General features: G+C 41.4%; 1 protein-coding gene across 2 annotated transcripts; it reads left to right on the forward strand.

Moving 5' to 3' along the window:
• The first annotated feature begins 363 nt into the window (after positions 1-363).
• On the forward strand, positions 364-32,117 carry SNX10 (sorting nexin 10). 2 transcript variants are annotated; one of them, XM_036402223.2, is made up of 7 exons: positions 364-459; positions 12,689-12,744; positions 17,910-17,996; positions 20,633-20,733; positions 21,311-21,409; positions 29,274-29,489; positions 29,931-32,117. In XM_036402223.2, exons 2-7 carry the CDS (start codon positions 12,721-12,723, stop codon positions 30,007-30,009), a joined length of 606 nt encoding a protein of 201 aa, XP_036258116.1. In that variant the 5' UTR covers positions 364-459; positions 12,689-12,720; the 3' UTR covers positions 30,010-32,117. The 2 variants fall into 2 exon arrangements, with proteins under 2 accessions (XP_036258116.1, XP_036258124.1); XM_036402231.2 differs by lacking the exon at positions 364-459 and adding an exon at positions 15,946-16,072.
• Positions 32,118-72,089: the final 39,972 nt, after the last annotated feature.

Genomic DNA, 72,089 nt, shown 5'->3' on the forward strand with positions numbered 1-72,089 from the left:
GCCACTTCATTGGTGGCTGCAGGTGTGACCTCTCCACCCACAGAAGGTAGACTGCCATCACGATTTCCTTGTTGGCAAAAGCTCCAACTGAATTGCTGAGAGCTTGGTCAACAGCTCTCTGTGCTTTTAAAATCAAGCATCTGTGGGAGGGAAGGAAGAAGCAGAGAGACTGCAAAGGCAGCTTGGAGCTGAAACCACTTGCAGCAGCCCTGGCACAGACAAGCCCTCATGGCTGAAGATGTTGCAGAAGGAGCAGGGTCTCCTGAGGAATCCATTCACACTGCACATAACACCAAAGTGCTGCCTGTGTAGCATCCAGAGGTTTGGGCACGGGTCAGTGGCCTGATATGTGTGACTGCTGCCTTTTCAGGTGACTGTCCAGAGGGATCCAGAACACTTGTGTGAGGCTGGCACATGACCTACAGTCGATCCACCCTCTTCTTGAGCAGCACCTGAAGAGTAAGTAGGACACTATGAGCTTTCACAAAGACACAAACATCTAAGTTTAGCTGTCTGAATCTACTTGTCCAGATTTCTGTAGAAAAGGTGGAACAGTGGGAGTTCTGATGGAACATAATCCAATGATGAAATCACAAATGGTTCTGCAATTCCCACACTGTTCCTCCAGGGATCTTCTTTCAACGTGGAGAAATTCAAACCAGTATTTGTCTTCTCAAGGCCTAATTAGTGACATGTCTTCGCAGAATCCTTAAATATCCTCAGGGGCTCCTGGTTTCACTTTCCTTTCTGATTTTGTTGGGCCTGTTCTCCACAGAGAAAGGAGCCCACATGGTCTGCCAGCCCTTGTGCTGGCCCTTGACTTGCTTCCTGGTGTGCTTACTCCTTCAGTACTTCTGATACAGACATAACTAACATACATACTGCATTCTTGCTTGTTTTCTGCTGCTTTGCTGAAAGTCTGCAGTTAAACAGGATATGTCTCTGGATTGATGCTGTGCAGGTGTTGCTCAAGGTGTCTGCAGTACAGCAGCACTGCACATTGTCCCACTGGCACCTCAGTGTGACTTATGTCAAACTGTCTCCCAGTATGGCAGGTAATTTCAGCAATAGATATGAACCTTGAAAAAATTATTACAAAAAGCATCACTCTGTGGGCCTGGCCCAAAAGGAAGTACTTGAAGGACTGAAGGGAGTTCCTCTTTGCTCCAGCATCTTTATGTGCGTGGTGTTACAGACTGTCACAGAGCTGAGGGGCAGGATGCACACCATCAACTTCCATTTGTTTGAGAATGGGTAAACAAAGAATCATTTCATTATGGATCTTCCCTCTTGTGCATAAAAAGAGGAAGCCAATTACCCTTCATGCCTATATTTTGTGCTGTGGAGGAATTTCTGTTTCCTGATATTGTACGAATTTGAGGTTTAAGAAAATTACTTCTTCCTTTCCCTTTCTTCTCTACCAGAGATGTCTAGGAAGATGCACTCACTTATAGCTAAAACTATGTTTCAAAGCCAAATGTTCTACTCCTGTAATAAAGCATCTATTTTTACTGTAGAATTGACAATGAGTAATTTACTCTGACCTCTGTTTGTGTGCTGCCCACGCATCCTTCCAGTTCCTGCTCCTCCTTTCCCTCAGGGAGGCCCTAGCTGCTCACCTACCTTGCTTCTTGTGTACAGCAGCAGTCACCAGGTTATAAGTTCTGCCTTCTATTAGTCTCATTGTTTTAATTGTGTAATGGTGATGTGTGGTTTTAAATTAGTCATAACTTTAGCTTCTGTTTTAATGAGATCTTCAGTTGTCTTCCCAGAGGGGAAGGCTTTGTTTTCTCAAGAGCAGTATGTCTTTTCCCAGAAGAAATGAATTTCTACTAATGACATATGAAAAGGTGAGGTGGCAGTGGAGGAGTTGGGGAGTGATTATGGGGAGAAGGGACATATCTGCAAGTCTCAGGCACTGAAGAACATCTTGATAATACCAGAGCCTATGACGTGCCAGGCACTTGTGTATAAATAGTCACGTTGGCACACAGTGTCATTGCAATCGTGCTTTGAGAACAGCTGAGTCCAACAGCCTTGTCTCTCATGCACAGCCCAAAGACACCCTCACATGTCTTCAGGCATGTGAAATAATAAGAGTGATGTTTAATGGCTGAGACACGAGTTGTTGAGCTCCCCAAGGATGTAGGACTACGTGGCATTTGTTAGATCTGTCTGGCCACTGGTTGCAGGTATGACTGTTTGGAGTTGGGGAGGGAGGAAGGCAAATGACTCATCCCAGATGAGAGAAAGCCCCTTGTCTCCCCCTCTCTGGGTGGATGAAGAGGAATCACAGAATATGCTGAGTTGGAAGATCTGCTTGACATGCTGGTTGGGAAAAAGATGTCAACAGTAGGTATGTAATCCAGTGCTAAACCTTAGAGTAGAAATGCAAGATCCTCTCCCAGCTGAGGTCTTTTTTTGTGAGCTTTCCACAGCTGAATTACAGGGGTTTAATGCAAACCATGGTAGGTTGGTGTTAATAGTCCAGGTCAGCTTGCAAAGAAAATATCTTGATTTTCTCAGGAAAACATCAATATTTGCACCAAACCTTGTAACTAAGGCAAAATAACCATGAAGATAATTTGAAGTCCTGTGGACTATCTTTAAGAAAACATAAGGCAATCTTTAGGCTTCAGTCAGACTGGGAAAATAATATCCTATGCTACAGCATATGTGCATAAGCAATGATTTTCTATCAAAAAAGGATTCTTTTTCTCACAGATTTCCAGAGTCACAGATCCTTTGGACCAAGGCGACTTGTACACATTAAATATCTTTTCTTTGAGCAAACCTATTGGTTTGCTTGAAAAAATAAGGCTTTGGGACTTACAGCATCTGAACAACACTGTGTAAACACTAGTTGACACTCCAGAATTATTTGACCACCTGAGAATCACTAGAGCTTCTGTCATTCCAACTTTGGGTGATAACTGACTTGTCCTAGACCATCTGAAATAGAAGTTTGTTAGCAGTATGGAAAAATCATGTGGGTTCATGTATATGATTGCCCTTGCACTGGGTTTCTAGCAAAGCTTAATTCTAAGGAGTGCTGCATTTTCTCTGTAGGCTTGGCTAAGCTAGATAACTTTCCAACCTTAAATAGCTTTATTCTCTCTTTAATGTAGATGAAATTCTGGGTTTCAGTGGTCAGTTAATAACTAGCTTTTATAATTACAAAAGTTGTATTGTTTTTAGTCTCGATGACCAAAACCTCTAACCATTTTCCTTCCTGTTCTCCTGCTAGAACAATAATACAGACCCTGTCAAGGATAGTACTATCTTTACAGAGTGCTTTCTGAGAATGTAAAAAACACTTGCTGTGCATAATGTGGTGCAGGATTTGAAACTCATCTATAAAGGGGAAAAGCATCCTCACTAATGGTTGTTTACCTCTCCGGTGGCACTGAGTGACCTAATTGTGTCAGTTCTGCAGAAAAATTACTATCAGTGAGGTCTAGGCTGGATACCTGCAGTGGGGCTTCCCTCTGTGGGCTTCCAGCTGCAGGGGGGTGTGGTAGCTGGTACCTTCTACTCCTGCTTGGTCTGGGCCCTTGGTTTCATTGAGGTGCTGTGATTGTGGTTTTGTTCTGAGATCTGGGCCAAAAAGCAATATCACTGCAACTTCACTATGTTTCTACAAACCAGTAGGGCTGGGGAGGATCTCTTGATGGTTATCAGATCCTACCAGCCATGTGATGGACATTTGGTATGGGTTTAACTGTAAGACCGCAAAGTAGGAGTTCTTATACATCCATTCATAATGTGTAGGTTTCAGCTGGTTTAGTTAAAGGTGTGGTTGTATGAATTGATACTTGTTCTGTTTTAAGACTGGATTGTGCTTTTTTTGGCCTGAAGTAAATTAAACCTAACAGGTAACAAAAAGAATAGGACTGGGCCTGTTGCAAGTGTTGCAAAAGAAAAGGACTTCTGGGACATTGTTTATGACTATAAATTATTTCAACTGGTAACTTTGTATGCATTTTCTCATAGTATTTGCCTCTGAAGTGCTTACAGGCAGAAAACAGTTTGGGACTTCCAAAACTTTAGTGTATATATTCTGTGTTTAAAGACAGTGACTAATAAATGAACTTGGAATAAGCATTATTTAACACAAACCAGTTTCCTCTCGGTCCACTGTTTTCCCATAGGCTTGCCATACAGATCTCTGCATTCTGCTCATTTCAGCAGCACCTACTCTGTGAGTGTGAAATCTTTCTCCTACTGAAGGCAGAAGTTATTTTTCAGAGTACTTAGTGGTCTACTTGAATTCATTGTTGGAAAAATATCACATGGGTTTGGGCACTGTGAAAGCAAGCTGTAAGGCTTACTTGTCCTGCAAGCGCTGTTTTCTACGTTTGCTTCTCTTACCACTTTATCTTGAGCAATGTTTGTTCCAGGCTGACCAGCAACTTCTTTGACTTGGCTGTGATGGCAGAGCAGCCAAGTGCTGCTTTTCTTCTCTCCCTCCCATTTTTGCGTGTTTGCTATGCCTCCTGCTCTTCTCTCACAACTTCATAAAGAAGTTTGCCACATCATAGGTGAGCTTCTTGTGCCAGAAACTGGCCAAAAGCTGATATCAATTTTATAAAGTCAGGGTACAGCAGTGGGGTGAAAGCAATAAAAATCACATCTTAATGTTCAGTAGACACAAAATAAATGAGACGTAGAAAATCCAGCTATATGGATGAATCACTGATTTTCAGCTTGTTTTTCTTACTGGTCAGTCTCATGAAAAGTTTCTCCTGCCAAACGCTATTTGTTTTTTAGAATTGCCTGCTTTAGTAATAAGTAACACTGTTCAGAAGCTCTTTGCTTCCGAGATACTGTTTTCATGCCACTGGCACAGTCTAGCATCTAGAAAGGTAACAAAGCCTGTTGAACAAGTGAACCGCCCAGTCAAATTCACTGTTAATACATTCTTTAATGGTTAATTTGATGGCTGATAGACCCAGCCCACAAAGTAGTGCAATATGTGGCTGCAGGTACACAAATGTGACAACAGTAAGATTTTGTGTCAGTGATGGGCCATCTGATGCATTCTTCAGGGGAAGAGAGCCTGAATAGTAAATTGCCATAGTATGAAAGACTGGATATCTGATCCAGCTGCACTGTTGTAATGATCTGCCATGGGCTTGGTCAACTTAAAAAGACACAAGAGACGCAACAGTTTGAAGAGTGTTGATCAGAATGCTTTGTGGGCACACTATATTGACTGCAGTATTTCCTGTCTTACCCACTGTCTTAAGCTGCAGTTATACAGACTACTCAGGATCAGTCTGTCTCAGGATGTTATTGCTTAGATGTTCATTTCATTTTTTACTATATCTGTGCTGGGTCTTTCCCAGCCATCTCCCCACACCCATGTTATGAGACTGGGACTTCTAATTCTGTGGTTGCAGCCAAAACTATAACTTTTGCTTTACTTTCCTCTCTTGGCACAAGACCAAACACTAACACTTCCTGGATTGGAACAGGTAACACATCACAAAAATAGATGCTTTGATAGCATAAGGAAGTCTGCAGTAGGAAAAGAGCTAAGCTAGAACATGTAGTGCTAAGGAACAGCAATTCAAGCAGCAGACAAAAATTGTATCATAAATTAAAATATTTTGAAATAAGCAAAAAGTGAGAAATTTCTGGTACATGCGATTCAAAGTGTTCCAGCGGGTAAGTCAGGAAGGAAGGGGTCAGGTGATGGCAGCCTCTGCATCTGAGAGACAGAGAAGGAAATGTAGTGATAAGACTGCATAGTATTTGCTGACTTTTGCTCTGCTTACTCAGCTGCAAAGATACAGCTTCCATCAGCCATTCTTTTCCTGTGATAAGTAAAAATTAATTATTACAGAGATACCTTGAGAAAGATACTATTTTTAAGGCAACTTAATTTTATTTTATGCAATGAAATACTTAAGTCCTGAGAAAAACGTGTTTTTTGAAAGAAAGACATATACATTCTCTGAACCTTCCTTCAGAAGCATTTAATATTTTTCTTAGGAATTTAATCTATGTTCTGAAATGCTGAGACATTAGTCTCTTTACAACCCCCCACCTTGTTGGTTTCTAAAAGCAACAGCTGTCTGATGTGTTGTTTGTAACTTGCATCATGTATAAAATACCTAGGGGTGGTTTATCTGTCTATGTTGGTGTGCCTTGTAAGATCTCTGTATGGTTTATGCACAGTGTGTACGTCCTCACTCATCACCTCTGCAACTGAACAGAACTGTCGCTTGCAAAGTACACAGTGCTATTCAGCAAGTGGTTTAGCCTGGAAATTACTTGCTTCTTTCCCTTCTCAGAGGTAGTTTCAGTACCAGTGGTGTGCCTGTTCTGTGTAAGTATTAGTAAGAAGCCTTGATCCAGTGTTTTCCATGTTGAGTACAGCTGTAAAGATGGTTGATTTGCCAGCTTGCCAAGGTTGCTGTTTCTTCTGAAATTGATTTCTCCTAGCTCAAGGAATCTCAAAAGCTCCTTGAAGCAAGCTCACTTCCTGAAACTTTACCTTGAAGGTCACCAGTGCTTCCTTCAAAGACTGCCTTCTCTCTCAACCTTCTGAAAATGCCCTAGCAACAAAACCTATGATTATGTATGGCACAAAAATAATTTTGCATAGTTTAATCTACTTCTTATGCACCATAAAAATTGGAAAGAGTAACAAAGGCAGGCTCCCATGGCAGACCAGCTTGATAGGCTGCCTGGAAGACACAGGAGCTAGAGCTGCAGGAAAGTTCTGAGTGGTCCTCTGGTTGTCTGCAGAAGTAATGGCAAGCATTAGCCCTGAGGAATAAATAATTACCAGCTCTGGCATGTACTGTTTTTTTCAGTGACTTGACCCCCAATTACTGTTCTGTAGTTGTTACCTAAAATCCCAAGATCAGTGTTAGCCTTACCAGTAGCTTCCATTAAGAGAAAACCATAGCAATCCTCTGAATCAGCAACCCACTGAAACCGCAGAATATCCATGAAGTCCTTTGGTTGTGTGTATATCTGCAATTTGAGCCTGAAAAAGAAAAAAACAAAACAAACAAAACCCCCTTCCCCCCAGAAACCAAACCAACCCATCAGCAACAGCAAAAAGAGAATGGGGAAACATCTGAATAGCTCTCTCCTACTCTGAACAGATTTCTTAGTACTTCTTCCTTGTTTGTCTTTAGGCTTTTAAAGGTTTCAGAAGGGCTTGGCACTTAAGTCATACTGCTGTCCAGCAATATTGTATTAACTTGAAGCAATTGAAAGCGTGGTATAATACCACTGTAATTGGAAGTCTGTGACCCACACCTGACACTGTAATCCTTGTGATGTATTTATTTTGGAGGGCAGAGGGAAATTAGTATTTTTCATTAACTTTTTGATTGCCAAGTTCCTCTGAAACAAATGAAAATTTCTTATATATTGTCTTTTTTTTTTTTCATTTAATGATCTAGATTCATCCTTCTGGTAAAGCATGTTTTACTAGCCAGCAAGATTGCAGGACAAGGAAGTGGCTGACTGGGGAGAAATGCTAATGTAATGGTTAAGGAGAAACTGTCTTATACCTCATGGCCATAAAAAAGTGTTTAGAAATTCCATAGGAAGGAGTAGTTAACTAAGCATCTTGGCAACAGTGCCTGGGAATTTCATTCACAAAGGCATGATATTTGGCAGTGCCTTTCTACATTGCATTGTGGTGGAAAGGAAGGTGTATGAATTCTGTCAGTGGTTTGGAAAGCTCCCATTCTTTTAAATAGCATAAGTGTGCTTATTTTTTTCTCAGCAGTGAAGTGATTGTGCTTCTACTGTGGTACAACACTAATGAAACTGGTACTTTGATCCTGGGAAATGAGAAGGATTTGCTCCAGGAGTACTTAATTTTGTGGACTTCACTAAGCAAGCTGCAGACCCCTGACTGTTGTGTGGAGTGTTGTGTAGAGATGAAAATGCTCATGACGTTCATACTCTTTTCACTTTTGACCAACAGATCCTTACAGTAATTTGCTTAAGGGCAAGGCAAATAACCATCAGGATAGATGAAAGGAGGAAATGTGCTCTGTGACCTGCACAGTCTGGAGTTTCAGTCCTCACGATCTGGTTCATGGACAGTGAGGAGCAGAAGTGAACTCAAGGGTCTGATCAGTTCAGTTGGGTTGACCCCAGGTGTTTAGTGGAACAGGTGAAGTAGAAAGCATTAGTTTATGCTGAGTTTGAGTTATTCTGGATCGACTGAAAGTCCCTGCTTGAGGAGCAGCATCTGAATAAGATTTTTCCCATCAACAAGAGCAGAAATTCTGTGATAGCCATGTATCTGATTGCTGTAAATGCCAAGCTGTGTTAGGATGTGGTCAGTTTGGCAACACAAAATGGTGTGTTTTTATAGGTTGAGGGGTTTTTTGAGCTCTCCAGAGCTTAATTATTCTTCTAGTCTCTTAATTACTCTTCTTGTTCCTCCCAGTTCCACCATCACCCCTGCCTGTGTATTTTCCTTACAAATCCACACAGACTGCTTGCCTTTCAGGAACGTAGTGTGGCCAGGTGCACATGGGCATGTTCTTTGACAGTGAGCTCCATGTATGGATGCAGCTGAACTTTCTACAGGCCGTAAATGAAAATAATTATGACTTTGTTTGAGTCTTAAGGTGAGCAAAACACAAAATGCAGGAAAGACTTGTAAGCATTTAGAGATTCAATTTTTCTCTCTTTCTTGGTCATATTGAAGCCTTGAATTAAAGTTTCACTTGACACTGATCAAATGGGAGCAACCCTGAAAGCACAGCTGAGGACTTTGCTTATGACTGGACAGTACTTTGAATCATCACCAAGGTCTAAAACTAAATCACACTTCCCCATTAAAGCCTGAAGATGTTCATTTAGTTATATGATTAGAAATAACCAAAGGTGGGTTGGTGGATGGGTGGATGGATGGATGGATGGATGGATGGATGGATGGATGGATGGATGGATGGATGGATGGATGAGCTGACTGCTAGCATTTATCCTTGAGAGGAAACACTGGCCACATGGGATGCATGAGCACTCCAGAGCTGATAAGGATATTTTATAGGTCACTGCCCAGTAATGAGTGAAATTGTAAAATTTCAGTGCAGCTAAATACGGCTACTGGTGAGGCAGCCAGGAGGGCTTGCATTTGTTCATGCTGTTCTTAGAGCAAGTTGATGTGGGTTTTGTCTGCACCACTGCTTGAGTTTTCATCTTTCAGTGTGAGAACACTGGGGAGAAATCACTTCCTCCTTCAGGAGCAGTCCATCTACATGATAAAAGGGTATATCCCTAGTAATGTTAGATTATCTGTTTTAATTTAGATTTTAAAATAGAAACTAATCTCTAAAATATGAAATAAAATATAATACTTGATATTATTTATCTATTACCCTTAAGAAGAGCACTGCAGTTTATCTGTTTTCCCTAAGAAAAGTACTGCAGTACTTGTGGTTTTTTCCTCCCTCTTCTTCCTGGTTCTTTTTCAGGCACAGGAAGTATGGCAATTCATCCTATGTAATCTTTTTGCTTTTGAGTGGTTGCTGTTAGCAGCTGTGGAGCTGTTCCCTGGCAGTTTTGTTGGTTATGCAATTAAGAGCCATAAAAAATACGTACTGCAAGAAGCAGTTGATGTAGTATATGAAACTAATAAAAAAAAGAGAAGTTTTCAGACTGATAATGGATCAGAAGCAGAACAAAAACTTACTCAAAGCAATGTGGGGGGGTTTTCTCACTCTCAGCAGAAAGTGTTTTATCAAAACTACAGACCAACCACTGGCTTTTTTGATTCTATTTCCCAGCACTTGTTCATTTCCCTGTCAGAGGAAATTTTGCTTAGAGTAAAAAGACCAAAAGCCTTCTGTTTGTTTTCTGATGGCTGTTTTTCTCCATCACTGGTATTTTGGGTAGTTTTTTTCTCAAGATACAAAGATAACTTCTTAAGCAGAAGTTTCACTCACTTCACTGTGCGTTCTGCTTCGCTGGTTTCTCTGTGTGTTACAGACGTCCCCAAATGTATATCTTGCTACCAGACAGAATATTGCATTAAGTATATTTGCAAGTGGCTGAAGCATGACTGGGTGATCTCACTGAAATCAGTGAAAAATGGCAGTCTTGGGGGGCTTGCATTTCCATTATTGATTTTTTTTTCCCTAATTACTAGATAAAAAACTGATGTATTTTAAATATTTTAGGAAGCTTTTTGGTGTTGAAATATTAATTTTTTGCCATTAAATATTTAAAATTCTGGTGGCTGTTTGGAGTTCAATCTGTTCTTGCTGACCTGTACCAACACATAACTCGGTCATTAGAAAAACAGATGACAGAATGAAACATGCTATTTCAGCCTTGTCATTCGCTAACAGCGTTAGGAATGAGATATTTTGGGCTTGCATAATTTCTCACTTGAATCAGCTTAGAGGCAGGGGAGAAACACACTGCAGAATTTGATGGAATAAAGATACATAACTGGAAAAAAAAATTTGCATTGCCATCTTGAAAAAAAACCACGGCACATTCAAACAAGAAAGGGGGGAAAATTACATCAAACTGCATAGGTGTACAGCTATACTCAGTGGGGAGAGATAGCAGAAAAATCTTCTTCAAACAGCCCGAGCCCAACATAGCTGGTTTTTTGTCTGTACTCAGCACTTGTGAGGCTGCAACTCGAGTCCTGTGTCCAGTTCTGTGTCCCTCACTTGTGAAGGACATTGAGGTGCTGGAGCCCATCCAGAGAAGGGCAGGGAGCTGGGAAGGATCTGGAGACTGAGTCCTACGAGGGGCAGCTGAGGGAGCTGTGGGTGTTCAGCCTGGAGAAAAGGAGGCTCCGGGGAGGCCTTATTGCTCTCTACAAGTGCCTGAAAGGAGGCTGTAGCTGCCTGGGGATCAGCCTGCTCTCCAGGCAGCCAGCGACAGTACAAGAGGACATGGACTCAAGCTGTGCCAAGGAAAGCTCAGGTTGGACCTCAGGAAGAATTTCTTCACAGAAAGGAAGTTGTTAAGCATTGGAATAGGGTTGGTGGTGGAGACATCATGGAGGTGTTCAGGCAACAGCTATACATGGGCCATGGTCTAGTAGACAAGGTGTTGGTCAGTCAAAGGTTGGACTTGATGATCTTGGAGACAGCTTAAATGATTATGCAATTCCATGAAAATCCTGTGATGTGTTCTGGTGCCCTCCAATTATCTCCCTAAAAGGAAAGTTTCTAACATACATTTGCATTAACAGTAGTTAGCCCCAGTGAGCCAATTTTTTACTCTCACCTTGCAGAGAGGCTTGACACTACTGAGCCTGTGCAGCAAGAAGTGTTTGAGTGCTCTTCTATAACTTCAACTCGGAACATACATGCTAGTTAAGCATATATAAATGGAGTTTTTAAAAACAATAGTATTTGAGTGTTTTTTTGATATTCCTACTTTATCAGTACCGTTCTAGCTATAGAAGTGAAATGATGGCCTTATCTTTATGGAAATGGAACTGTACAATGGCACCCTTTAGGAAGAAGTCTTATGTATGGTCATTTTTATTTAGAAACAGAGTATCCTATTTTGATATGACTGACCCTATAGAAACTTGACAACAGAGTGTTTGTTCCAGAATAACTTCCTGGTCAAAGAAATGTATGTGTGCTTATCTTTGTGCTCTATTTTATTAAAATGGGTGGGGTTTGTTATTTGAAAGTGTTTGTGAGAGGCATTGGGCAGGGGTGGGGTGTTCAGCACTCCTTGGCTGGGCTTGACATAAATATGTAGTTGTATAATAACAAGAGCAGCCTGCTTCAAGCTGCTCAAGCTCTGTATCACTAAACAGGAGGTGGTGTGTATATAACCTGGCAAGTAAATAAAGCTGTCCTGCTCTTCCCATGTGGGTACCTGTCCTGAGCATATTGTCCAGTTTATTGGACTGCAGACACAGTCAAGAATTTTTTGAGATTTTCAGTGAAAGAGTAGATTTGAAATGTAAGTTAATGACAGGATGTTTCTGTTTGATTATCCCCTCCATGCAGGGAGGGGATAATCAGGGTCTGATTATCCCCTCCCTGCATGGAGGTTTAAAAACACAGATGCTGTGAAATTTAGCCTGAGTTTTAGCTCTCCTGAAGGATCCAAGCAGTTTGCTTCTCCAGTTCTCTGAGTTTGAGGAAGATGGTTAAGATGGGCACTCGATTCTTTTGACTCAGATGTTACAGGGTCTCTGGACTTCAGCTGCAGTCCCACAGACTTGTTCTTGGGGACTTCTTCTTGTGAATACTGACCTTTACTCTAGGGGTGCAAAAGCATAGGTATCTTTTCTGGCCGTGGATCATCACTTACCCTTGTTCTTGGGCACCTGGGAGTGAGGCCCAGGCAGCACTGCCTCGGCTGTGTTTGTGCACTGGGAGTGCTGGCTCAGCGCAGCTGTGGGAGGTGGATGCAAGGATGAACCCTGAGCTGGCTCTTGGAGCAGAGAAGAAAAGCACTGACTTCCAGAGATGAACTGGACTGTCAAGTATGACAAATATATAGAGGAGGGGACTAGCCCAGTGCTTCTAAAAAGGGATTATTTTAAAAATGAATAAATTCTGAGATACAGGTAATGCAGTGTGTTTTCTGCCATATATGGCACTAAGCCTGGCTTTTTCCACTGTCTGCTAATAAAAGGCAAAAGTGATAATGACCTTTAAATAACTACTAAGTACCAATCTGATGTCTATTCTGTTTGTTTTTTTTTTTTCAGGTTGATTTTTTTTTTACTACAAACCAGTGAAGATGACGCCAAAACATGAAAAACAGGTAAGTGGTATCTAAGCTTTAATAAAAAAGGATTCAAGTTGTGGATTGAATTTTGTTACGATTCACATGGATCAGGGAAGACTGGTTGTATTCTTCATACTTTTAGTTGCCAGGATACAGAATATTCTGGAATGATGCAGTACCTGTTCCTTCTGTTAAAATCTGATAGAAGAATCAGATATTCATTCAGAGTAAGTGACTGTGCACAAAGGGCTCAGACACTGAGACAGGAGAGAAGGATTTGGATGGAGTCTTCTTTTATCAGTTTTAGATATTTTATAGGGACAATGGTTGGATCTGGATCTGAGCTCTGATTACCAGCTGCATGGACCACAAGAATCCTATTTGCATGTTCTATTCTGCTCAGTCCAATGATTCAACAAATTATTTTGTCTCAGCTCTTATTTTCTTATCAGCCTTACTACACAGCATGCATGGAGTGAAGATGCCAGCATCCACAGCATGAAAAGTCCCATGTCCTTTGTGGCTGATCCTTTTACTAACAGGCAACCTGATGGGATATGCTATTTTTCTTGGAAGCTTTGTGGAAAATTACTCTTCAGGGGTTATTGACTAATCACATGTATAATAGGAGCACAAGCTCATCACCTGATACAGTTCTGAGCACAGACATTTGAATTAAAATGCAGCTGAAATGACTAAATACAAATAGTCAACCAATGTGAGATTGTTTTTATTCCTCCTTCTTGTGGTAGATTTTTCCCTCATATTAAAAATAGATATTTCCATGTCAGATTTCCTATTTTCCTAGTAGGAAAATGTTAAGAGATTTCTGAGAAAGGCACATTTTTTGTGATCAAATTCTGTATAGGAAGGCTTCTGCCTTATGCTTTTCTCTGAGGAATCCATAGCATTATGCAGAAATATATCCAAGAAAAGAGAGAAGGGGAAGAAAAAAAGAACCAGAAAAATTAGAAAGATTTATTGTGATTGCTTCAGCTGCCTTTATGGGTTGTTTTTCCTTTTGAGGCAAATCCAAATGGAACATTTTGTTTTTCCATGCTTGTGTCTATGTGACCTCAGTGCTGTCCTTATAGTCTCCTGTCAACACTCATGTTCTTTACATAGATCTGTAATCATGAGGGAGTAGGTGTAATCCAGGTTTGGGTGTCACTTGGGCTGTTTTGTCATTTATGTGTGACCCTATCTACTTGGACTGCTCCTGGCCTTGAGGACAGGGTAGCAAAATACCACCAGTGTCATGCTTAAACTGGCTGGTTTAGCCAGGAATTAAAAGGCACATGCAGCCAGAGAAACTGCTCTGCAATTCCTGCTTGTTAAGTAGTTCTGACTGCTTTTGGGGCAGGTTTGAAGATTCTGACAATTCATGAGCATGTTTAGGTCAGCATGGCTGCTGGACTCCATATCAAAGCTATAGCTTTAGCAGTTTGGACAGAAAATTGTTTGCCTCTGAATGTAGTAGTTTCCAGAGAGAAGGAATAAATGGAGATGCCACATCTTCCAGTACCTTTCTTTTGAGTATATACTGTTTCCAGTGCAAGAGGCCTCCTTGCCCAAGCCTGGACACTTTTAACAGCACATTTTCTTGAGAGAATTGTTGCTCTGAAGTGTTACAGGACACATATTCTTGAATGCATTGATATAAATGCATGTATTGTGCCCCTCAATTAAAAAAAAAACAACAACACAACCAAGAAAAAAAAAAAGAAAACTGAAAATGTGTGTAGTGTGACATAATAGCTAGATAAATCTGCAGTTCTGGAAAAACCAAGCAGCACTAGGCAATGGGGGGAGACACCTTGTACAGGATTGCAGCTGGCAAAAGTAAAAAGTCCCTGAAACCTTGGCTGTCTTTGTACTGAATCTCCCACGTTGTACAGCTGGAGTGCAGTTTTGTGACAGATGATTAAGTTAGTCTTCAAGTGGTCTGTGGGAGGGAGAGGTCAGCATCACCTCCCCCAGGTGAGCAGTGCCTTACTTGAGAAAAGACATATCTATTGAGAGTGTCCTCAGTTTTATAGCAAAACAGGGAGGGAGTGGGATACATAGAGAGGAGAAAGGCAGTTATTACCCAGTATTGCTGTAATCTCCTGGTTGTTTGTGACCAGTGAATGCAGGATGCACTGAGCATATAACAGCATTCTCACAGAGGAGTGAGTATTCTGCCATCCAACTCTGCTTGGACCATAACATAGCCTGTTTGTGAATACTGACCTTTACTCTAGGGATGCAAAAGCATAGGTATCTTTTCTGCAGCGGATCATCACTTACACTGGGTAGTTAGGTCTGCTTTGATTAGAGCAATGCTCTTTTTCAGTGGGATCTTGTATTCTGGAGAAGAGTTAAAGGTCAAGAGAAGGAACAGTCTCCACGTGCAATGCCACTGTTTCAGAGCAACAAAATCTGTAATGGGAATAACACTTCCTAGATTCAAGAGATGAATAGGGGAAGTAACCCTAAATCTTGAGAAAGGCTGTACATTTTTATTTTTCATTTCTAGTTGCTTACTGTTTATCTTGCTTCATTCTAAACTCAATATTGTCATATTTTTGGTAAATAAGGGGGGGAAAAAAGGAACACCCAGTCTTGTGTTGAAATCCTAGTGTTTCAAATCAAAGCTGACAGTGACTGTGTCTGAGGGCTGCATTTTGCTGAGGTGCTCTGCTGTTCTGTACATCATTTTTCCTCTTGGCTCAGTTCTTTACTGCTTAGACACTTCCTGCCACAGCATATACAGCAGGTCTCATTTCTTTGCTAGGTAGAGTCTGAAGGGTTTTAACTTGCTCCTTGTTGAAACTCAGTGACTAGTTAATTGCAAGTTAAAAGTGTACAGAAGTTTTCCAGTGCAAATTTTGTGGTCTGGAATGATTTGCAAAGTAAGCCATAGCTAACCAACAGCATATCCAGTAGCAACTTTTAATCACAATACTTTGGTAGTATAAAGGTTTGAAAAAGCATTTTACTTCAAAGACTGTTTTGTTGCTGTACAAAGGAGAAGGTTATGGAAGGTTATTTGGAAATGGGGTAATTTGGGGAACCTGGACAAAAGGAAAGTCAACAAGAAGCTGATACAGCAGTAGATGAGAGGAAGGAGGCTGAGGTCAGGTTATAAGCAGGCTGCCTGAGGTTGTGACTCCTGTGCTGCAGCAGTTGAACAGAAAATGAGTGCAGTGTCCTGTTCGAAGCTTCTTGGCATAATTTCTCTTCTTTCACTTGCAGGACTGATGCATTCAGTGCCCAGCAAAGGAAAGAAAATAGGTTGAGAAGTGGTTGCAGCTTTGGAGAAGATTGGGACACAGGGAAATAGGAATTTGGGGAAGACAAAACCTTGTGACGTAAAAAGATGGTACAGTGGTCTGAAAGTCTGCTCTATCTATCTACCTACCTATCTATCTAACTACCTACCTATGTATGGTAAATACTACAGGCAGGTGGAGAAAAACAACCCAAAAAAATGGTGTCCTCTCCTGTGTTCAACACATTGCTGAATATCTTCTCTGAAGCTGAAATAACTTCCTCATAAGGCCTTACTAGTGTTTTTGTAAAAGTAAAGGCATGATCCTCAGCTGGTAGAAATGATTAAAGCTCTGATCATTCGTTCCTCTTGTGTCATGCTGGCATGGGGTTAAAAAGCTGCGGGGGAGAATTGGCCCTCTGGTACTCTTCAGGGATGAAAGAAGCAGCAGAGGTGGCAGGAGGAGCCTTTCAAATGTGCTTTATTTGGCAAAGTGTTCATGATACTCACCAGAAGAGTAACCACCAATTATACAGAAAACACCCCTGGGATCAGGAGCTGGGCTAAGTAACATAAAACCAAAAGTTGTGTCCAGCCATCAGGCCACAGGCTCCCCATCTCAGTAACACCTGGAAATCAGGGAGGGAAATTATTTAATCCAGGCCTTGAATGTCTCCCTGCTACCTACAGAGTGCAATGGCTGTACAGGAAAAAGTGTATCTTCATCTTTCAAGGTTGTTACTGTTCTCCTGTCAGTCCACTGAAGGTTTGCAATGGTGGTACATGCAAGTGTGTGTTAGGGGAGAATACTTGGCTGAGGAATAAAGCCTTTATTTCTGATGTCTTTGGTTTGGACATAGGAAGACATGCTTTAAGAGCTTTCTAGTTCAAGATTTCTTGATTTATGCAAATATGCACTAAAAAAAGCATGTTTTTTTACCAGAGACGCTGTCATTCCTCCCACAGTTGATTCCTGTACCTGGAGATCCTGCGCAGTGCCTTCCTCTCAGGGGGAATATATTTACAGCTTAAAGTGATACACTTTTCTTTAAGTCTTTGCTAAGTGGTTGGCTTAGCTTTTGGGCTGAATAGCTCATTTAAGCAATAGAAGTAAGGCAGCCTCTGCATGTGCTCCAGAACCAGCAGGTATTTAGGCACACTTTTGACCTTTGTATTTTAAAGGAATATTTTCCATCCTAGCATGAATATACAGGTTTATCAGGATTATGGGGTTTAGTTTGGTTTTGTTTTTCTACAACAAAATTTTGATCATTAGCTGAGAGTATTGAGAAATATTTAATTCTTCAGTCTCTTCCAATTCCCATTAGTGTTACATTACAGTAATGTCCACAGGCCCTCCCTCTCTCTCTTTTCAGATCCTTCTAAATTATTATATAAATGTTGAAATCACAAGGAAGTAAGCTAGAAATGACAACTTCTACAACAAATACTCTATATGATTGTCCCTTCAAAATGGGACAGTGTTGCTATGTTGCTTCCTTGGGCAGGTTGATGGAACAGAAATGCCCCAGTGCCACATCTGCAGCTGTGCTCTTTGTCAGTGTTGATTACAAATGTTGGAAAAGCCTGAAATACCTGCCTCCTTCTCCTTTACATGGGTGACTTTGAATGTTAGATTTTCAGTTTGTCACTGCCAAGATCTTGTTTCCCATGCATGAAACCTGTATGACTTTTCACAGTGTTACTTAATCTGAAATATTCCTTTTCAGCTAGCAATTTGGCAGGGACTTTCCCAGACATGTGGTGTAGCTCAGATGATTCATTGCTTTATGCTTCTCCATTTAGAGGGTTGCAAAATTCAATAAAACAGCAGTTCAGCTTTTAATCTGACTCAGTAGTTTGTGGAACAGCAGAACAATCAAGAGAGTCTTTAAGGCTGCCTCTGTCTTCTGCAATTAATTGCTTGATTTTTATTATGCACTTACAGGAATTTGTAACTGTCTTGGTGCGAGACCCCAGGATACAGAAAGAAGACTCATGGCATTCTTACATAGACTATGAGATATTTATTCACGTAAGTATAAAAATATGAGAACAGATTCTTCGGTCTCTTATTGCAGTTTCTGTCCAAGCTAGGGTTGTCTTTGGGGTATAAATGGAATTTCTGTTTCTGGGATGCTGGAGGCTATTAGTCTCCTTTTAACAACTGGGATGCAGTGGAACAGGTAAAGTGGGTTTGCCAATGGCCGTGTGGTAGGTTTAGCAGAGCTGGGGTGGAACCTAACGTGCTCACATGTGCATTCCACAGTGTCTTGCAACAGCCAATCCTTAGCTTTACTTACCAACTAGAAGACTGTTACAGACAGTGATATCTTACTGTTGTAGAAAAATGTTGATGTTCAGGTAGTCATGGGAAAACAACTTTCTTTTCAAGTAATTATCTGGTTATTTGTACTTTAAATTCCCCTCAGTTCTTTTTGCCAAGTTATTGGTTGCTGCAATGTGGTTGTTTTCAGTGTATGTTGACATTCATATTATGCTAATTTAGTGGTGCTTGGATGTGTGAAGTGGTTGCATTTGGGTTTGTGATTGTAGTCCACCATATATTAATGGGAGTCCACTTGGCATTATGGTGCTTTCTTTTTGCCTTAAATCTGTCCTATACATAATTTTGTTTTCTTGATTGTTCTTTGGTGGCTAACATATGGAAGATGTTATCCTAATTTGCTAAATCTAGATCCAAGGATTTTAATTGAAGTGTAAAATAAAGGTATTTGTGGGCACCAAGTTACATGGTTAATGCTTGCCACAAGACCTAAAGCATTTCCTTATTGTGTGGAAGAGTTGAGCAGTTATTGGATGAGAGCAAGCAGTCAAATGATGACTTATTAAATGCCTGTGTGATAAGTACTTCTTTCCTGTGTGGCAATCAGAGTTGTGAAACTTTTAAATTTGTAATGTGCTTCAAGTACCGCTTCCAAAGCAATTATATTTTTCATTTCTGGTAAATAGAAATTCTGTAGATCTGGCAGGGTGAGTGCTGTATTACTGTTTCACAGACATGAGTGCCTCTGAATAAAAATGTATTAAGGCTTTCTCAGTGACTGCTGAGTTTAGGAGATGTTGTTTACACCCAGTGTGTCTTCATTCAACTCCAGCCAGCAGCTAAGCACCACACAGGTGCTTGCTCACATCCCCCCTGCCCCACCAGCAGGATGGAGGGAAGAGAATTGGGGGGGTGAAAGAGAGAAAACCTGTGAGTTGAGATAAGAACAGTTTAATAATTGAGATGTAGTAATAACATTAATAATAATATTAAATAGTAATAATAACAATACTAATAAAGAAAATTTATTAAAATTATAAAAATAATTTTAAAATAAAATAAATAAAACTGTAGAAAGACAAGTGATGCAAATGAAAACATATGCTCATCACCAAGTAACCAATGCCACCTAGTCCCTCAGTGGTACTCCCCAGCCAGCCTCCACCCTAGTTTGTTGCTGAGCATGATGCCATATGGTATGGAATGTCCCTTTGGTCCATTGGGATCAGCTGTCCCAGCTGTGTTTCCTCCCAGTTTCCCATGCACCCCCAGCCTGCTCGCTGGTGGGCTGGGGTGAGGAGGAGAAAGCCTGGCTCTGTGCAAGCAGTGCTCAGCAGTAACTAAAACATCCCTGTGTTACCAGCACAGTTTTCAGCACAGACCCAAAACACAGCCCCAGCTACTGTGAAGGAAATTAACTCTGCCCCAGCCAAAGCCAGCATACAGTGATACATGATCCATCACTCGGCATCTCTGAAGCTATTAAGCATCAACTCAGCTTCCTGCCACCACCGTGCCAGGGCTTTCGGAGACCAAGTCCCTAGGTCACTCCTACCAGTCCAGACTTCTCAGTGGACTCCAAGTATTGTGTCTGCCTGGCCTTTAAACCAGCTGAGTTCGCCTTCTACCCAGCTCTTAGAGCATTTCTCTTCTCAAACTGTGTGGTATCCTGGGTGTGCTCCTCTGTTCCAGAAGGCTGACATCTTTGTGCTCTCTACAGTCTGCACCTTGTGGCTGCCTGGAGTTATGGCTCCTGGCAGGCGGGGAGGGTGGGCTGGACTGCAGGCAGTTTACTAATGGAGTTTTGTCTGGTATATGGGATTTCATCTAAATGTATGCTCCGTGGGAAAATTTGGCAAAAGTATTTAATTTCTACAAATTGTTTCTCTTTTGATGAATTGGCATTTTCCTAGTGAACTAAGAGTGTTCTGTGGGAAAATTTCCAAATGCTGCTAATTGAAGAGAGCAGTTGCATTGGTTTCTTTGGTTTGATTTAAGTTGGGATTGCACACTGCAAAAACTCTGTGTACCTGTTTGCAGGATTGTAACTAGAATAGCTAGAATCTTTTTCCCTTGCAAAGATTGGCATTATCTACTGAAACTTTTTTCTGAGGTCTGTTTTTCCTTTTACTGTGAATTGTACTGTAATCCAAATATCTTGCTTTTAAAAAGAAGGCAATGAAAAATATTTCCCTGAGAAGCAGTAGAAACTGTCAGCAGTCCTGCCTGAGGTAAAGCACAGCCCTTAACATAAACTGAATTAATGTCAGGCTTTCCATTGGTGTCTCGGTTATTAGTATAACATTTTGGATGTGTTGTTAATACCATGCCTGCACTTGAGCTTAAGCTGATTTGCAAAGTAAATGTTTTTTATTTCCCAACAGACAAATAGTATATGCTTTACAAGGAAAACATCCTGTGTTAGACGACGCTATCGAGAATTTGTTTGGCTCCGGCAGAGGCTTCAGAGCAATGCAGTGCTTATGTGAGCAACTTTATATATTTAATAATCTGTCAGTCATGGAGGGAAGGATTGTTTCATCCTAATTCAGAGAACTACAGAAATCAGATCTGGAAAGTATCCTGTGTTTCTTACTAGCACAAGTTTATTCTGTAGAATGCATTTTATGGGCTTTAAACCCAGAAGAATGTGTTTTGTACTTACAGCCTTTTTTTGGTGAGCCCCCCTCCAATTTGTAAGAGACTTGATTTGTATTTTCTTTTGCTATGCATGAGCAGCAGAAATAACAATCTAGTGTAGGTATTTGTACCTCCTCTGTGTTCTTCTTCAATGTGCTTAGGTCTTGCAAGCACCATAAGAGACCCAGCCAGACATGGATGCAGGCTTAACAACTGGCCCAGAAAAATCAGATTAATTTATTTTTCCCCTTTGAGGTGTGTGAGAGGCCCTCTTTCTCAACCTTGTGTTCCCAAATTGATTTCAAGAGCTTCTGGAACATAACTCATGGTTTTCACATGCTTGGGGTTGGTACTTGCTTTCTGCATTTTTCTCTGCTGTTTTACATTTGGTTTTACTGTGTATTGTTTTCCTGTTTATAAAGACAGCTACCTGAACTGCCGTCCAGAACTCCCTTTTTCAACATGAACAATCCTAATCACGTGGACCATCGCCGTCAGGGTCTACAAGAATTCCTGGAAAAGTGAGTACAGCCTATCCAGATGTGTTGGAATTTTTATGAGGTCATCAATTTCTGGTTTAAAATAGCTCATCTCTGGTACTTGAGAGCCACCATGTGGTCATCTGTACATGCTACACATTTAGGTATATTTTTTACTTGCAATGTCATAATTCATACACGTGACTTCAGCTCTGTTGGTTGGTTATAATGAGGCTTCAGCTGACACTTTTCCATTGTACTTCATTGCACTGATTATAGATAATAGGCCTAAATTTAAATCACTTTGTAATTGCATACTAAGTTTGGGAGATCTTTCACTGTGATTTCTATTTCTAGCTTTCAATAAGGAGCTGGATATTCTTGTACAAAGAAAGCTCCCCCCTTTATGTTCATGGAAAATCAGTGTCTTTGTGGGCTAAACCCCTGTGAGCCTGGGAGAATTCTCTAGTGAGATCTTCTAACTCAGAGCTTTCCTAAAATGCAAATTGCTTTGTTTACCAGTCCCACTAGCATAAGCAAGCTCTAGCAGCTGTGCCCATTTTCAGTGCAGCTGCAATCTGTATAAAATCATTCATGAGCTTTAGCTAGACCCTGACCTGCATTACAAGGGAGCAGTGTATGAGTTTCAGTACTGCATCCCTCAGTCCCACTGCTGTGACCACTTCACCTACTGCAGTGCCTGAGCCCTTGTTGGTGTAATTTTCTGCTTTTTTCTGCCATTCTTGTCGTGCCCTGGCACTGCTGGTGTGAGAGCAGGCTGCTCACAGCTGCTGGAGCAGGAGCTGTGTGTGCCTCTGCTGGCTGCCTTTAGCTGCTGCTCGGGGTAAGGACATGCTGAAACACTGCACCTAGAGACTATTCATCTTCTTTCCAGTCAGTGCATTATAAGCCTCCCTAACAGACAACAAATCATTGGTCCCGAGGTATATTTGTTAGGCTTAGCAGCTGAAGGCAGGGACAGCTAACTGCTGCAGGAATAATATTCTGCATGCAGTTCTATAGGATGTGTGGCCAAAAGGTCAGCCAATAAATACTGGCTGAAGGCATGTGAGACAGGGAAGAGAAAGCAGAAAAGGATTAGAAGATATTTTTACACCTCAGGAAAGAAAAGCAGTGAAATGGAAGGGCTGTGCTCCTAGAAGCATGTCAGTGATAATATGAAGAGTGTGCTAGCTCAGGTTCCAGTGTCTGAGCAGTTCTGTCTTAGCTGTGCTGCCCCATGGAGTAGTTGTATTTCAAAAAACATTCTCATTTTGAAAGAGGCCTGTCTGGTAACAAGGTATATCAGCCTCAGAAATGTTTACAACTGCTGTCTGCACTTCAAAAGTTAGAACAGAAAGGTAGATTAACTTAAAAGACATCCTCATGCTCCAGTTTTGTGGATGACTGTAGCTGAAATGAGTACTGACAGCAGAAAATGACAGCATGAGGAACGTTTCACCATGCTGCTGTTAGTCCAGGAGTGGGAAAAGAAGCAACTCAATTGTAAGGGAATGATTTAAATGTTTGAACTTGAGCGCAAGAAAAGTGTCAGCTTTCTCTCAGCCCTGAGGAGCATTTGGAAGGAATTTTCAGAGGTTGTGTTGAGATGCACTAGCCTGGCACCGTATGTGCTGTACCATTGCCCTCTGCTGGCTGGATCCACTGTGCTGCTGCTGCTGCTGCTGCTGCTCACAGGAGGCATCTTCCTATTGGCTCGGCTGCCGTGATGCTTTTCCCCCTCCCAGTTATGAAGCTGAACCAAAGGTTATGACTCTTTTTCTGAAATTGAATTTTGTGGAATTCCCTAACAAGAGTTAGTATAAAATATTTATATATCTATGTATAATATATACCTATGTATAATATATAGGTATAATATACGTGTGTATGTAAAATATACACATATATTCTGTATAGATGTATGTTCTATGTCTATCATATGCATATATGAACAATATACATGTGTTACATAGATATTACATGTAATAAACATATAATACAAATAATAAGCATACACACTGGAATTTACTGAAGCTCTGGGTCTGGATGCTGCACATTCTGATACAGTAGAAAGGTGGGACCCTAACCCAAAACTGCTAAGCTGAGAGCTCCATTCACCCCAGCAATGACAAGCTCACAATCCTACTGTGTTGTTTCTCTGTGTTTCTTTGTGGCAATGGCAAGAAATTTGATTCAGGCCTTTGTGGACCTGTCTGGGGAGAGGTTTGCGGGTAACATTTTTAAATGCCCGCTTGTGATGCAGGACTCCCAGGTGTTACCAGGATCCAAGACATCTCTGAAGAGCGGGTTTAGATCTTTCAAAGTCTTGGTTTGTGCCCTGTGCTGTATGACCAGATTGCTGTAGTGCCTGCCTGTGCAGGAGCCAGGATGGAGCAGCTGGAGGCCCTCTAGTGCTCAGCTTCTGGCCCTGGGAGCACTTCCATATTGCCTATATGTGGATGGCTACAGAGCTTTGTCCTTCCACACTTTCCACTCCAGGGTGAGTTAGCACAGGGCGCAGGGTGTACTTAGAGCCTTTCTGAAGCCTCTCCGTGCTGAGCACAGTAGCTCAAGAATTAGGCCAACAGCTGGGAAGTTAAGCACTAGACTTTGTTGAAATCTGGGAACAGGTGTCCCATTTTGATTTGGTTTTACTGCACAAATGCAGGGTAAGATCTACTTGTCTTACAGGTTATTATCTCTGAGTGATGAAGAGCTGTAAAGCTCACTTCTTGTCTGGGCATAATTTAATATTTCAAGAGGCCATTTGCATTAACGGAAGTCAGCTAGCCCCTTTTCAATTATGAATTACTTTGTAAGAATAAGGAAAATTATGTGTTTTTCCTGCTAAGTATCCTTGTCCTTTGAGGATGCCTGTGAATTCACAGAAAAGTTTACTCTTAAACTAGAGGTCAAATTTAAAACACTATCTTATCATTTTAGCTTCTGCAAGATCCTCTTTACTTTCATCCATTTGTAGCTGTGTAGATCTAACTTTGGGATTTAGATTACCCTCAGAGAAAATCAAGTGGGTTTGCTCATGAGAAAACTAATTAACAAAGCCATTTTGAATGAAGTTGAGTTCATTTGATGACTTTTTTTTAATTGAATATAGTTGGATCCCAAAAACTTATGTGATTTAGGGAGAAGGATTACTCTTCAATTACTTTTCAGACATGCAGTTTATGATGGGGTGGAAGACACTGAGAGTTTTGAGAAACAAAATGCATGGATCCAGTGGGAACAGAGGGCATCCACAGTGTTGCTCCTGCAGAGGGCCATGGCTTGCTGAGTGCCAGAGTGGGGAAGCCACCCAGAATTAATCAGCCTAAGGCAGAGCCATTTTCTGAAGGTGTCTGGTGTCAGGCACCTCCTTGCCTTTTCCACTGCAGTCCCACAAGCTGCAGCTGGTGCAGGGTCAGAGGTCTCTTCTGAAGGTGTCTCCACTGGGCGCTGTCTCAGGGATGTGGAGCCTGGGAGACTGGCTCCTAAAGGGACAGATGCCAGCTTGCCCCTGCCAGGGCCTCAGGCAGGAGCATTGGCAGTTGTGGGGCAGGTGGAACTACCTTGGGCAAGTTGCCTCTCTCCAGTAGAGCCTTGCTGTTGTTTCCTATCTGGTGAGGAAATAATGTGTAGCAGGCACATGTGGGTTAATCTTCTCCTAACCGCACACATTATCACATACACAACAGTTGCTTCACAGTTGCTTGATACCAGTAACATTTCCTCCCTTATAAAATGTGAAGGAGGAACACAGTCAGCTTCTTTAAAGAGGAAACTGGGGCTTTGTTTGGTGTGGGCTGGGGCTGAGGGGCTGGATGCTCAATAGAGGGCACCACAGCACAGGCTGTCATCCGTCTCTCAGCTCCTTGGGTTTTTCCCTTGCTCTCGTGAGCTGTTGTAAATGGGCAGAGTGAATTTGTTGAAAACAAAATCGGAGTGTTAACCTTCCACACACATTCAAGTATGCATCTGTCATTGTATTAGGTTACAGTAGATACAGGAAATCTTCAGTTAGGATTAAGTTGTACTGTTCAGCCATATGTTGTTTTTCTCCAGCAGAACAGTGTATAATATACATAATAAAATCATGGTGAAGAAAACCAGATTTTGGACCTTGTCCAAATAACAAAAAACACATGCTTTTTTCTTTTGTAAATATTTTTTCCATAACACAGGAAAAGAGAAATATTTCTCATATAGTATCCAGCATTTCCTCAAAAATGACATTATTTCTTCTTCTTGTGATGTTTTTCAGTCTTGCTTCTTTAAAGGTCTAGAGATCACAAGCATTTACTGAAAGCTTACAAACAAAGATTCACATGGCTGTGAATAAAAAATTATTTTATTATCTCTAATTCTAATGTAGAGCCTTATCTTGCAGCCCCCTTAATCACATAAGTAGTCATTATGCATGTGAGCAATCTGGCCAAGAGGAGTGAAATCTCTGACAAGTAATGACTGCTGATGGGATCAAGACTTGCAGGGTTTAGCCTTTCGTTCTTGCAGGCGTGCATAGAAGGTCCGTTGTTCCCGTCAGCGTGCTCAGTCAGTTCATAGGAATGATTACCGTGAGCCGTGACTCTCCAGGAGTGCTGATTTCCATCAGTGTGAGCACAGCCCTGCCTGCTCTGGCTGCAGTGAAAGTGCAGAAGCAGCGCTGGGAGCTCTCCCTGCTGTGTCGAGACTGCGCACGCGTCCGGCCTCCGTGAACGCATCCGAGTATTAATGTTGTGACGCTCCTCCCTTCCTCCTGCCTTTTTAATTTGTTAGGTGGTGGTTTGTAATTTTCATTTTTTAAGTCCTCAAAGCCAAGTCTAGTTTTTAAATGTCAAGCCCTTCACACAGTGAGCCCCCAGGACAGCAAAAGCCCCCAGAGAGGAACTGCTATACCAGCATAAATACTACTAGTACTATCTGATGACAAATGTGTGGGTATTTCCTTGAAGAAAGAGTATTTTGAACAGGAAAGCCTAACACTTATAGGTAGTGCAGAATTTATTTTACATTTTGGTTGCTTGAAGCTTGTAATTAAAAAGCAATCTTACCTGTTGGTTCAGAGGGGGGTGGGAAAAGTAGCAGGTTTTTTTTAATTAAGAGAAAACAGAAATTCTTCAAGGGTACAACCAGGTAAAAGGTATTTTTATATCTGCTTTCAGGATGGTTTTAAATAACTTGCAAAATGCATGGAGTGTTTGGTCTCAGTGTGAACACATAGTGAATACACACATACACATATATGAGTGTGGGTGTGATTTAGCTTTATGAACATCTTGCCATTTCTGCACCTTGGTTTCTCTTCACTCCCTTTACCTCCAGATGGCACTATGAAGCAGAAAAGAAAATTACTGTGAAATAATGAGTCCAATGTAAAGTAAAATTGGAAATTGAATTATAGCTGCAGAAAAAGGACAGTAGCCTTGAGGTCCTGATCAGTCTGTACTCTTATCACTTTTGTTTGCTGTTCCATGTGTTAGGTTACTGCCGAGTTAATAACAGTGCTCTAGCAGTTCAAGGCTTAGCAGAATTGTACTGGACATGAAATAAAGCTAAAATGAATTTGTGTCCAATATCATTGACATTAGTGCTCATTACTTCTCTGGTGTAATGCCTCAAACCATCTAAAATCAATTTTAAAGATTACCCGTTATTTTATAAAGAAAATAAAATACATTTCAAACAGCAACAGAGCTGTAAGTGTAGTGTAATCTCATGAACAGTTAGTTACTCGTGTTTTCACTGGTTGGCAGGAAACTTTTGAAGGTACAGCAAGAGGAAAATCTGGGAAACTAAATGCCATTCACAGAATTTAATGACTTGGCTTTTTGCTGTGTTCCTTGGCATTAGACACGCAAATGTTAGAATTGCAGAAATGTGCATCTCCTCACTGCCTGGGAAAAACAGTAACTGTAGTTACTCTACAGGAAACTCCGGCACATTATTTTTCTTTTGTTTTTCTTCTTTTTGTTGTTTTTTTTTTTTTTTTTTTCTTTTTAAGAGAAGTAGAATATTTACTCTGCCACTTGCATAAACTATAGAAGTGGATTTATTGTTTGGAATGATACCTCTTCTTTTTGTTGCAATGTTTGTCTTTGTTTGGAATGTGCGTTTATCAAGAGTCAAGGCTGAAATCCTCTTTTAGTGGCTGCTGAATGATGGCTTTTCAAACTGTAATCATGAAGCTGTTGCTGTCAAGGTGTGTGGACCTGTAAATTCTGTTTTGAATCATTTTTACACAGCCTTTGCTGGATTTTAGACTACAAAGAAGTTTTTCTGTCTATGAATACATTACCCACATTGATTTTATAGACGTATATTTGCTATTAAAATTGTGAGAACTTAGATTGGATTAAAAAGGCTTTCTCTGTGTGTGAAAAGTGTGCTTATTTTGAACTTCAGCAAAATGTGGTCGTTCTGAGGCTCAATTTCACCCGCACCTGGTAGATCATTAGGGTTGTTGGAGACATTTCCTCATTGGAAGGTGTCAGAGTTAGAGTTGTTTGGTTGAGACTGCGTGTTCACCTAGGCAAGTGAAATGTGCATGCACACAAGTATCTTGTGGTTTCATGTAGATATCTCTTACTACTTATTTTAATTTGACAGATTTTTATGGGCTTGAATGAAGCCAGAAATCCTTTTGTGTGTTTATTAAATGTTATTGTAATCTTGGCTGCTTTAGTGAACAGTTTTCAGAACGTATTTGTGTTTAAAACATTACAGTCCAAACACACCATTAATCTTATTCAAGAGAAGGAACTAATCAGTTACACTTTTCATTTTAGTCAGAGTACCTTTAAAATGCAATATTTCTTGCTGCTCTTACTAGTTCTTACATTAATGTCATCTCTTGTTTCCTGTTGCACAGCAATGACTTTTTTTGGTAAAAACTGTAGCCTAAATGGGTATAAATAAGTAAGTATTGAGCCTGAGTAGCTTTGAGAGTGGAGCATTCTTTGGCGTGGTCATAGCCTCTGATGTCTTTATTACACGAGTAAAACAATAGACACAAATTGAAGAAGTTTGTTGTTAATCATTCTAGGATTTGTATAGTAAAGAATTCCTTCTTTAAAGATATGTTGAAGAAAAGTTGCATATCTTTTATTTAAAAATAGAGATGATGATCCTCGATTCTCAGGCCTTGGAAAAGTCTCTCTACAACTTTCTGTGTTACTGGAATGTATTGTATTTTGTTTACTTTCATGTGTTTTAAGTAAATACTCTGTGCTAAATTTATTTGGATGCTTAATTTAAATTATATATGAACCAAATTTTAAAACCTATTTTTGAAAATAATAGATGGAATTTAATAAAAGTTAAGAGGCCCTGAAAACTATCTGCAAGTAAATTAAAACCAGCATAACAGTGTAAATAATTTTGGCTAGTGTTGGCTCAGATGTTGACAGGTATTCCAAAGTCCTGATGTTGCACATATATGAAGTCTGTTCTGCCTACGCACTGTCTCTCTACACACTTCTTTACTCCACCAAACAAATCGGTGACTTGTCATTTTTATAAAAGCTTGGCTAACAAAAAAAAAGAGAGAGACCAAATTTTTGTAAGAGTATATGCCTCCAACTGCCTAAAAATCATTAATTGATCCATGTGGTAATAGCAGATGGTTAAATGGAAGAAATGTCCTTGAAGTTATTCTAATAGCAGATGTGCCTAACTATTAGCTTCACGTTTTTACTCACCTAAAATTCCAAATAATGTAATAAGAAAGTAACACGCACCTAATCATTTTAATATGTTCATTGCCTTCTGTTACTGATTTAGGATTCATCTGAAAACTTTAAAAGCAGGGCATCATTTAGAATTTGTTCTAGGAAAACACTTTAGAATATATATATATAAGAGTGTGTGCAGGTTATATATAAACATTTGCCTTTTTTTCCTTTTCCAGGATCCTACAAGATGCATTATTGCTCTCAGATAGTAGGCTTCACCTCTTCCTACAGACTCAGCTAAGCCCAGAGGACATGGAGGCCTGTGTGTCTGGACAGACCAAATACTCTGTTGCTGATGCCATTCTCAGTTTCGCCTCTCTGAACAGACGTTTTCCTATAGAAGATGAAGAGGAAAAACAAGGAAAAAACGATGCAGACTCTGATTCAGAGAGGTGATTTCTGTATATCCTTACTTTCTGAGATTATATATCCATACATACACACGCACATGCTTCACTTTTTTGTTGATGTAATACTAAGATAATGAAAAAATTAATTGACTGAGATTTTATTGAGCTGTGACAGCTCATCATAGAAGTCTTCACACACACCTCCACACTGAATTAATGAATGCAGTAGAAATTCAATTATCTGCATTCTGATTATGTGAATTTCATTTAGTCAGACTTGAATTATTCGCGTTTAAATTATCTTGCTAAAAAAATATCCAACTGCACTCCAAATGGCTAATTAAAAGTCCAAATTTCCTGTCTCTCTTTGTGACTGGAGATAATTAAAGTTCTCCTCTGTTACTCAGGCTTTGAGTGTGTTGTGAAAACCAATTTCCTCCTTTTATTTTTTTTTTTCCTCCCCCCCTCTCCCCTTTTCTGCAGTTCATCCTCCGGGCTCGGACCTAGTGATGACAGCATTTCATGTGGATGTAAAGCAAGCCCAGCTTCTGAAGAATCATGAAAAATCATTCCTGTATTGCTACCTTAAGGACAGTACAGAGCAGTTTCTGCTTTGTTTACTGGTTATGTGTATACCACACAAGCAGGGCTGTCTGGTAACATGAATCTAAAAGACCCATTGTTAATGCAACCATATGTCCTTACAATATACTCAAAACAGACCTATCTTTTTGGTGATTTTTTTTTTACTGTATCTTGGTGAAGGTCTACATGCTACCTATTTATGTTTTTGTGGCTATTAAAATCTCAGTATTGGGTAAGTCATGCTCTTCTGACATATGTGGCAGTTAAAATAATTCCTTCAGTGAGTGCGTGTCTCAGATTTAAAAAATAAAGATAACTTAATTCCTCATCTTAAAAGTTGGTATATCATATCAAACATATTCAAAGCATCTTTTAGTAATTTGCATCAGAGAAGTTTCATCTTTAGAAGTCATTTGACATTGGTGATGAAATTACACACCCCACCAAGGTACTCACTTTTTAAAGTAGCTCAGCAACATCAGCAAAACAACATTGGTACAAACTATATGCTGCTGACAATTTGAGATATAAATACATCTTCCTCTGGTCCTTCTGTAATGTTTATGGAAAGATTGGTTTTATCATGCATAAGTACTGAAGGCAAAAATTCTTGAGCATGGTTGCTTAGAAGTTTAGAAACATAAATAAAAATTACATCATTTCTAGGCTTGCTGGAGATTCTCAGCTCCCAAGGAATTATGGATACTCATTCCCAGTGAAAATCCTGGATGAGGTCCATCGAAACCAATGGCTGAATTTTGCACTGACCCAACATGTTTAACTTTAGGCATCTATATTTGAAGGTGCTGGTAGAGGTGTTTTGGTTCAGCAGCAGAAGTGGGGAGTATCTCCCTCTGTGAAATGATGATAATCACACAGCTGTAACACCCTGCATGGATGTGGCCCTCTCCACTCTCCGTGAGTTACAGGAGCTGCTGATTTCATTGTGGCTGTAGTTACCACGTTGGAATATTGACTTTATTCACAAACAAAAGGCAGGCTTGAACACAACTTCTTAACCACCAACACTTATTTTGATTAAACGTCAGTTTTGCTCTTTATTGTTCACAGCAGCTGCGTAGTGTCTTGTCCCAGATCCTGTCAAAGGAGTAGGTTTCACTGTGGTGTTGTATTTATATTTGACATTTAACTGCTATTAAAAAGAGCTAGGGGGTCTGATCACCCTAGCAAAGCTCCTATTAACTTCAGTGCGGTAGTTACCGGCCTAGAAATGGATGTAAATACATGGCCCCCTTTTTTTTTTCTTTTTCTTTTCTTTTTAAAGAAAACTATGGTTACTTTCAAAGAAGGAGCATTTTAAACATGTGAATTACAGAAACAACAGATTATTAAATAGACAGCTAGTAAGGGGTAGCATAAACATGCGTGGGCATGTTTTTTTCTTTTAAAGCATCCAGCTGGGAATCTGTGTAATTTTAGAAACAGGTTTTAGTAGCCTGGGAATAACATCTCTTAGGTAACTACTTTAAGCCACTGTATTTTGTTGATGGTAGCACTTTGTAAGATAAATATCCGTGTATCTTTTTGCTCGGTCTTACTGAATTGCACAAATGTATCTATTCACCGTCTCAGCTTCTATGTGAGTTAGCAGCAACGCTATTTTTAATGTAAAAGTGATTATGCTTAACTAAAGCAACAAGTTATCACTAAAAGCAGCTTAAAAACAGCTGTTACTGGCAGTAATTTTCAGAGATTTTCATTATTTGATTTTTTTTCTATATTATTTTTAAGATAGCACGTTACAAAAAAATGGTTTAGCAAATTTATTTAAAAGGTGGGAAGAATTTAAAAAGGAAAACTGGAATAATGTTGAGAAGAATATTACCATTTTTATTTAAGACAATGTAGTTTTTCTTTTGTTTTAAAAGATTGAGCTAAACTCTTAAAGCACTTTACAGTTCTGGCTTACTAACACATCCTGAGTACCTGACAAAAATTACAGAAACACAAGGTTTGGAGAGCCTTTGTGGCTAATTGCATTTTTTAATTCTAGGAGCTTATCAGTACACCAGCAAGTGTTTTCCAAATGAAGATGTTTCTGAAATAAATGTTTGTTTTCTAATAGCTCTATTGTTATTCTCTTATTTTCTTTGTCATTCTGTTAAAAAAATCTAAGACTACTATAACTTTCTTCTGAACTTTGACAGAAATTTGTTCAAATATTTATCTTTTGAATGATGTTTGTGTAGCTAGTGTTACTAGAATTTTTCTTCGTAATGGGGGAGGGAAAGTACTCCATGCTCTCTAGTATGTCTCCTTCATGTATCAGCTGTATATAATCACATATAAAGGCTTTAAGTATTTTGTTTCATTGGAACATTAAATGTAACTTTTACAAATGTAAATGTTAAACAAAAAATAATTTTAATGCCTTTTTTTTGCTTTAATGATTTGGTAATTTTTCAGCACTATGACACACAGTTTGATCAGTTGTCACTGGTACTTTGATTCTCATTTTTTAGTTTTGAACAATGCTGACATTTCCTGCTAGCTTTTTTAAAAAACAGGATAATACCTAATTTATAAATTAGAAGTAGTAATCAGATTACATTATATCTAATTGCAATAATTCTGCATTCAAAAGCTTTTTTCCCTCTTTCACTTATAGCTTTACATCCTCATTTTTATGATGATTTCTTAAAAGCTTTTAAGTAATTAAATAAAACAAGTTACTACTTTCTAGCTCATGTTTAAACCTGACAGTGAGGTTTCCTTTATTTCAATATCAATATCCTAACCACTTTATGACTTACCACATGTAATTTATTCTTCAATTATTTTTGTAATATGTGTATATATACATAAATATATGTATACATATATATAGTATATATATGTGTAGATATATATACACACTGTGTATACACACACACGCTCTGCTGTGTTTGGGTTTCCACTTTACATTTTTTACAAAAAGAACAGCAAAGAGACTCCACAAAGATGGTGTATTTGGAGTGCAAATTGTTGCTTATATTGCAATGTATTTCTGTACGCACGGAGGGAAATTTACACTCTAAATCCCACACTGTAGAACAGTGCAAACTTCAGTGTCCATGTATTTTTTGACAGGTGACATACTGAATTTGATTTCCAGATTAATATTTAAATTTTACATAATTACTATGAATTATTGAAACAAAAACTGTTTGTGACTTGCTCTGTTATACACGGTATGGATAAGAAGAATAAACCTTGTATGGTCCTGTGTCGTTTCCCTATAATTGCAGGACTAGGTTCAGGGCTAAGAACCGGGGTCTTTACTTTTCTTCCCTAGCTTTTACGAGGTAGCAAAAATGTAAAGAATAATTTCCAGTCTCGGGCTGATTGTTTTCACGAAAGGCGTAAACGCTTTAGGAAATTATTACAATTATTCTCTCCTTCGGTGTTAAAAATGCACCATAACGGGTTAAGTCGCTTCTTTGCCTTCTGGAACAAAACCTCCTTATAAATTAATTCAAATGGCCTTGTAAAACAGAAATCGAACTGCGGCCTTCGGGCTAGCGGGGCGCCCGTGGATGCTCGGCGGCCGCGGCCGTGGGTGCGTGTGCGCCCGCCGGAGCGGCTCGGCAGCGCCCACGGGGCTCCGCAGCCCTACGAGCGGCGAGCGGCCGGGAGGACTTGAAAAAGGGGGACAGGGGAAAAAAGAACAGAACAACCAACGCGGGCAAAAAGGGAAAAGGACGGCAGCATCCCGGATCGCGCTCCCCGCTGCGCCCCGGCCCGGCCCTTCCTCGCGCCCTGCCCTGCCCCGGGGCCGCGGAGCGGAGCGCGGCCAGAGCCTTACCTGGCGCCGCCGCGCTCTCCGCCCCGCTCCGCCCCGCGCCCGCTGCTCAGGGAGCGGGGCCGCCCAGCCTTCATCCGGTAACTCGTGGCAACCGCAGCCCATGGCAACGGCGGAGGGGGAGCCGGGGCGGGGGCGGCCACAGCGCTGCCGCAGCGCTCCCGGCCTCCCTCCTTCCCTCCCTCCTTCCCTGCCTCCTCCTTCCCTGCCTCCCTGCCGCCCCCGCGGAAGGAGGGGCCGCGCCCGGCTCCGCGCCCGCCGCCGGCCGCCAGGGGGCGCTGTGCGCCAGCGGGAGCCGCCGCAGGGCGGGGCCAGGGCGGAGCGGGCGCGGCCCCGCGCCGGGAGCGCGCTCCGCGGGCGCGGCTCTCCGCGGGGGCTGCCCAGTGTTTCTGGGTCATTTCTGCGTTTTCCTGCTGTCCACCGGTTCCCCCCATCCCTGAGCTCCTCCCGCAGCCGCGCAGCTCCGCAGCCGGGCTAAACAGGGAGGTGCTCACCGCACTGGGGAGGGGCGCAGCCGGCGTGGCGGGGGCATCACCTGCCGCCCCACGGGAAAGCCCCCGCCGCCCTCCGTGCACCCACCCCCACAGCTCCGCCCTATTTTGAAAGCACATGTTCCTATTAATTAATTAATTTATTTATATTTTTATACAAAGGCAATTGGGACCCCGTGCAGAGCCCAGGTGCGACATTGCCGGTCTCGGTGGCAGGCAGGCTGCTTTAAATGGAGGCCTTTCTGCGGAACAGCGAGAGCCAAAAGGCCTTGTGTCACCCGGTTATGTAAGACACAATCACGCCTCAAAATGCACAATGAATCGGGAAGGATTTATGTAATTAATTGACCAGTCTTAACCTGTTATCGTGATGTAAGGAATTTGGAACTCATTAATTTGGGCCCTGACAGATTTCATATTAGAGCTGGCAAATATGGATTGAGCCTCTTATTCTTGTAGCAGCTGGAATTTCCATGACAGTGAGGATTAGTGAAGAAGACCTATTGCTCAAGTCAAACTGCCTCTTTTGTAATCAGTGGCCCTGCTCTGCATTAAAGGGGTAATGGGAAAGAGAAAAAAAAAATACAGAGAGAGAAAAAAAAGGAGAAATGTATTCATGGATGGAGCAGAGCAAGGGAGAGGGAAGAGGGATTTATCCTGGACAGCACAGGCACCAGAGTGGGGTTTTCCCAGCTCCGTGGCAATGAAAATGCCACAAAGGCAGCCCTGGGGTGGTGGAAAGGGAAAGGAGGACAGGTCTGTGCTGTCACCATGGGCCTTGCTGCCTCTTGGGCTGACCTTCAGATGGACCCTCCCAGGAGCCACTGAGCACTTGGGCAGCAGTGTCAGAGGTTCTGGGAACAGGGTCTGGGCTGCCAAGAGCTGCAGCGATTTAGGAAAAGAAGGGTTTGGTGCATGATCCTGGAGAAGACAGGACTGGGAGGTACCTGTAAAGACAGCTACTGTGACACCCCCACAGCCTGGACTGTGGCAACCTCCCTCATGGGGAAAAGAATGCTTAGGGTGGGTAAGAGATCCAAGGACAAGGACAAGCCTCCATGCAGCCATGGCAAGGGTGACTGCACATGATATGCTTCAATTTCCCCAGTACAAGAACAAGAAAAAGAAAAGTCTCTTATGTCTGCTGCTTTGTGACAACCTCTCAGTTCAGTTTTTTGTGGTGCCTGGCTGGGGAGTGCCCTCATCCCATTATCATTTCTTGGCATTGATGTGGTAGTAATAACATTGAGTGCAGTCTGTATGGAAACAGTCTAGGAGCTTATATTTTCTCTCCTGGCAACCTGTTAATGACTGCCCTGGTAGTGAATACTTTTGTTAGCAATGACATTAAAAGGTTTTCATGAGGCCTCATCATATTTCTACATGCTAAGTGTTTACCTACTCTTGTGATAAATGCCATGCAGAAATGGAGTAGTGTTTTTCCTTTTCTCATTTTTTCCTTGCTTTATGCCATTTGGCACTTGAACATTTCCTCTTCACAATTGCTTAGAGCCACCATTTGCTGCTGTGAGGAGAAAAGTCGTAAAATGTGTATGGACAGTAAAACCACAATTGTCTGCAAAGACTGTAAAGTCAAATGCTGATTTAAAAAACCCCACAGCTAATAAGGCATATGTGGCTCTTATCTTCTGGACATCTTTGACCATATACATGTTGGCCTTGATGTGTAGGGATAATTTATGAAACCAGGCACTAAAATGTATTCAGTCCTAAATTTGGGCCAATAATCTGGATCATAGCTTTGATCTTCTTGCTGTAAAAACAAAACAAAACAAAACAAAACAAAACAAAACAAAACAAAACAAAACAAAACAAAACAAAACAGACCAATAGATTGCAATTGGATTGTTCTTCTTCAAAGAATGTATTTTGTCTTACTGGCTCCTGATACATTAAAAAATCTTGACACATGTCAACTATCTCATATTTTCCAAAAGCTAGGGAATGAGTTATTGTTTATGACAGTACACCCAACTCAACCATTGTCTCACTCAGTTTATCTTTGCTTTTCTGATTATTAGGAGCAGCAAACCACCCAGGTACTGTTGCAATTATAGGTTTTATCCAAACGTTCCTCTTGTTAAAATGTTGATCAGGCACATCTAATTTCCATGCTAAATGTGCCAGCATATGTCTGAGTTTGCAATTATTTCAAACAACAATAAAAAACATTTTAAAGTTTAAATGGATACTGTAATTACAAGTATTTGCACGTTCTCTCATTTCTTCCCATAGTTATATTTAAAATATGTGTTAGTGGTAGAACTTTCCTGTGATACCCATGATTTTGAGTGCTTGCAAAATTACTTGTAGTATCTGCTCCTTTTTATTTTCTTTTTTTGGCTTGTAGATAAGAAAACAGTCATCAGATGAGATGGATATTTTGTCAGATTCTTACACTATTTTTATTCTTCAGTGGTTATTCAGAAAGCAAGGAAAAATTATACAGAAAAAAGCCCCACAGTTAGGCCTTCTGAGCAAAAATGTATTTGCTTCAGATATTTTGTTACTTAGAATTATACCAGAGGACTAATTTAGTCTTTGTGCAAATACTAAATGCGAATTTCACAGTAAAAGTGGTTAAGACGTATCAAGCACTGATTCAGTTGAAGTCCATGATAAAAACTTTGTGCTGCTTGTGTGGGGGTTAAAAGATTCTGGTTTCTGAATGACGCTGAGATTAAAAATGACGTTCTTGTTGGAAACAATATGTGACCTTTTTGAATATGCTGTAGTAAATTTTTTCCTGAAAACAGAAAAAATGTTTGCTTTGAAATAGAGAAATCTTAAAACAGTCATTTTCAAATACAGTGATTTTTTATTTCTGGAAGACAATATATAGGTGAGCTTTTGGGTTTATTTCCTATTTTTGGTGTACTTGTGTTAAGTCATGGGTCTTCATAGGCTCATAGAATGGGTTGGGTTGGAAGGGACATTAAAGTTCCAAACCCCCTGCCATGGGTAGGGACACCTCCCACTAGGCCAGTTTGCTCAAAGCCCCATCCAACCTGGCCTTGAAAACTCCCACAGATGGGTTGTCAACAACTTCTCTGGGCAACCTGTTCCAGTGTTTCATCAACCTCACAGTAAAGAATATCTTCCTGATATCTAATCTTAACCCACCTTCTTTCAGTTTAAAGCTATTTCCTTTGTCCTACGGGATCAATAATAGTGATGATAAAGTGGACTACAAAGTCTATTCTTTCCTTTTTCATGTTCATGCTTTCAAAATGCCATATATTTCCAGTTTCTAAGACCTCTCATAAGTTCTTATTTCCTGTTATTTCACAGTTTCAAAAGAACAGTATCTCCTTGTGCTTCAGAAAGAGAGTACTTGTGATTTTTCTGAAGTCTCTCCTCTGAGCCAAGTGTCAGAAATCCTGATTCTGTTTTGTTTCCTGTATAAGCAATACATTCTTAAAAGGTTTCTGCAAGGAAAAGGCAGTCAGCAGCCATAGGTGGCCAAGGCTCTTAAAAACCTGTGTCAGATGAGGGTGTTAAAAACTTGAAAATGCAGCCCTGAGCTATTCATAACACTCCTCACTTATGCCTGGATGAGGTATTTTAGCAGCTTATTCTTTGACCTATGCATTTCTGGACATAAAATTATTTTTTGGAGTTGGTTAGTTTTTGATAAATTTTGGGCTTGTATTTTTATCCCTGTCTGTGGATAAGAACAGCCAGTGTAGGGCTGAGAGCTGGGCAGGTCTCCAAGGAGAGAGGCACCACCCTGTTTCTGTCTTGCCCCTGCAGTCTACTTTCACCATGTGCTGGCAGCCCCTATCCAAGGGCACATTCAGAGTCCCAGGACCTGCTTGTTTTGCCCAGTTCTTACTTTTCTTGAAGGCAATGGCTGTCCCGCAGTAATGTAGAATTTGGTCTGACCAGCACTCATCCCATGAAATTGGGCTTTAATTAGAATCCTCAAATGTGGGACAGGAGTTCACCCACAATGTTCATTCCTGTGTTCCCATTTGTGTCTGCACAACACTTTTTACTTTTGATGGTCATTTGAGAGCTTTGTGTGTTGAGCTGCGAGACTGAGGCACTAAAAGTGCAGGGATGGCTTTTCTTAGAAGCTAATGCTGACCTAGGGAGTTTAGTTCCTAAACAAATTTAGTTACTCTGGCTCACTCACTGAAGAAGCCCATCACTCTCCTGATGTGCAAGAGCCTTGGGAGCCCTGGTCCTAGGACAGAAAAGAAACCTATGTATGTCCACCTTGGGATATTCTTGTAACCCCAAGAAGTAACTTTGTTGGCAGAGAGACCTCTTTATATAAGATAGTTTCTTAATTTTTGGCAAGAAATACCCTTTAAGTGCTGTTTATATGAATCTTTTTTATTACTATTTCCTGCTCTCTAAAAGACTCAAGACTGTTGCTGCTTCTAATGATCTGAGGCCTTGAGAGAGGAGGTGGGATATGAGTGTCTGTCCATAAAAATACTGCCAATTTGGTCACACACAAAAAGAAGTTTGAAAGCAAGTTTGGCTCCTGAATGGTTTGAGTTTTGCTGGGAAATCAACATCCACCTTGGCACCAGAGTCCACACATCATGGGCTGGATATAGGAAGTTAATAATTTGTCTGTGTTTATGATAAAGCTTTCCTGTCCAGAGTCTCAAAGTCTTTTGCAATGAGGAATAAATTCAGCCTTACAATAAACAGGATCTGCTCTTTTTACAGCTGAGGAAACTGAGGAACAGTAAGGTGACCACAATGATGTACAGGACATCTCTCTCAGATGAGGGAGGAGGAGTGTTCCTCCTGCTGCTGGGCTCCACTGCATTACTTGCTGGTAGGGATGAAGTGTCACGCTCCTTCTGAAAATCTCACCCCCAGATGCCAGCACAAAGCACTCCAGAGAGGTAGCGGGGGGGGTCCCAGTTTTTGATGTTTGACTTGAAACCTGAAAGGGATTTGCTTTTTGCTTCCCTGCACCGTGCACTCTGGCACTTGGAAACCAAACTCCCCCTGGCATCTATTGCATTTGTAAATTTTGGGCTGCAGCATTCATAACAGAGATTCATGTTGATTTTGGAAAAAGAGAGTTACTCACTCTTCTCACTAATTAAAAAATAGGAAGTGAGAAGAAAGAGGTAATTAGGGTACCTTGTTTAGCTTGGTTAAATAAGCAGGACTGACAGGATTTTCTCTGAGGGACACTTGCAGAAGTGCTGCAGTCTTGTTGATATTAGATGGCGTTATCACTGGAACTGGACTGAAGGAAAGAGAGCTGATGTTGACTAAAAAGTATAGGAAAGATTGATTTTGGCCAGATCCTTCAGTCTTTATTCATCCATTACTCTAGTTATTAAAACAATTTGCTCATAAAGACCATTTACACCAATGGTCTTTACTCATATTGCTAGTATGAGTAAAGACCATTGGTGTAAGTGAGCACTGCAAACTTCCTTTTCCAAAGCTATGTTGCCTATTCAGCTGATTTCAGCAGACCTCCTCTCCATGTGAGTTTATTTTGCTGGTGGGATGTATGATCTGGCCTTTCATAAGTAAAAACAATTCTCAAAAATCGACACGACATGCAAGCACTATAGGTAAATATAATTTTCTAGATCACAACAACCCATTTGATTAAATCCAAGCAGAATCTTTTAAGGTTCATATTTTGCTTTCTGGACAGATTTTTTTTCTTGGGGTAGTGACAGAGACTTCACCAGAAGGCTCTTCAAGTTTATCCTAAATTCTGTATTGTTTGTAGAAAGTGACGATGACTTCTGAGCAGGAGATGAAGATTGTGCCAAGGACAGGGCATTGTGCTGTTCCTGGAGCTTGACTGGCTCTTCCCTCCCACTTTGTTCCTTACTAATCACAGTGGCTTCCTACAACACATTTATCAGGGCAGGCCACTGCCTGTAAATAAGAGAGGTTTTTGTCCTTTCCAAAAGCCAGAAGTACAATGTTATCTTTCCTCTTTCCCACAGAGGAGAGCCATTAGGAAATTCCTTGGTTTAGTTTGTCCCTCCTTGTTCCTGGATGATGTTGGAGCCATTGTAAAAAGATGAGGCTTATGTTTCCTTCTGAAGATGGCAAACTCATTGATGCTTTGGATTGATGAGCTGAATGTTCCCTGCTGCATTGCATCCTGTAAGAAGAGTTTTCTGGGCTACTTCAGGGCTTAGAAATCCAAAAGGAATTTTGGTGGTCTGAGAACTGAGTGCTTGGTATTTTTCTGGGTGCAACACAAGAAAGCAGAGATCTGAATGTTAAATGTAGTGAAACATTGGTGAGACAGATCATGGCACTGGTGGTGATGTGCTTGCACTAATTCATAACCATCAATCTCAGCACCCTCTGAAATTTCTTAGAAGACAGGACCCAAATTCCCCTGTGGGAACAACTCAAGAAGGAGACCTTAAAGAATTGCTTTTGTAACGTGAATTGCTGTTCCTACAGAAGGTTCCGCTGGCACTTCTCAGTTTCTCTGTCTGCCATAGCAGGGAGGACAGTAAGGGGGCCCCTGGCTAAAGCTCTCCTGACCCAACAAGGGCTGTGGATAGTGTCAGAGATGTCAGCAGCAGGAGAATCACCTCTCTTGCTCATTCCCTGTTTTTTTAAATGTGGTTTTGTCCTGCCTAAATCACCCCCCAAAAATGGTGCTTTGGAGCCTGCTGAGAAACGTATGCTGAACTCTGCTACTTGAATGCATGATGGTTTGCAGCTCCCCAGAGAAGTTGAAACTTCCCTCTCAGTTATGCAGGTATTGATACTGCGCACATGCAGAAACTCTACAGCCAAATAAAAGATTTTACGTCTTGTGAGTCACAGATTAAAAACCAAACCATCCTCACTTACAGAAGTCATCCCCTGGGGTCAGAAGAACAATTTGTGTTAGCAAGAGAGGTGAGACCTCCCAAGATGAGCCAAAATCATCCTGAGATGAAATTGCCCCGCTCTTCCCGGGAGGGCCCACCGCATCTCACAGGGTCAGCTCCATAAATTGTATGTTCTTCAGGGCAAGGACCTTGCCCTCTGATTTGTCTGGGAAGAATGTGTTTGGTGTGCCATATCACAAATAATAAATAACTGCTTTGGCCACTGGCTGGGCTTGGGATTATGAGTCAATTCTCCCTCCTGATTCATTTCTTGTTCTGAGATACCAGCAAGGCAATTTTACTGGAGTATGTCAGTGCTGGTGTTAGTCCCCTGCTCTTCCTCTGCTCATGGTAAGGCAACTGTCATCTCCTGTCTGCAGCATACTTCACAGCACTGAGGAAGAATATTAATAAGATTTCCAAAAGGCTTGCTGCCACTTTGGGTGGAAAGGTTCCCTGCAAAGAATGTGCAGCAAAACTCCCAGGAGACAGACAGAGAAAACCCTCCCACCGAGAAGAGCTGGTGTCATCCAATTTCATTGTCTCTGTGTCACTGCAACACCCCTGTGACTGACACACTGCTCTGTGCTGCCCTAGCTTGTGCAGTTCAATGTAATTTCCTTGGTTGAACATCTTTATTTTAAAATTGCAACAAGGTATTAACTAGTTTCCCTATGCCTAACTGTTGGCTGTTTGCTGTTTAAATAAATGTCTCTTTCCTGTTCAGGTCAGCTGGATTTTTGCTTTTACCATTTGATTTTCCATCATATTAAAAAAAATAGAAAACCAAAACCAACTTTATATGACATATTTCCATGCAGGTTAAGGGTTCAGGATCTCAAGAGTTCATGTGACAGGGAAACCAGAAGTACCCCTCATTAGTGAGTAACAAACACATGTAACCCAGCAGTCAAGAAAAGAAGGACATATACACAGAGAGCCAAATATTAGCTGATGAGGCCTGAGGTTTACTAGAAGTCTTTCTTCTGGGCGAGCTGGCAGAAGTCAGTGTTAGGATGAAATTTCTACAAGGGCCCTCTGGAAAGCAGTGGGGAGCCCTGTTGTGATTTCTTGGCTGTGTCTCACTTGCTGCCATTTCACCTAAGCCGGTACTGGGAGGTCCTGAGTGTGGCTGCCCCTGCCCTGCTCTGGTGGGACACTCTGTGGTCCCACTGCCCCTTGCCAGCTCCTCTCCATGAGCAGCTCTGGCAGGGTGCAGCTCTGCCAGAGGCACCTTCTCAGGATGTGCCTGCTGTTAGCAATCAGGGGACAGGCTGCCTTTTCCAGGTCTGCTCCTGAGAACACTCCTTAAATGCAATCTGGGCATCCTCAGTAGTAAGTCTGTGGACATACGTAGAGCTGCTTTCTAAATTAAGGGATAAAGTGCAAAGAAAGATTGCTTTTAATGAAGGAAACTCCATAATGTTAGTAGTCTTTGAAGAGCTCCCATTAGATGCTGGCAACCTCAAGCCAATCCAGCAGCTGCACTTGCAGGTCTTGACCTTTGTTATTTTTATCTTCTATGGATTCAGGGAGACGACTCTTAAATGGAATTAGGAGTCTGTGAGCTGGCTCTGTTCATGGGCTTGACCAACAGATTGCCGTACTTTGTATTGCTCATTTATGCCTCATGTAGATATATTTATATAGTTGAAAAAGTGTATTACTTTAAAAAGTTTGACTAAAGTTTGCATCACTCAGACACAGATTCACACGGAGCAGTGATATTGCTTTGTGTATTCAAATAATATATCCCTAACTGCTGCATAAGGCACAGTGAGGTTTTGTTTTATTTTGTTTTCAGATTGAAACCAGGAAGCTAATGTACATGAGTTGGCCTATTCTGAATCTTTGTCATCTTAGACAGCCCTGCTTATTGCCAGCTCATTTCACAGAGATCTATTTCAAATCAACTCATAAATTATTAATAGTACATGTGTAGGTCAGAGAGACGCTAACCCTGACAATCACACCCTAATATTCTCTCTTTAGCATCAGAAATAAGAAAGGAGATGTGAATAATCAATATTCAACAACCATGGTACATCTCATACAGATATGGTATATGCACTTAGAAAAAAAAAAAAAACCCACATCTTTGCAAAACCTGTCAGGCTAGCATTAATCTTGCATGATGAATAATGTGGCAATCTATGAATTTTTAACACCTTTAAAATGATAAAATTGTGGAATGTGATATCCAAAAGTAAATTTGCTCAAATTGGAGAATATTTTTGATCAAATGGAGATATTGAATAATGTGAAGAGAAATATTTAAACATCAATTTAAATTGCACAGCAGGCAAGACAGTTTGTACGGGTTTGTGACTGGGAGCAACTTTCCGTCACAAATAATTTTCTTGCAGATTTAATTATAACTCAGAGCTTAAGCAGTAGCTCTTCTGAGAAGAACCCTAACTCTGGAGGCCCTGAGCAGTTCCTGGGGCTATCTGGCAGTGCAGGAAAGGCCACATAGTTCCTTGCCTTGCCTGGCTCCTGCTGTGCAATGCCCTATAGAGAAAACCCCACCAAACCCAGAGTAGGATGTTTCCAGAGAGGATGTAACACAGCAGCAGAGAGGGGCAGGAGCAGAATTTCACCTTTTATTTGTAGCAGGGCTGCTCAGTGAGCAGGATCAGGCCCTTGCTTTGCTAATTGTGCTTGATGGTAGAGGGCAAGCTTGGATTTTTAGTCTGGAAAAAAATGAACCACTAATATGTAGGAAATAATGGGATGGATTCTGTCCTGCTTGAAGTTCCGTACAAATTTGTTGTTGACATTCATGGGAACAAGATCAGACTTTACATTTGAAGTCACCTCCCTCTGACAAACTGCCTGACAAACACTAAACCAAAGTGCTTCATTTAGAAACTGTCAAAAGGGAATTACTAACCTTTTATACTTGTTGAAATTGCTGTATGTGTTCCTGTAAAGGGACTAGGCACCAGCTGGACATTTTAATTTTCACTCTATGCAAAATAAAAATGACACTCAAGAACTTTACCTAATTTTTTAAATCCTTCTAATGAAAGCATTTTATTTTATTCCATTTTTTTATTGAACAGAAAATAAAATGTGTTTGTTTCCCCAGATTTGAGGAGAATTAACATGAATCTGATTGTTAATATTTGATCCTTCTTTAATTATTTATGGTATCAAGGAATGAATCTGTCAAGTAAATAATGAAATGCGTACATGCAGCATATGTAATTAGGTTAGGTGCATAAATCCAAAGTGTTCACTTTATAGTTGTCAGTGCAAAATTTATTAATAATGAGAAATGCTAAGTGAAGAAAATTCCTAACAGTCTACTCATTAGTGTAGGTTAGAGCAGCTGCTGAAAAGGAAAGTTATCATTCCTCTCCTACTGTATTTCATCATTTTGGAATGTTAGTAAATCGTTATATATTTTCCTCATCTCTGTTTTAAATGTGTAAGAAGAGTAGTCTTTAAGTTGTGCTGGAAAGGTGCACTTTGTCATCTCTGCAAACAGACAGCTATCAAAGAAGAGAGGTTTTGCAGCTTTGTGTAGTTTAAAGAGAATGTTATATCCCACTCTTGCTTTCCTTAGGACACAGGAGTTCCCAAGTGTTTAAGAGGGATGAACTGCACTGTATTTATCCCCTGGCATTTTAGGACTGAAGGTGATGAATGAATGCTTACACATAAGCACAAATATGACTGAACATTTGTTGGGGGGGAGCACATAGGTGGCACAAAATGGTGGGTGGTGCAGTCTGTGTTTGCTCGAGTGGTGTGTTGTGTTGTGCCTTAGCAGAAGTCACACAGACACCATCTTCACACAATGCATGTCTGCCTGGGGCATTAGAAAGGCTCAACTTTTAGTGGTCCAAGTTTATAGCCAGATGTAACAACCATAAGACATCTATTTTGAGTGGAGCAGTGCATCTGAGTACTTCTTGGGCCGTGGGTGAGTTGGTCCACACGAACACAAACCTTAATGTATTGCCAAGGGCGGTGATCCTGAGTGAGGAGTTGTGTGGCTGTGCCTGGACCCCGGAGAATATCAGCCAGACTAAAAGGCTTTAAAAGTGGAACCGTGTCCCATGTCACTCTTACCACTCCTTCACCTTAGCTTGCTATCAAGTTGTTTCTGCTTTTTGCAAATTAAGGGGAAAATGGTTCTAGTTAATAAAAAAAAAACCAAACAAAATTACTCTGTGAGTTTACGCCTTCTGGGGTCTGAGAAGAATGTGTGTGAGAGATGAAACACCTGTTTGAGACAGAGAAGTGTTGCTGTGGGACCACAGAAAATCTTTCTCAATCCCAAAAGGTATTTTTCAAAGCTCCCTCTCTGAAAGAAGATTTGATTGCTAAAAGCATATTTAAAACAATATTTCAATATCATTTTGAAGCTTATCATTATCACAAACACTTCATGGGCTAATTCTCTATATCCAAGGATAGGCATTCACCCCAGCTCACTTTTGCTGTGGAAAATTAGATATCTAGTCTGAATTAGTCACCTGGGTTCCATTCATAGTCATTGAGATTCATCCCAGCCTGAAACTGGTGCTCGAGGCTAAGCCTAAGTTACAGGAGGTGAATCACTCTCTGGAGATGCTGGCTCTCTTTTTGGGATGCAGGAAGCTGATACTGGAAGCCTAACATTTTAGTCTGCTAAATGAGATGAGCTGAATCCCACACTATGCCTCTGGATCTGACTTCTGCTGAGGATCTTTAAGGGAAGGTCATCAAATGGTGACCCTAAGGTAGCTGAAGCTCTGGGAGACTGAGCACACAACCATAGCAAAGTGCTTATGCTGGCTGTGCCTTATTTTCCCAAAATATTAAAATAAAGAGGACTGGATTTGCTGATCAGCAGAGGCTGACCTAAGCCTGGGCTGTCACTGAGGGCCCCCAGCTTGAAGCTGCATTGCTATATCTGTATCCCTCACTTCTGCTGGCCTCAGCATCCACAGAGCACAGCAGGCAGCTGCTTTGAGAGCTGATTTGGCTGAGCACAAGTCTTTGGGGGGTGTCACAGCGTAACTTTTCATTTTTAGAGATCTAGCTGACCATGCAGCCCCGCAGTCACTAGTGCTGGTACAAGGGAGAAAGATGGGAAGGCAGTGATTGCCGATGTTGTGAGGTGGCCGGGTTGCTGCTGCTGGTGGCGGTGCAAAATTAACAGATTGTGAAATTGAACCTAAAGCAAAAGGATGCTGACACCCATTCATTAAATTTTGTATCCTGCTGTTAGATTTTAATCACAACATTTTGGATCAGAATCACAAATCCTCTTATTTGCCATAAGAACTTCTTTCAAGCTTAACATTTTTATGCTTCATGTAGGATGCAACAATATTCATCTCTGCTAGCCAAGCTTAGAAATGCATTAAACTGTCCAACCAGAAAATCAGGAACAGGCATTTAGTGATGCAAAATGGTCATTCTGAAACCTAATGCCTAAGGGACAGATCAGTCATCACAGACTCCCAATTCTCCCTGAAAAGACCAATTAGGTGACTCTGTCTATTCAACTATCAATACAGGATTGTTCCCAACAGTATATTCCCCTGTGCTTTACCCACTCTAATTTTAAATTACTCAAGTGCCAAGACTTCTATCACTTCCCTGGAGTGACCATTGCACAATTGAAAGCCTTACTGTAAGGAAATGTTTCCTGATATTCTTCCTATGCTTAGACTCATGCCTTTTTACATAGTTACATGTTTTTGAACAGTTTTATCTTCTTTTATAGCCACATCATTGCAAAACATAATGACAGTTACCATCCCCCCCTTGCTTGCTTTTTTTTTTTTTTGTATAATGTTTCCTAGGCAGGAGAGAAAAGAAAAAGTCAATTATTTCACCCACTGGTTATCATTATTGGTGGCGTGCCAGTGCTGATGTGCCCTGATCATTCTGCATTGAATGAAGTTGCTCCAAGAGGAAAAGTTTTCTGCTCACAGCCTTTGAAGAAGGATGCTAAAGGCTGAACAAAAGAAAGTCTTGGAAAAAAAACCCAACAACTTTTCAGATGTTATGCACTACTGTGGAAAGAGAAGTTTGCTACTCACACATGAGAGTCCCCTAACAACAAATAATTAGGATAAAGCTCCTTACAAGAAGAGCTTGAGGCTTACTCTGTATTTCCAGGTTTTGGTAGGGAGGTAAATACTAGAGCCCAATGGGCTGTGACTGGTTCTGGCAAGAGGCAGCAGAACTGTGCCACAACCCAGGGCTCTCAGGCACTCTCAGGTGCCCTTGCTTCAGGAAATAAGGCTTGGATGCATCTTGTACAGCAGAAAAAGGCTTATCTCCAAATATCTTGGGTAAGTGAATGGCAGACCTCCTCCAAAATAGTCTCTTCATGCTCAATAAAGGGGCAATAATATTACATTCCTGCTCCTTTCATCTGAACAAACGGCACCCTGAATTTTGGGTCAGGTGCATTCAGAATGAGCTTTCCCAAAGTCATTGCAGGACCTTTCAGCCTGCTTTAGGTAGGATTTCTTTTTTTTTCCCCCACACAGTGAGTGTCGTATAGTCAAACCGTTCATCTGTTTTATCAGACAAGCAGAACTGGGAGTCTGATATCTTTTAAAAAAAGATACAGTTCTCTGATTAACTGAAGAGTAATAGCATGAAATTCTAGTCTCCAATAAGTAACATATTGATGCTTATGTCTAATTTAATCAGCATCAGGGGGGACGGGGGTGCCCATTCCTTCACCATCAGTTATACAGCAGTTCAAGGTGATAAATCCTATCTGCAGAATGATATTCCGTCGACATTTCTATAATATTAATTAGATCACCGTGTCAGGCTGTAGGAAATTTGCTTAACATTCATTAGAAATTTCTTATAGATAGATAGGCATCCCTCCCTCCTTCTCCCCTCGCTTTCTTTCTTCTGTGATTGACAGATGAGGTCAAGCCGGAGACAGCCCCCCTTCTCTCGCCGTGCCTGAAGAGCCAGGTCACCGGACTCCATAATGCATGGGGAGTGGGAGGGGAGGATTATGCCTTGAAGAGATATCCTATTAAATTGGACAAAAGCTCGTCTGCCTCCAGGCTCCATTGCCAGGTCTTTTCAGCCTGCAGCCAGCACGGAGAACGCAGGCGAGTGTACAACGCAAAAGCCATTTGCATTACCCTGCAGTCATTTTTATATGTGGAGGTAATGAAGTTGTCAGCGGAGCCTCGAGTGTGGCAGAGCCTGATATTCAAATAGACCTGCCAGCTCTCCCCTCTCTTCACCACCGCCCTCTGCTCCCCGCTCTCCCCCCATCCCCACAGCTGATCTACTGACTTCTTGGATTACTGCTTGGCTGGTTCCCCGGCTCCGACTGCGCTTGCACTCTTGCCCCTGTCAAGTGCTTTTGTTTCCAAGCCAGGGAGCAGGCAGCCCCAGCCTGGCTGCACACCGCTGCCCACCCTCGCACACTGCCCACACTGCCCACGCACACGAGCTGTCAGGGCTCACTGAAGTGCCTGGACGGTCACACCATGGCCCTGCCTGCAGCAGCAGTCCTGACAAGATTGCAAGGAAAGCTCCCAAGACATCACATTAATCCCAGGTTGAATGTCTGGGGCAATTTGTTGTGGTCAAACAGAAGAGAAGGGTTTCACACTGCTGTTGATTTTCAAAGTGAGGTGGCATGTTTGTGCTTGGTGTGCCCACCATGCCCTTTTGCTGTGGAGGAGCAGAACGTGGTGCAAATTGTGCATACAGCTGGGAGGGAGGCAGCAACCAAGTCGTACCCAGGACTCGTGTTCACCAGGGAATGCTGGCAAAGGGCATTGCAGAAATACCTTGTCCTCATAAAGGGAACCACAGCATCATAAATGACAAGGCAGTTAGAACTGGCCTTTGGTAAATTTTGCATCCATTTTAGGAGGAAAAGATTTTTAAAAATTCCCTGTGGCAAAGCTACCTGGTAAGCAAAAGGTCTGAATCAACCCCATTAGCCTTGGAAACTAGCTTTTACTAAATATGGGGCTAGGCTCTCAGCTGGTGTTAATTGGTGCAAACCTACTGAAGTCAATGGAGTGACAGTGATTTATACCAGGATGAAGACTTGGGGGATGGATACTTAACAGAAAGGCTGTCTTTTCTCTGTTTTCAGTAACTGGACCCACTTGTGGTCACAAATCATAGCTTCTAGGTTTGATGGGCAGATGTCATTAGGTAGATAGGAATTTGCAGGTTGTCAAATATACACTGTGAAACAGAAAACCATTAAAAAAATTCATCACCCTGGTAAATGTTTAGGTACCTCAATAGCCTCATTCTTGAATCAGCAACTCATTCATTATTTGCAGAAAAGGATACTTTTGGTGGTCTTATGAAAATGATCAATGATTCTTTAGCACAGAAGGCCCCTGGGATTAATTTATTTTGTAAGCAGCATGCTGAAAAGACCGGTTCAAGCATTTTTTAAAAACTTAGAGGAGGGTCAAAACCACAAAGGTTTCAGCAGCAGCATTTTTTGGCCTTTGTTCTTACAATGAGATTTTGAAAGATTCCCTAGAACCCTAGCAAGCTACAAATTTTCATGGCATGATACATCATTGGAATTCATATGCCTTCAGGAGCTCCTTTTGGAGAACCCAAAATTTATTTAAGAAAGTGAACTTCATGTTTACAGTACACTTAGCCTACAAGAATTTCCAGTATACAGGACTACTCTAAATGCACCAACCTGCAGATTAAAGGCTCCCTGAGTATAAATTGGCATGATGCACTGTAAATGATTCACAAATGGAGGAGTCCCTAGGTGTGCATTGACTCGCTACACCATAACATCTCCTACAGAGATTTTACAGCATCCTATGCCAATGATCCATGGATTAAGGGCTCCCTAAGTGCACATTGACACGATAGACTGGAGCTGTTTTGGTCTATCGTGTCAATGATCCGGTGATAATGACAGTGTCTTGTGCAGATCCACTGAGACCAGAGTTGTTGTGGTTCCTAAGCTAAAATTGTCCCACTTAAGTAATATTGACTATTTTGGGTGCTACAGGAACATGGACAAAGTTTTCACAATGTTCTCCTCCTTCGTATCAGTTGAGGAGTGTCTTCAGTGGTGCAGTTTTGTAGTTTGAGTGGCTTCTGCTTGTGTATGTACATGCACATGCAGGTTCATATAAAAAAAGTGGACAAGTGCACTCATACCTTTTATATGCATAAATCTTTCTTCATGGAGAGGCAGACTGTCACCCTAAAATTCTGTCACTATCATTGAGGGTACCAAAACTCAAACTGAGGGAGAGTCATTCTAGATACAGACTGACTTCCTATGCAAAAGAGCAGAGTAATCCCTACTATAGAGCAGGATAGGGAGGGGAAATGAGAACCCAAACCATAATAATGCCTAGTTATTCTGTTTACTTGCATCTCAGAAAATGCCTCTCCAACAGTTGTAAACCTCCCCTTGCACAAATGGGAATATTGGTGAATAACAAATTTAATGTTGTAAACCTGTGACTGCAGTGCAACTATGAGCAAAATACAGCCTTTCCTAATATGCCTCAAAACCAACAGCAGTGGCTTAACACATTGAAATAATATTGTCCTGTTCTGTGGAGACAGGACAGAAGAAGTCAGGAAGACAGAGACATGTAAGAAGAGAGTGTTAGCAAGTGTTTGCCATCCAGAAATTGTCTGGCATTTGCAGCATCCTCCATCAGCATTTTCACCTTCAGCTACTCAAGCTTTAGAATTGCTATGGTGGAGGAAAAGTTAAGATGTCAAAAGATCAGGTTGCAAATGAAACAGCAGGAGAGGCAGAGTCAAAAATATTAAAACATCCAATTTTGAAGGATTGAAACAAAAATATAAAATTTCAAACATACAATTAAAACTGAAGTTCCATCAGCCTTCACAAAGCTATCTCAGAAGAAATTAATAATAATCTGAATACATTTAATCGAAAAAAGGGAGAAGGTCTTTGACTGTGATTACAATATAAACAAATACATTATACATTGACAACTGGATTCTTTGATGAAATGCTGCTTATGGATGCATTATATTGGCTTTTCAGGTCCACTGACATTCATTATAAAAATTTCCATTATAATATACCATCTTCTGAAATGTTTAAATTCCTTGACTCCTGACAGTCAGGGAAAAAGGTACACATATTAAGAATTTTAAGAGTATTTCCATCTTCTACGTAATTTTACCTTCACAGAAAGTGAAGTCTGACTTCCATTTTATTTTCAGAGGTAAAATATGTGCTACTGAGAAGAGTCCAGGGATCATCACTGATGGTTGGGGGCTTAAATTCCAAATCATTTTCACTGTTTATATTCCTGAAATTACAAATTTCATCAAGTTTACCATTTAATGGAAGATATCACTTTATCTATAGCATACATACAGCTACTTTAATCATGTTTAAGTGGAAGAATTCCTTTATTTCATAATGTATGAGGTAAAAGTTTCTCTTCCCAGGAGAAAAATCCTAGCTGATTTTAAGGAGTAAACTACTCTAGTTTCCCCATTCATAGAAGTTCCCTTTCCATAAAGGTCTGACAATTTTTGATGACAAGTGTGGAGATTTGAGCAACAGAAATTATTGCAAACATTCAGCTTGCTAATGGTTCATTCCAAGAAATATAAAACAGAAAAGGTTATAAGCAGTTGTTCAACCAACCTCTCCCTCTGCCATAGAAAGTCAACTGGTAGATGTTATTTAGTGCTAAGGTAGTGAAAACTGGGACCCCATCTTGGACAGCAAAGTAAAGATGCAGTAGGAAATCAGGGTATTGAGTAATCTGTTTTGGGCTGCAGACTGGCACTCAACACAGTTTGCAGAAGGCAGAAGTAGAGGGGAGACTCCCTCAAGAAGTACTGGAAATACAGAAGAATCATTTAGGTCTTCAAAAATGGAAATATATATTTGGAAATGCTCTTCATAACACCTAGCTTTGACTTCTTCACAATCTACCTCCAACAGAGGCTTAAGAAACCCATCTCAGTTGACAGCTGATGATTCTGCTGATGTTCAGAGATCCCAGATACTGGGGTGATGTTGCATTTAAGGAGAAACCATGGGACTTGATTCCAGGTGAGACAACCACTACTTTAGTACTAGCAAACATCCCTAGCATGCTCTGTGTATATATGTGTGTGTGTGTGTGTGTGTATATATATATACATACATACTGTGGATTCACCCATTTTGAGAATTATAAAGACTTTTTCTTCTCAAGAACATTATTTCCACAAATCTTGCTCCATTTTTAGCCAATCTTCCTCTATACTCCTTTGCTTGTAAATTTGTGCATCGTGAAATTGCAGTATCAAAAAGAAAAAAAAATATGCTGCCCACAGTATTCACTACTTAAAAAGTAATTGTATAATTGTTTTGGTAAGCTAACCAGAATGAGGCACTTTTGCCAGTCCCTGGTGTATGTAGAACTGAACTAAAAATTTCACCCAAGCTGACTAAACTACAAGGCATCATTATACTTCAGTGGGGCTGGGGTAAAGCACAACAAATGGTACCTGTTTCTGTTAGGAAAGATGAAGAGTGAAGGCAGAAGGAAGACTGTGGCATCCCTAGTACCTGCTTGCTTTCCACACCAATCTGCCATGGCCCTAACCTTCTGCCATAGTCCAGAGAGTTTATTCCCAGTAAGAGATCTATGAATACCCATACACACAATTTTAGAGCAAATTCCTATTTTTCTGAAAATGTTCTGTGCAGAGATGCTTGGTATGCTTTCAGTAGCACCGTATAATGTCTGAACAGGGCTGAATCTGTCCTCATCAGTAGCAGCAGGATACCCTGGGGACAGCCACTATCTATCTCTGCTGAGGTTGCTCCTAGACATACTGCACACTTCAGCCAATTTGAGAGAGAATACTGCTTTTCTTTGCAATATTAATGGGAAATGATGCAAAAGTGTAAAACCTAACATGGATCTGATGCATTCAGAAGTTGAAGGGCTGGAATAATAATTATATTCTCTCTCTTTCTTGTGAAACCTAACCAATGCCAGTTAGTACTGTGCTCAAAATCATGCTGCAAATTAGAGCCCCCAACTCTCAAGTTGTTAAAGAATAAAAATATATGGCCACAGTCGTGATATATGTGGAGGAATGGAAAGTCCAAGTTGGAAATAGACAGAGAAATGAGGGAAAAGGAAAAGTTCTTGGCTGATTTCAGCTTGGCAATCAGTAAGTACATCTGAGAGAGTCAGCTCAGGGAATGATCTGAGGCTCTTTTTTCCACAGATGTGAGGAAGAAGAAAGGGAAAAGACTGGGATCTAAGGAAAGAATGCAAGAAATCCATCTGTGTCTCAGAAGTGCTTGTTTGGTTTTTTTTTCCTCAGATGGTCAGACCCACTTTTCAGTGGGTATCTTGAAAGAAGAGCTCCCCGGGGTCTGGGGACACCTCCTGACACCCTCTGGTATAAAGGTGCATGAGATTTGTGTGAAGATGGATGGGGTGAATCTCAGTTATGTATCTGTACATGGTTGCCTTCTCCCATTGGATATGTCCTTAGCCACTTCAGGGGTCTGTTCAGGCTGGGTGGGGTGACACAGGATCTGTGAGAGACCTCTGCCCATCTGCAGTGGCAGCTGAAGCCTATCCCAGCTGTCCAAGGGCATCTCAGGTGGTATCAGCCCCCTTGTCTAGGTAACAGATTCAGTCCCATAAAAATGCAGGTCTTGTTGCAAAACTGGTGCTTTGCATGTGCAATTTATAGCTGTCCTGAGAACCTTTAAGTCCTGTGCACACGCCTGAGATAAATATACCCTGAAAAATACTCTTCTTTTTTTTAAAAACTTCCAGATTTTGACATTTGTACCCTTAGTATTTAATTTTGAGATAATATACAGATGAAAAGTACACTAAACTTTTCCTTATGAAAGATCTTTCAAACATTAGCTGAATAATATTTGCCCATTTGACCATCTGAGTAATTACTTTAGAATGTCCTCTCCTGTACTGCTTTGCTAGCAGTCAGGCTTCTGTAATAAAATATTATGTTCAAAATATATTTTAGAAGAAAGGTATATAATCCTGTTAATGGATTTCTTTAAATTCTCTATATGTGTTTTGCAATGAAATAAACATATCTGTAGCAATATCTAAAGTTCTGCTTCAGGATTTATGCACTCTTAATGGATGGAGATTATTTCTTTGGATAATATAAATATCCCAAAGATTTAATGAAGCCATAAAGACATTCATTAGACTTCTGTAATTAGAATTATAGCTACAAAGGCTTCAGAGTGCTAAATATACATGCAACATTTACTTGTTTCAAGCTTTCAATAAACAGCTTTCATCCAGGGAAGAACTCAGAGCTGTGGAGGAGGGATTCACTTCCAAACTGGTGAGAGGGCTCTGAGTGTCAAACAGGGCAAATGACCCACAAAACTACATTTTTGGAGACCACCTGCTCTAGACTTCCTGCAACCTTCCAAGATCCTCTTTTTGGGGGCTGCTATGGAGCATGCCTCAACTAAATGTCACCTCCAGCTTGCAAGAAAGGTTCAAATAGATCCCTAATTTCTCGCCCTGATGTTTTCTTCATGTAAGATGAGGATCACAGGATCACAATTTGGAAATTGCTTGGAGACCTTGCACAACCATGTGTGGGAATATTGGGGCTGAATCTGGCCCTGACTTCTTATGGTAAGTGGAGCAGAGTAACATTTTTGAATGTCACAAATCCAGTAATTTCTCCAATTCTGTGGTTTGCTCAGGCCACTTCACTCTCATGCAAATGTTTTCTCTCTTTTCTATGCAAAGAACAGCAAGACAGAGAGCCCAGGATGATGTCTCAGAATCCAATCAGAAAACCTGCATAAAGATGAAAGGTCTTACCAATGAGAAGTGAGCTTGCTAAACTACACCTTTCAATGAATTCAGACAAAACTGAAAAATGTTGTTGATATCAGATCCTTAGGCTGATTACTGAAGCGTTCGATTTTTCAGCATGTCAATTCATCACTGTCTACCTGGTTATATTTAACACTTTCTCCTGTTTCCATCCTGCCTGCTGAGATAGGCAATCTCTGTCACACGGTATCTGCTTCACCAGAAGGTCAATAGACCATTGTGGAGGCCCATGAGTCCTGTTCCCAAGTCACCTTGATTGTCTTCACGATATTGCTGACAGCAGGTGGAGCTTCCATGTCTTGTGGCATCTAAAATATTAATGAGATTAGAGCTTGCATCCTTCAAAGAGTTCAGTGATTCCTTTTCAGTGCTTTGCAGTTATGCATCCAGTCCATGGAATGCAAAACCTCTGCACCGATGGTTGCTGGCCTGGGCTGGTATTGCCAAAATTGGTTACCCCAGTGTTCATTTCCTTTGAGAAAGTGCCAGTTTGCATTTTAAGCTAGCCATAAGTTCAAAATTTTTGTGAAGGGTAGTAAGCTTTGGGTAACTCAGCCTGGAGCTGAGAGGTTTGGATGTATATACAGAGTTTATGTTTGGTTACAGCTTATTAGTCCTGGCCAAATTATGCAAAATATACATAAGGAAATGGTGCATCAGTCTGCTTTTGGGGTTATTTGGGAGGAGTTCTTAGGCTTTCACAACACAAACCTGACAGAGGCTACCTGTGGTACCAGAACTGTGGTGTGGGACTGGTGAGGATTAAACAACCTTCTCTTCTGCTATTTCATTGTCAACAAGGGGACAGAGCAGCTGCACAACCTTTTAGGTTGCCTCCCTGTTTCTGTCAGACTATCCCTCATTATGTACCTGGATCCTGGATGCATATAATAATGTATATACAGTATGTATAATGAATATACAGCTTTTTAGATCATCTTATAAATCAATTATTGACTGATTAAAAGGCATTTATTGTTAGAACTTGCTGATAGTTTAGCACAAAGGGGCTTTTCTGGTTTCTTGAACAGGGATTGCTTTTCCAGTGTGAGTCCTAAACCAAACTCTGGATCTGGAACATTCTAGATGTTAGGGAAATCACTTTTTGATATTTGGCTTCTCCCCTTTGTAAAATGATAATCACACAACTTGCATAGCTTTTTAAAGAGTGTTGAGATCTATGGGTGAGACACAGTATAGGCATTCTAAGCATGATTTATTTCCTTGCTGGGCCTGTCCCTAAGTGGCTCATTGAAGAAACAACATTTATAAATATGCATAGCTTCCTGGTATAGAATTTTTCCTATTCTTTTCAGAATATACAGGCTAAGCTGTTATTATTCACTTTTCCATTTTTAGAATCAACAATTAAATTGCACCACACTGCTGTATTGTAGCAATTAAAATAACTACTGTCTATTTGGCAGTCCTTTAATGGGAAATGAAATTCACTTTTAGGCATATATCATGGTAATACATATATCATATGGTATACAATTTAGATAATTTTCGAGCACAGTAGCAGGATTAGTTGTTATTCCCTACCGAACCATCGTTACAAGCATCAATTTTGTTAACTAAGAATTTTAAGCCCTGTGAATTTATAGTACAATTGTGTTTTAGTTCATAAGTAGCTCTTTACCCCTCTACAACTATTAACAAAATGCCCACTTATATTATTTACTGGTGGATTCAAAGGCTTATGAAATTTCTGATGAAGATTTACCCTTTTGTCCAAGCTTTGCTCACTGTGTGTCAGCTGTTTGTCAGCAAAACATAACAGTGAAGACTTTTGACTTAAATCCTTTTTTTTTTTTAAAGAAAAGCCAATTCATCAGGTAAGAAAGACTGCTGCTCGCACTCTCAAGTCCTGCCAAAGACAAATGGCTGTAAAAATTTAAAATCAATCATTAACAGATTAGCTGTTGGTCCAAAGTAAATAGCAATCAGCTTATTAGGCATCAGGCAGAGTGAGATAAAGGGGAAGAGTTATTGAAAATGAGGATGTTTGCTGGGGCTGTGCTGATGGAGCAGAACAGGGAAAGGCTGTTTCTTTGTTGCTCTAATTACAAATGGAAAATAACCTACAGTGCTGAACAAGTTGAGCTCCCTAGCTGAATTGAATGGAGCATAGTGCTTATGTTCTACGTCATGGCTTGATTTATCTTGATTATCGGTAGTTTGCTCGATACTTCTTCCCTCCCCAAAAGGCTCTGTTTGGCATTCTCTTATATCGAAGTAGATCAATTTTTGGCTCTGCAAAGAATGGGATGTTGTGGGGAGAGTTGCCACAAGAGAAATGCCCTTCTCATCCAAAAATATAATTTCCATACAGGAAATTCCTCTCATATGATGGAATTTTGTTTGTGACAGGGTTTCATTATGGTTGAGTGACAGATTGCTGGTGACTAAATCACAGCAGGCTTTGTGCCATGGTTGTATTCGGACACTGTGAAATTCTGCAGAGCAGATAAATTCAGAAAAAGGCGGATGTTGTAAGAGGAAACGAAGAGAGAGAAGGAATGGAGGGTCAAAAAGGCTGAGAAAACAGAAACAATAGAAGGTGGGTAGGAAGCAAAGTTGAGGGGAAAGAAGATAAACAATAGTTGGGAGTAAAATGACATGAGGAAGCAGAAAACTCAAAGCGGGAAGGAGAAGGAAATGGCTACAAGTTAAAGTCAATTACCAAAGCTCCCTTTCATCATATAAACACTGAAGTGTTTACATAGAGAGAAACTGACCATTAGAATGATTCACTGGGAGTGGGGGCCGTTTCCCCATGGCTGAGCATGTGAAATCCAGACTAAGATGTTTTTTCTAACAAAATAGGATACCTGAGAATTGTGCATTCAGTGTTTTGAGCACAGTGAATTGAAAGGTCTGTCTGTGAAAAAATCTGGAAATGGCACCTTTCTATCAATGATGTGATTCCACAGGTTACACTTGTGAACCCTCAGACAGTAGGTAACCTCAGACAAATTGCTGCTCACCAGGCTGGTGTGAGCTGTAGTCCCTTGTACCCTGAGCATGAGGTTACACGCTGCTTCCTCCTGGCTGGCACCCACGCTGTGTGACTGTGTGACTGACCTCTGCCTCTTGACTGCACGGAGGCAATGCAGCACCAGTGCCAGCTTCGGTCCCTGGCAGCTAAACTGGCAGCACCCCTAGCCAGCTTCATTTCAGCAGCTGCCCCTTCATCCAAGCCCCAGCAGAGTTTTCCCTTCCCAGTTACCTGTCTGGGGCCACTGCTCAGCCCTGGAAGAAGAGGGAGGCTCCACTAAACTGCGCTGGCACTTGGATGGTTCCTCGCCCTAGTGCAGGGCTGTAGTAGAGCTGCAACAGCACATCCTCAGCCAGGGCTCCTCTGCCACGTACAGTACAGAGACCAGACACGAAACGTGGGGATCCTTTTTGCAGAAAAAGAAAATAAGACCAAATGAATAAGCTTCCATAAGATCTTAGTTCTTTTTCCTTAGGAAAATATACATACAGCCTGACAGAAGAAAAACTATTCTGGTATTCTTTAAAATTTTCCATTAAATAGCTGTGGAAAAACAGGAGAGGAGGTTTTTCTTTTCCACTTTTTTTTTCTTTCGTTCTTTTTACCCTACTTCTCATGTACCAAAACCCAAAGGGTCTATCTTCTGTTCATTTTCTGCTGCTTTTGCTTTAATTTACTCTCAAAGATACCCAAGCAAAATTCATAAAATTACATAAATATGACTTCAACAGAAAGAAAAAAGTGAAAAGTCTCTGGAAAACACACTCTAACAATTATTTGACAGTGTTTCCACAGAGAAGACTACTCAGCTGACAAAGTAGCAGAGGCCTCTTTTTCACCTGCTGAACTGGCTGAATAAGTTACACAGAACAAAAAATTCCTTTTCTGCCTGCAAATCATGGAGTCCTGGGACACCAGCCCACACCTGGGGGTGACAGAGCTGTGGCAGTCTGTCATCCTTGAGCTGTTTCTCCATGCACCAAGGAGCAGAGGGGTGGTGCTGCTTTCTGTGTACAGCAGGAATTTTTTAAACTATTTGCAATGGACAGAAGGGCAGCGTGGGGAGAGTACAGGGACAGTGGTGTGATGCTATAGACATTGATCCTGCCAGAAATAACAGCAAATGGACTTGCAATATGAATGGTGGTGTTTCAAATATAGAAGGGAGGGACATTTTCCAGTGTCATCTTCAGCCTAAAAGAAGGCTCCTTGCATATTACTCAAAGGAGACTGTAGTGCTGTCTAGGGGTTGCATATGTCAAGATAAATTCTTGTCTTCTTCCTTTTCCTACGTATTGGTGTCCTCCGGTCTGCTGGAAGCTGTGAAGTGAATTTTGTGTGTTTGCAAAATTTATCTCCCTGAAGAAAATTGCCAGGTTTTCGCTCAATTGCTTGTAAGAACAGATGAAAAGCAGAAGAAGGGTGGAAGGCTGACAGCTAGCCAGTCGCTGGGATGCCCTACAGAAAATTGAAGGAGGCAGCTGCAGGACTGACTCTTAATAACAGAGAAAGACTAGAAGTAGTTGACATTAAGACTGTAAAGAAACAGTTACACTGGTGACACATATTATACAAGGACTGCCTTACTTATTTTTCCATCCACATACTCCTTTTACACAATTTTTGCTTCTTTTAATTAAGTGTTTCAAGAGAAAATAATGGGATCTTAAAGCCTCCTGTATTTTGGAAAAGGTAGTAGTAAATTGTGCAGTTTTGACCTTTTCAGCTTTTTGTAATTTGATTGGCTGTCTGTTCCTCTCCTCCACTATTTACAGCTGCAGTGAACTGTGCAGAAGGGGTAGGGTGGCTAGCCAGCTGAAATACAGAATATTTAAAAGGTTAAAATGCTGCAACATACTGGTGCCTTCCACACAGTATATGGGCATTATAAATTTTGCTGCGTTGATCACATAAAGGATTGAGAAATTAAATGACTTCATGAATCAATTTCTGTGGGACAACAAATGTGACCAAAATGAGGAAAAATTGTATCACTGTGACCCCAGATCTAGGAAGTGTATTTTTTTGTGTTTATTATTTTTGCTGCAGTAATAGATGAAGACTCCTTCTGAAGAACAGGATCATTTTAACAGGTGTTAAGTATCAATGAGTGACACAAAGAAAACCTGCCCCAGAAAGCCTGCAATCAAAGCATCTTGAATCCATTCAACAGGTGACTAAATAGAGGTGGTGACCTTCTTAGGGATAAATATTTCTTTTTTAGCATACCAGAGGGAGATCTTCAGGAAAACACGGTATACTTTGAAAGTAATTCCTTAGCAGATGGAGACAGTAGTACAGAAAACACTATTACCCATGTAATGAGTCCAGAGGGCATCTGAGGGGCAATGCCAAATAATTTGGTACCCAGGCAGTGTGCTGAGGAGATTGACAGGAATGTAGCAGAGCAACAAGAGATCAACAGAATCCCAGACCAGGATGACAGCTAAGACACTAATAACTAGAAGAAATAAAATCTTCAGTATTTGGTACTTCCCTTTGTCATTGATAATGAGTCATTGATAATGGTAAACAGCATTCAGTTCTATGAAAGATTTTCTCAGTGGAAAAGGCTGCTAAAGGCAAATCTGAATAAAAGCTTCTCAGGAAAAAAGGGGTGGGGGGAGGAAAGGCAGCAAATCTTGGCTTTGCTGAAAAGAAAAAGCTACAAAATTGTGTAATTTTTTTGTGCAAGACAAATCTTAAAAGCGATACCAAAGAGGTGTGGGGTCTCATAAACTCCAGCAATGGAGTTTGTGAGACCATGAACACCATGAAGACTGTTAAGGCAGTGTTCATGGTGTTCATGAACACTGGCACTATGAACACTGTTAAGGCAGATCAGCAGTAGCTGGACCTCTGCACTGAGGCTGGAGGATTAAGGCTGAGTCTGATTTCCCTGCCCTGACCCCACACATGTCCACACATGGCTGAGCAGAGCAGAGCAGGTGGAACACCACAGGAGCACCTCAGGTGATCGAGTGGGAACCAGATACAGACAGAAAGAAGTGATGAATCAACTGGGGTTGCAAACACAATTCAGAATTGTGAAAATTTTGCTCTAGCTCGTCCGTGATCTTGGAAATCAAAAGGTTCATCTGATTCAAGCTGTAGCTCTGAATTAAAGTCAGAAGTGTGGGGGAAAAGACTGTTACCACACTGAGCTACTGGGAAAATATCTTTAGAAGGAAATGGCAGTATTGCTTTTGATGCATCATTTGAAACACACTCATGATCTTCAGGGATTTATTTTCTGTGGTCATTAAAACTGAATGTTTTCATTGATTCAGATAGCGTCTTTCTGGAGGAACTGCAGCTGCCAGGACAAACAAGCCTCCATTCTGCTGTGCTGATCCCCCTGGGAGCCAGGAATGATTGACAAGGGGCTCTGGTTAGGGCAGACTCTTACCCCAAGGTACAGGAATTGGTGCGTGCATTTCAGTGAGAGCAGCCTTTGCAGCACTGAGCCAGGGGTGTTTTCCTTCTTTGCACGAGCATCAAGAGGCAGAGTAAAGTGTTTCCAGCCTGCCTGTGATGACAGGACATGCAGAGACAGCCTGTGAAGCTAATCCCACTCTTCTCCTGCTGTCCAAGGAGGACTCTATCCCTTAGGCTATCCTCAGAAGCAGCAGCAGAAAATCCATGCAGGAAATGGGGGGATCTCTGGAGGTAGCTGGTGCATACCTTATTTCAGGGATGGGAGGTCCAGAACAAACTGCATCACCTCCAAAATCACTCAGGAGTGGAGATGGGTTGGACATGCTGTGGGACTTGTGTCCAGGCATCCTTGCACGTATCTGAGTGCAATCTCCTGATGCGTCACCCACCCCTCCTGCTGTGGAAGAGGGTGTCCATCCCAAACATTACAGCTGGCTCAGAGGCTTGGGGACTTCACCAGCCCAGGGACCCAGCTGCTTGCCTCCTCCTCCCCCATCCACACCACAGCTGCTCTGGGACAGCCTGCTGCATTTACCCTGCTGTTCAGAGAAAACAGAGCGGAGGCAGACTGAGAGGCTTTGAAGGAGCTGAGCTCTGAGGTCAGCTGCTGGGCATGGTGGTGCCTTGGTTTGCCTCGATGGCTGAGGGAAGGCAACGTCCACTCCTGCTAAGCGGCTGAAGCTGAGGAGCCCTCATCTCTTCCCCCTCTTGGATCTACAACCAGACCACCCACAGAAAAGATACCAGCATTAGAATATACATATAATACCTGGTTAAATGGAGATATAATTTAGTGAAGCCATTGTTTAGGCCCTGTGGGTGGCACTACAAGTACCCGGCCATGAAACAGAGCTCGTGAGGGGGGAAAGTCTCTCCTGGAGGTGGTGGTGGCCTTTGGCAGGCTGGGGACCCAGACAGAGACCGTCCGTGGGTGAAAGGGGGAAGCCTCTCCATGAGGCAGGGCTGGAGGTGGGCTAAGGCAGCTGCTGAGTCTGGGAGGGCACAGCCCCACGCCCAGAGGGCACTGACAGCCCCCACCCACAGCGCCGGGCTGCTTCATTTTCATCCGCTGATCAGATATATTTACTTCTCGGGTATTTCCCTAACCAGAATTGACTGCACTATAATTGCCTATTTCTTTGGTCCATTGGCTGTTAACCTTGAAGCGCGTCGGGTGGAGGCAGGGAGGCCCTCCCTGTCAGGCCTGACCCCGGCCCGCGCCGTGGGCTGCCATGACAACCGCGACAGATGTCACCCATGCCGCCTGCGCCCCCCGGATGGGGAAAATCGATCTTGCGACGGCGCCGCCGCGCACAGCCACCGACCTGCCAAGTGCTCCTGGCTCAATCATTTGTTTCATCTAGCGAGGAGAGGAAAACATAAAAGAAATGAAATGAATTTGACCTCTGTCTTTCGAGTGACTCCGGCGCTGCGCTGAATCCTAGCAAGCGCCTCTTATGAATTTGAAAAAATTACATTAGGAATAACATTTTGAAGTGAAATGACTCTTGTAATGTCAACCCTCCAGAAACATGTTATTTCAAATGTCAGATACCTAGCAATCGTTTGCTATTTTCTGAATGTGTCCGGAGGTTATCTTCACCTCAGATACATTTCAGATAAATTATTTTAAAGAAACTACCTGTGAAGTACACAAAAAAGTATTGTCTGGTTTTTTGCACTGCCCCAGTGAGGAAACCTTCTTTGTGGCTGCACAGAGCCTCTCCATGATGAGAAGATGGTAAACAATGCTCTGAATTGACAGTGTTTCTCCTTTATTAAAACTGTGCCAGAGGGTAAAGGACTTTCCCAGTCTGGAGCAGGGTTTCCTGAAATGCGGGCAGGTACACCAATGAAGGCAGAGGATCCCAGGGGCACAGGAAAGCCACCCCCCAACACACACCCCTCTGAGGGTTTGCTTGCTGCATATGCAAAAAATTTAATGACCAAATTCTACGACTCTGAGCTAACATTTGCCAATGCATCAATGTCATCCCAGCAACGTTGCACATGTGTCCAACAAATAGGAAAAAACCCAAACCCCAAGAGGCTTGGTTCATGCCTACCACTGGATGGACCTGCTGGCAAATTTAAAAGGCAGCCCATCACAAATCTATAGAGATGGAGAAATCTCTAAGATAACCTTGTCCTTAAAAAAAACCAGGAAAACAGCACGCCACTGAAGGTGATTATACAAAAAAAGATGTCTTAAGATTTTGAATGTGATATGTCTGTCTCTCTGATGTGGGATATTTTATTGCATTTTTGCCCTCAAGTGAAGCTGATGGGAGCCAGGCTTGCAATTTAAATCAATAAGAACCCTTTACCATGGCCATAAAATACTTGGTTAAACCTTTGAAGTGGCCACAGTTGAATGCGCAGTGAACACAGCATAAATGCTCCTTGAGATGTATTGTGTTAGACCACTGCTAAAGTGGCATTCCGAGGAAGCTGTGCCTGAGCACCTTCTGGGGGCAGGGCAGAGCAGTCTGTCTTCTCTGGGGCACTGGGGGGTTGCTGTAAGTCAGTGCTCATAACTGGTATGCTGCCCCACAGCACAGATGTCCAGAGTTGGCACTCCCAGCTCAATGGGTTTCCTGGTGTGGGGACTCAGCCTGAAAATCCCATAATGTGTTATTCTACCTCTCAGCAGTGGCTGGGGAAACAGGAGGCAACCATGGCTGGATCAGCAGTGTTTTCAGGGCTAGGTCCTTGATTATGTAAATCAGCATTGTTGCAGGGAGGAGCAGGTCTGAATGACCCCAGCTGAGGCATAGTCTGTGCAGGATGAACAGTGACTGCATGAATGTATGTCTGTCTAGCTTTTGGCATGTGCATGCATGAATGCATCTCACAGACATCCAGGTAAAAGCCTGTGGAAGAGCAGAAAGCTCTCCATGAATATCATGAAGATTTCACCATTTAATATTTAATACTTACAACAAGGATACCCAAAATAAAGGTTGGCACTTACCATTCCTGCATATAAAGCAGTAGGAAAACAAGTAAAGTTTAAATCTGCGTCCCGACTTTGCAGCTGTTTATGACAAGTCCTCGGGATTCTTTAAGGAGAAATTTGTTTCTCTGTTTATAAACAAGCTTTTCATTTAAAGAAACCAAGGACCAAGCACTACTTTATTACTGGATAAATCATACTGGTAAAGCCTCCAGCCCAGTGGCAGGGAAAAGTGCATAGGGTATATGTGTTTTAAGGTCATAAAAGACTGGTTCTTCCAGATACATGGGGAATATTTTCAGAAGGAGCATTACGTGCACATACTAGTTACAGCACTGTATGCTCTCTGGGTGCAGGTCCCTGGTTGCAGGGAGGGTCCTGCCCTGAGGGTGCACCCTCAGGCTGACTAAACTTGCTCAATTTGGGACAAACAGTCCAGCTGGTTGTGCTGTCTTTTCTGTTTCAGTTCTGTTTCTGTTCTGATCCAGTCCAGGGAGGTTCAGCTCTTCAGCAAATATGCTAGGGTGGCAAACACAGTCTTCCTTTCTGTCCTGTACATTGAGAGTTTGGCCTTAAGCTACTCCCAGTGTACCTTAGTATTACAGAGGTAGCAGCAGCAGGTGTAAAATACTATGTGCTCAGCAGATAGTAAGAATGAGGGCTTAAAAAAAATTCAGTATGTGTTGTCTACAGCAAACATTATTTGTAATAGATCCTATGTCTATTTAATGTTTTCTTTTTAAATATATATAAATTAGGCTCACCACATTTACAGCTGCCTGATTAGGTTTGAAACTTGACTCTGTGGCATTTTCTTCTTTTTTATTACCCATTTTACAGGAACATAGGTGTTTCTGCAACCCCAGGAGCATTTTGACAGGTGTGTATTCACTGCCAAACAAGACCTCCTGTGTCAGTTTGTGTAAGTACTGCTCCATACACCCACATGGTAAAAAAAAAAAAATTCACATTCCTTTGTTCCTGTAGATGCCATGTGTTTCTTTTGCACTGAGAAACATTCCATGCTGTTCCACGGTATTTTAATGTAAAAGTACCTAAGTGGTTCCTGTTATGCTTCACTGAGAAGTTTTCCTCAGATCTGAGTAGTTTTCTCCAGTGAACTTCCATTGGCTGCTCTTGCCTTTACTCAGGCTAAGTCCTTCCACTCCTTTTAGCTAACCCTGTGTTCTGAGCACGAGCTCCATGAATCACACTCCACTGTCTCTTGCCCTGGATGAACTCAGCCACAACATGCCCTTGGGTGCAAATGGGAGAAGTAAAAGCTACAAATTACCTAGATGGACTTAAAAACATTTCTCCTATTCCAGACAGTATCACCAAGAGCATATCCCAGCTCAGAGTCCAAACCCATGTGGCCTATGAGGATAAACAATACGATGGGGAAATAATCAGATGAAGAAGGATGAAATGTGATTTGTTTCACTGTATTACATCTGACAGTATGTATTTGTCCTACCTCACATCTTGCTTATGAGTTAGGCAGAATTAGTTTGGATATGTGATTGTGGATTTAAAAAAATTCTTCCTATTTCATCCCACTGCTGGAGACTCCAGGTGACTGAGCACAGACACCTGAGAAACTTTCCAAAAAAATATACATCCAGACTTGTGGCAAGTTTATCTGTTTATATTTCTCTCTCATCTTATTCCTGTTTTTCCTTGGACTAGACTGGTAATGAAAGGTATTTCTCTCTCATGGGGCATCTGACAAGAAGACACACAGAGCTTTCTAACATGGTCACTGAATGCTTCCCTTCAGTCTCTGGCTTACATAGATATGACTATCCAGAGAGACAGACTAAATAAAGGTCTTTAATTTTATGTAGTGGGCTTTTAAAATTAAGGAAATTGCCATGATTGTGCTATTTCTTCCCAGGAATTTTTCTGTGAATATGTCAAACCAGAATCGGACATTATAAAATAGAGGGACCCCCAGTCCCTGCTGCCTCTGATGGGTAAGCTGCCTCAATACCATTTCCAGCTTGAGTTGCAGTTTTCTGTCTTCATCCATAGACGGAGAAAGAATGAAAATGGATTTTTGAAACAGGGAAATTCTGACTCTAATCTCAACTCAATATATACAGATAGTGTCCAGGAGCCCTATAAGGGACATCAGAGGAAACAAATCCTAAGGAAGAAGGGACAGTTTCCCTTAATTTATATGTAATTCAACAGGTTTTGAGTTGTCCCTCATAGATTTTGCTAAAACCCTCATTGGTTCTTAGTCAGAACAGCTGGCAGAAGGATACTGCTGAGGAGCAGCCCTTATGGATTGTCCTAGAGTATTTCACAGAAAGGTCTCCTAGTAGTCATGACTTCTTGTGATCAGCACAGCAACCCACAATCTGTTGCCCTGAATTAGGCAGCCCATTTGTCTCTTTTCTTTGAGCAGCATGTAAATGTCCTTTCCCTCCTCACACAAGCACAGGGAGAGGTTCTTGGTTCAACTTTGAAGCCATTGCTTTAAGTCTGGATGCACAGTCTGAGAAATGAGCAGTGGACAGGCAGAGGTATAATGGTCAGAACCACCTGCAGTGGGTAGTTATCCCCTCAGGAAATTTGTTGTAATCATCTTTTCCTCTAAATTTGCTACATACATCTCCAGAAACTGGTGTTTTTTCCAAGTTGGAAAACAGAGACACCCATCATCACACTCTTTGCCCATCTAAATGAATCTCTCTGCTTTCCTGATTCCTTGTCTGCTTAGACACTTTTCCCTAGGGTCTACATGCAGGGAAGCTTTAGCAGGATCCCAAGAACAGTGTGTCAGAAGGGAAGGATGTTCTTGATCCCAAATATTTCACTGTCAACAAATCACTTGAATTTTTGTTTAGTGTGATAAACCTTGATACAGAGCAGGTCATATAAACCTGAGAGTCAGTGAGTTTTCTTCCAGCCTTCTTGCATCTGGGCTCTACTTTATTTGTTCCATATGCTTCTTCCAGACTTTACCATCAACTTCCTCCTTAGCTGTGGTTTGGAGTGTTATTCAAAGACAAAATCCAGTAAAATGCATTTGCTCCCACAGGAAAGAGCTTTTCATGTCTGATGGCTTGTTTGTTTCTGCAGTAAAATCTATGCTGTAATCTACAAATGAGTTTGCATTCCGACATGGGATGACATTCTTCAGTGAAGGTCACAGCACTGTATAGAAGCCTTGACTCAAAACAGGTTTCACAGAACAAAATGGAGTTCAGTTTGACATAGATATATCCTCAATCTGTCATGAAGTTTTCTGCCTTAACTTGATGGACAAAGTAGCTGGCCAGGTGCGAGCGGGGAGGTGATCTATGTCTCTTCAATAGCAGCAGTAATTTCCTTGTCCCTCCTCAAACTTGCCCCTGTTCCAAAATGATGGCAACGCTGGTCTCTTGTGTGACCTTCTGATCGATGGAGTGACAAGCTATTTCTTTCTCAAGTGAGTCCTAATCTCCTATTATGCCACAAGTACACAGTCTACTGTGATAAAAGCTTGCAGTCTATGACACCTGGTCAAAACAATTATTTTGGTAGTTGTTCCCTATGGATTTGGGCTGTGACATGCAAGGTGACTAAACTAATCCCTGGAGCAAAGGGATTCCTAAAGTGAAATATGATTTAGAGGGCATTGGCTGAGGTTTGGAATTCAGTACATGATTCTTAAGACTAGTCAGCTCTGCAGTTATCTGCCTTTCATTGTATTCTTGACTTTTGAGTTGTACAGTTTTCTGAGTCCAGGAGCATTTCAGGGTGGGTGTCACCCATCAATTTGTTAGGCACGTTCGGCACATCTCATGATTTGCTTCTCATAAATCAAAGTTATCTGATCTGTTGTCTTGGCACAAAAGGATAGTCCACAAGGTGCAAAAGTTTAATTTTCAAGCTGCTTGTAACAGCCTGTTGAGACAGGCTTCTCCTAGGCCATATTCTTTCTGTCTGGAAACAGTTCAATGATGGGATTTCTACCACAACTCTTTTGGGTCAAATTTGTACCTGCAGAAATCCTCCTGTCAAGCTGCCTTCGAGTAGAAGATCCTCTCTGCAGCAGTATAATAATTTTTATCCCATAAAAAGAGATTGCTTTCCCATTTTTTGGAAGGAACATCAAGGATATCTGTGTAGCTACCTTGCTCTGGGCTGCACAAAAAGCTTGTGACAGGCCATGAACCTGAAGACCTCATAAAATTGCTGGGCCAGCCATCATTTACATTGTTGTATCCAGTTATGTTGCATTGTACCTAATGAAGGCTTCCTCTCTGGCCTTGGACCTGATACTCTTCTGTGGTAAAAAGTGAGGGATATACAAGTTTTGAGTGGTGCAGACCCTAATTCTTCATTCCACTAAACTCAACTCAGAACCATAGAGCGTTCCAGCTCCAAACTAATTTATAACAGCTGGATATCTAACAAGGAAAAATTACTGTAATGCATAACATAGTTACTTCTGTCCACCTTCTTCTCCTGAACCCATCTAGGCGTGTTCCTTCTTGTTATGCATGGAACTACAGGCAAAGCTGGTGCAGGAAGGTTTGTACCATCTTGGCTGCCTGTGTGACACTGTCTCTGCATAGGCAGATTTCTCTGCTCTTTTTACCCATAAACTTCAGGGTCACATCATACCAATAGCACAAAATAATCTATATGAGAATTTGGACTCTGAATTCTTGTTTAGTGGTGATAAACCTTGATACATAGCAGGTCATGTGGATACATAGCTGTGGAGCCAGGCAATTTAGTGACTGCTCCTTCCAGGATATCCAGCAGATCCCTAAGCAAAGAAGAGCAATGGCATAAAGCCCAGGGGGTTTTTTATCCAGCTTCTGTTCAGGTACTGCAAGTCATGCCTAGAAAATTGATCTATCAAAGGTCCCATAGTCTCTGCAGGCAGATTTCCTTAACCACTGTATTTCCACAGTGGATACTGGCCCATACTAAAGTTGTCAGGCTTTGTTACTGGGTAGAACCATACAGCCTGCTCCAGGATCCTCTTGCTTCTTCAGTATCTGAATCCTTTTCATGTGGTAATCAGAACTATGTCTATGTCAGTGGATCCAGGAGCACATCAAAGTTCATGAGTATGTGTTTCATTCATATCTGAGAACAGGCTGAATGTTGGCTTCTTTTCTGTTTTCACACTGGATTTCATGGAAAGAAAAATGCAGTATGTGGGTCACCAAAAGATATGTGCATCCTTAGGCCTATCAGCTAAATGTAGGCATTACCCAAGTAGCTGGATTTCAAGGAGACCCTTTCATACAACATCTCTATGATACCTTTAAGGATACTGTTTATAGATTTACCACCCTGCAAACTGTTATATTCTAGTCTCTCTGACATAATAGGCCATCTTTCATTACAGTAACTTCCTCCCATTTATCTTTAAGCCAGATAATAGAGGGCCTTTATTCACTTACAATGGATCTAAAATAGTAAAGTCCTGCTGTCTTCAATATGCTACTTTCAGTTCATCAGTTCAAGATCAATCCCAATTTATTTGATTATTTTTCCTTACACCTCAATCCCTCTTTTCCCATAGATATATTTATTAGTTCTTTATGGATATGCTCAGTGGGTAGAAAGATGTCCATTGTATTAAAGAGTTGATCATAAGGGCTGTTTAGAAGGATATGCAAGTTCTCATAGAAAGAAGCACAAGCCTGCTAAACAATCAGTGCAAAAACATGAAGATGAAATGGTGGTTTAGCATTTCTTTTTTCCCAGTTGCAGCATGTATTAACACTATTTTTAGTACTCAGAAGTACTATCCATGGTCCATGGCTTGATTTTTCTGTAGCCAAAATATTTTTTTAAATTTTATTTTCATACTATTTTTTCTGGAGGGGGAGTCTGCATGACTAACTCTTTATGACAATAATATATTTTGTACTCTGTTTTCAGTATAATGTTTGAAGTCAATAATCTTAAGGGTCTTTTCAGAGTAAATAATTCTGTGATTTTATGATTCTTTGGTTTCTCAGTGGAGTGGTTGAGGCTGACGCAGTTATCCTGCCTATGTCCACTCACCTTTATGACACATAGTTAATTATTTTTCTCTTCAGAATGTTCACTCCTTGTCCTGTTATCCAGAGACTGCCTTTGAAATTAAGCAGCCAGCATCTTCTGATGATAGTTTCACTTAACAAGGGAATACTTGTTTGCAAGATGTACATTTAAAACATAATAATTCTTGCCTGCATGGTATAACTTAAAATGAAAACCAAACCAAAGCTAGGAGGCTGTTAGGTGCAGTATCTCCAGACTAATTTAAAAAGCAATAGTTCAGCCACACATGTTCATAAAAAAAGAGGCTGAAATTATCTTATCTAAGCCATTCTTAACAGTTGTCCTGCAGAGTTATTGATCCTTAGCTGCTCATCTAATGAGCAAACTGCACAGTGGACTACAAGAGCATTTCAGTTTTATGTGCAAGTGCTGTGAATGCTATTTTCAAAGTTAATATATTATTTTTTGTCAGTTTTATAGCAGCTTATTTAAAGTGTTATTAATGTTTAGAAATGTGATTTGGAGCTTATTTTATTGGTGTTTGACTCAGTTTTAAACACTCTTCATGTCCTCTGTGTTCAGACTACATATATATAATTCTTGAAGTTGCTTGCCTCTTTCTGGGTTTGTCCCTTATTGTTTCATTAATCTTGGCTCCTCCTTAAGACACTTCTACTACCATAGTGGAACAGTCTGCGTCCTAAATTGTAAGTCTTTGTGAATAAAAGATGTCAACTGGATAGATTTCCAGATGACAGAACCTGCAAGAAGCATGTGGCTCTGCCTGAAGGGTAAGAACCAGCCCTCCTCATGGGTTTGGGTTTGTGTTTGCGCCCCAGCACAGGGTGGGACACACACTGTACCAAACCCAGAGCACCCCAGAGAGGCATCTCAACCCTGAGACTCCTCTACAAGCCACAGGGCCTCCCCTGTTTCCACCTTTCTCTGGAGGAAGCAATTTTGTTTCTGTCCTGGATTTCAGAAGGACAACCCTGCCTTTGTTCTGTGGGTGGCCCCGAGTGAGCTCCAGGCTTCCCAACCCACCTCCTCCTCCTCTGGAGAGAAATAAACATGCACAGGGCAGCACACACACTAGTTTATAGTAGCAGCAGCTGTCAGAGAAGCTGTGCAGGGAGGTCTCATGCCCTTCAGCTCTTTTGGATAATTGTGTTATCCTCACGCCCCTCTTTGCCTTTGATGGAGTGAGAGCACAAAGCACAGCCCTGTTCAGTGAGCTGGTATCACATGCAGGGTGACAGTGTTGGGGCAGGTGTCAGAGACAGGTCCTTAAGACCTGGTGCTGTGCTCAGGCACCATGAGTAGCTCTGTAGGCACTCTGGTACAGCGAGTGTACCCATGGCCAAGTTCCTCAGACCCCAGAAAAAGGAAGGATGTGGCTTTGCTTTACACATCAGCACATTGTTGAACCAGCAATGGATTCTCCTGGGTGGGCAGTCAAAAGCAAGAGGTACTCTCACCCCTCTGGATGCCTGCAGTATCATGGAACAGCTCCTGAAAGATGAACCCTAGCAGCAAAGGACATCCGTTCTGTAGTTTCAGTGAGCCAAACACAGGAAGTCCTCTGACATAGTCCTCAGGGGGAACTGAAGCCTTGGCCCTGCAGCACATCCAGGGCACCTTCCAGCAGAGCATGTGCTTAGATTTTAATGC

Source organism: Molothrus ater, chromosome 1 (genome assembly GCF_012460135.2).
Source record: "Molothrus ater isolate BHLD 08-10-18 breed brown headed cowbird chromosome 1, BPBGC_Mater_1.1, whole genome shotgun sequence".
Taxonomy (NCBI): Eukaryota; Metazoa; Chordata; class Aves; order Passeriformes; family Icteridae; genus Molothrus; species Molothrus ater.

Bases quoted from the DNA above. Each gene is read 5' to 3' on its own strand.
- SNX10 (XM_036402223.2), top strand. From the start codon at position 12,721: ATGACGCCAAAACATGAAAAACAG. The intron at 20,734-21,310 runs GTGAGCAACTTT...CTGTTTATAAAG, and splicing joins CAGAGCAATGCAGTGCTTAT to ACAGCTACCTGAACTGCCGT. The intron at 29,490-29,930 runs GTGATTTCTGTA...CCTTTTCTGCAG, and splicing joins GCAGACTCTGATTCAGAGAG to TTCATCCTCCGGGCTCGGAC.